General features: G+C 56.6%; 1 protein-coding gene across 1 annotated transcript; it reads right to left on the bottom strand.

Annotated features, from left to right (window-relative positions):
- Nucleotides 1–2,142: 2,142 nt before the first annotated feature.
- On the bottom strand, nt 2,143–34,970 carry CNTN2 (contactin 2). Its single transcript, XM_038586010.1, is given in 24 exon segments — nt 2,143–6,311; nt 6,740–6,908; nt 7,319–7,431; nt 7,764–7,950; nt 8,892–9,004; nt 9,468–9,702; nt 10,410–10,480; nt 12,542–12,691; nt 13,099–13,257; nt 13,754–13,874; nt 14,397–14,572; nt 15,100–15,227; nt 15,354–15,504; nt 16,891–17,020; nt 17,474–17,610; nt 18,032–18,207; nt 19,637–19,701; nt 19,703–19,737; nt 20,025–20,234; nt 20,582–20,677; nt 20,843–21,018; nt 21,152–21,296; nt 25,446–25,601; nt 34,834–34,970. Coding segments are annotated over 23 exon segments (3,123 nt in total). The 5' UTR covers nt 25,516–25,601; nt 34,834–34,970; the 3' UTR covers nt 2,143–6,201.
- Between the last annotated feature and the right edge of the window lie 19,051 nt (nt 34,971–54,021).

The raw sequence follows: 54,021 nt of genomic DNA, 5'->3' as shown, positions 1-54,021 counted from the left end.
GCTCACTGCATCGCCTGAGGAACACCGTGTCAGGGTGACTCACTACTGGTAAGTGTGGTAATTTGGTTGTGGTGATTGCCAGGTCTCTCCAAAGATGTATATTTTTTCTTCTTGTAATTAGTAATTTGTGGGGGGAGGGGGGGTACTCTGTGATTTTCTAATAACTATTAATGCCTTAAAATGCGTTAGAATTCATGATCCTTGCTTATTACCTGCCAGGGACTGCAGAATGGTGACTCTGTATGTGCCCTTGCTATATTTATTAGCTTGCATCTTTCTATAAAGAAGAGCTACTCTTTTTTATTTTTGAGGTCTCTGTGGATTCTGTTTTTCAGTGAATTATATATAATCCATGACTGTTGTCCTATTTTTGATGTTTAAGTTGTCCCCAGTTTTGGCCAGTAGGAGTCTCTTCAAGCCCCGTCTTTTCATCCTTCTGTTGCGGTCCCATTTGACTTAGAGCATGTCCTTGCGTTCTCGAACAAGATGCCTCAGATCCACTTTTGGACTTTGTTTTTTCCAAAACCGAACCTACCGTTTCTCCAAGGAATTCTAGTTCCCTTTCAGACTGGGGAATAGTATTTAGAAGCCAACGTCTGGGTGCTAAACGTGCTCACTGCCACAGGGGAGTCCTTGCTCTTAGGCCCTTCTAATGTCCCAGATACACATCAGTCATGAGTTTAAAGTGTCTCTGGTTTTCAGAAGTTTTATAGGTAATTCTGCTATCAAGCAAAGATTGAGGACCCCTGGCCTCAGCCCACATAGTTTGCAGTTTGCTCCTATTTTGAAAAGATCTTAAATTTCCACACTCTTCCCACCCCCTTCAGCATTTTCTGTACCTCAGAGGGGATGGGTTTCAGAAGGGGTTTCTGGTCCCGGTTCTGCTGCTGACTGTAGTGGAGCAAGCAGGCTGGCCTGTGGAGTGGGAGGGCCGGATGAGTGCCGTCCTGCGTGTGGCTGGCACTGTGTTGGGAACGACTGCAGGGGAGCAAGAGAAGGTCCCCGAGGAAACATAGATTGTGTGCTTGAGCACTCAGAGGAGGGCGCTTGCTAGTCTTGGAAAGACCCTAAAACAGCATCTCAGGTCTGATGAACTCTGTGTGTTGCAGCCCAGGAGGGAGGAGGCTTGAAGGGGGCAGTTCCCCATCTCAGGGCGGGAGCACCAGACCCAGGGAGAGCCCAGTGGCTTGTCCAGCATCTAGTGCCAGCCAGTGGTGAAGCCTGGGGTGGGGTACTGGGCAGCTCTAGGCTCCCAGCCTCTGGGCTTTGGGCTCTTAAGTTTGGACACTTAGGATGTGGAGGGATTGAACAGGGAAGAGAACACGCAACCCCCCCTCCCCAAGCCCTCCTACAGGAACTCAGTTCAATGCATGTAATCTGCCCCTGCAGGGAGGGTCAAGGACATGTTCACTGACTGAAATTTGGGTTCTGGACTGGCCAGTGCTCCCAGCAGCCCCATCAGGTGCCAGGTGGTGGGGATCAGCCCACTGTACTGTCCGCCTCCTGGGGACTCGCTATCTGCCAGCGGCTGCTGAGCACAAGGGGCAGCGCTTCCGCTTGCGTTGGCCCCCTCCCCCGACAGGCCGTGCAGCCCAGTTGGCACGGAGCCCTGCCTGCGTTGCGCCAAAAGGCTGGACCATTTGCAGGGCTGTGCAGGTGTGTCACTCAGATGCAAGGGAAGCTTGAGTGTCTGCATGCAGGAGAGAACCCTGCAGCTGCCGAATGCCAGCAGGAATTCACATCCTCTTGGCTGCAGAGAAGCGCCTTCTTGCTAGGTGGGGGTCATTGTGTCCCTGCAGGGGGAAGGCTTCCTTTGGGTACCGCTGACTCACTGCTGTCACATACCTTAAAAACCAGGGAAGCCCAGAGCAGTCCCATGGCAGGAGCACTGTTGACACCACTGTGTTGGGTAAAGCCCGCGCAGGATAGTAAGCTGCCTGCTTGTGCTCTGCTTAGGCCTGCCTTAAAGTCTCTCAGCCTCATTCTTCCCCCTCCCAGACCTGCACCAGGCAGTAAGGACTGTGTGCTGTGCCTTCTTTCTAGCTGACTGCATGGAGGGGGGCTGGGAACATTGGTGACAAGCTTGGGTTAGGGAACAGGACAGGACGTGCGATCTAGCCTGAAGAAAACACCCACAGCAGGTGCCAGCTGCCCCAGCTTGTCGAGAAATCAACTTTATTTAAGAACTGCCTGCTACCAGAGTCAATAAATAACTACCATTACAAGAAGTACAAGAGAGACGAACAATAGGCCAGTGGGAGTGGTTCCATTTCAACAAAAAGAGGGTCAAGTCAGGGGTTTGATGGAGCCCTAGCCCTTGCCCAGCCGCGAGCCTGAGCTCTGCAGACCCTGGATGGGGTTGGGTAAGTAGGAGTCTGGGGCCCAAGGAAGGGTGCACCCCATCGAAGGGTGCTAGGCTATCTGGGGCTCTGGGCAAAGTTACCTGGCCTATTTCCCCCCCTTTCCACTTTCATTATCCTGCCTTCCCAAAGCCTAGGACCATATATACAGCTACCAGGCACCTCTTTCCATGGAGCTTTTAGAAGTCCCTTAAAAATGCCACCCAATCCCTCACACCGCTCCAGGAGCCTCTCGGGCCACCTCTTTCATCCCAGGACGAAGCCCAGCTTGGGTCTGAGCTGGGGAAATAGGTTTGAGGATACCACTAGCCCTCCTGTTGGCAGTCACATTCTGAGCCAGGAAGAGAAAAGAGCCCTCCAGGTGGGGAGGAGTTGAAAAGAGTGAAACATCCTTAGCCATCCTTGGGTTCTGGCCCAGAGGAGCCTCCGTGGCCCCTGGTGCTGCCCAGAGGCAGTGCCTGCCACGAAAGAATGCCTGAGGCGAGCCTTCCCCTTTGTGACAGTGACTGTGGTCACTACCCCTGCAGGAAAGGGCCACAGTGGAAAGAGCTCCAAGACTCTTCCGTGCCGATCACAGTCGCAGCCCTGGAAGGACACTCCACGGTGTCTCCGCACCCCCCCAGACTTCCCCGAGCCTAGACCCCAGACCAACAGCTTGAGTCAGAATTCCCCAGAGGTCCCTAGAAAAGCAGCCTCTCTCAGTCACTCGTCCTGGGCTCTCATCGCAGTTCTTCCTGATGTCTGACCTCAGGTTCTGTTATTTTATCCAAAGAAAAAGGGCCTCTCCTCACAGCCTTTCTGTTCCCTGGCCCATCTCTTTCGACAGCCTGGATGGAAGTGGATAACCTGACCTTGCTGGACCCCGAGAGACCCCCGTCTGGAGGGCACTCCTGTCTCCCTGAGGGCGAGGTATACATTGAGACTGTTAGAGTGACTAGGACCAAGTAGCCAAGCCCGGGGGGTGGGGGGTGGGGGTAGGGGGGTGGGCAGAGGGCCCTGTAGGCCGAGCCCAACTGTACCCAAATGAACACAGCCATGGTGGCTCTTGGCCCTGAGGCGGTGTCTGCGGGCTGTCTCCCTACCTAGCCCTCAAGGCACTTGCTGGCCACTAAGCTGTGGGTGTTTCCCTTGTCACCTCCCCGGGGGCTCGGTGTATGAGAGAGGAGAGCTGCAGAATTGAGTACTGGCCACAGCAGGGGTGAAAATCAGAGGCCCCGGGAAGGGGGTCTCCAGCCTGCAGGCAAGCTCCTGCACAAGCCACCTCGACCAGAAGCTACTCTGTTCTCTGTTGCAGATGCCTGCGTGTCCTCCAGTCGCCCACTGTCTCGCTAAACCTTAATCGGCCCTCTGCCCGAGGTGGTAGGCTGCAGGAGCATGAGTTTTCCTATAGCTCTGCGTCCCCCAGACAAGTTCTGGTTAGGTTTTCCCGGGCTGAGTGCTCCTGGTTGAAAGCCTTTGTAGGTTTTCCAGAGGGTCTGCCTGCCTCCCCTTTGCCAAGGGGCCTCATTGGAACTAAGATCCTTAGTCATGAGCACCTTTCGCCTCAAGCTTAGATTCCTCAGCCTCCAGCTGCACGGGTTAGGTCCCCACCAGTTAGGTCCTGCGCCGCACCGGGTCATCCTTCGAGCCCCAGCACCCAGACACCCGTCCTCTTGCCTCCCCTGCTGCAGCCCAAAGCAATGAAGAAAGACTCAGCTAACCCTTGGAAGAAGGGGTTTCTCCTTGTTTTGTTTTTCCCCTCAGCATCCCCTTTCTGATAGAGGTGGGGACTGGCCGGATCCCAGCCACGGGGCATGCCAGGAAAGGTGCTAGACCCTTTGGGAGTCTCTGTGTCCACAGGGTGGTCACTTAGCTGAGCCCCCAGCACCTCGCACGGAGGGACGGCTAGGAACAGGTGAGGAGGGGGTGGTCAGTGGTCCCAGGGAGGCAGTCCCGGGACAGGAGCGGAGTGGTGGGTGCAGCAGTGGCCCAGAGAAGTGGTGTGAGCTGACATTTTAAAAAAATTGTAGCGGGTAAACATCAACGTAAACCTGCCCAGGAAAACAGAGCAGGACTGAAAAGTTAAAAACCTGTAACAAAATAGAGCTCTAACTGTAAACTACAGAAGCCAGGCTCTGGGATCCTCCGCGGGCCTGTCCCTTACAAGATGCCTGTCCAGCTGCTCCCATCTGTGAAGGGCCCCACGTCAGAGCACAGGCTTTGGGGTGTCCTGGTTGTGCCACCACTGCTGCCTGGATTTGGGGAATCCCTGTCCCTGTGTTAGCTCCTTATCTTGGAGCAAGGGTAGAGGCGGCAGGGGGCTTCAAGCCAGCCCCGCGTTTAGAGGGCCCGGCAGAAGCTGTAGGCTTAGAAGGCCAAGGCCCAGCGTCTCCTGGCATTGGCTCACGTCTTGGGCTGGGACCCAGCCACGCCCATCACCCCATGACCACCCACCTGGACTTCTTAAAGCAGAGTTTTCATGGCCCACTGCCCTTCTTAAGACCTTCTTAACCAGGCTGCGGCCATTTCAGCACCTCCCCCTTCCTCTGGACACAGCCCGGAATAGGAAGGTAGGACGGGCTGTGCGGCCTTGGGAAGTCCCTCACCCCTCCATTTCCTCATCCGTCAAGTGAGGGGCTGGGGCGAGTTGAGCTCGGAAGCCTCCTCTAGCTCTCAGGCCCCGGGACTGGTGATGGGCCCAGAGCACGTGGTTTGTTAATGCCTTTTTCTCCTGGGGAAATGCAAAATGGCCAGGGCAGCCGGGGGTCAGGTCTTGCCCGGCGGCCCAGAGTATTCCTGGGAGCAGGCAGGGCCACACAGAGCCCTTCGAGGAAGACTCCCGACCCCAGAACGCACAGAACTGATGCCGCCTTATGTCCCCGGCTTGAGCGCGTTCGTGCTGGATGGCGGTCCGGGGCCTGCAGGCTGAGCTGCAGGAAGAGCATGGGCCCGTGAGCCTCGCCTCCTGTCTCCTGCCCACACCCTGGAGGGACCGTGCAGGAGGGATCTTGGTGGGGTGGGGGGCCTCCCCAAGATAAGCCCTTTAGTCATGCAGCCACCGATGGTGGCTTCTGTCACTCTGGGGGCGACAGGGTCAGGTTGGCAGTGTTGGCTAAGAGGGCAGCGTCCCCCCATTGGGACTGTGCCTCAGGCCAAGTCTGGTGCCCCTTCCTAGTAGGGGTCCCAGCTTCGCAACCCCTTTGAGTTCCTGCCCTCAGCAGTCTGGGGTTATCATCCCCCAAAGTTGGAGGGGCTCAGGCTCCTGACCTCGGACTTAGGGGCACCAGTTTTCAGCCACCTGGGTCGGTGGCAGGGGCCTTGGGGAGTTATGGAGGACAGTGTCAGGGTGCAGCTGTGCGGAGGGGAGTTCTTGCTCTTGGGTGTGGCCCTATCCTCAGACTGAGGGATGCTGACGTGTCTGCTTTGTCCTGCTGCAGCCCACTGGTGCCCGTGTTCCCACGGGGCCGGGCACTCTGCTCTTGGGCCAGAGGCCGTCCGCAGTCCCGGAGCGCCACCTCCTCCGTGCAGACACGGGTCACATCCCCTCTTCCCACGGGCCTGTTTCCTCCCGTCCAGGCGGCCTAGAGGCCCCAGGCACAGGGTTCAGTATCATCATGGAAGTTACCGCCTGGCGTCCTTTGATTTAAAGAAGAAAAAAATATCCTTGCGTGGGTTCTATCCTGTGGCAGAATAGGAAATATCCTACCTCCTACAAAAGGGCACTGTTTGCAACAGGTACTGGAAGCCAGCCATTCCCAGGCAGGTGTGGGGCCACCTTGGCGTCAGGAAGGGACCAGGGCCAGCTGGCTGTGTCCATTAGAGGCGGGTGTCTGGTGGCGGCAGGGAGGGAGGGGCGCCGAGGTCAGAGCCCCAGGTAGCCCGCGAGGAGCAGCATCACCACCGGCGGGGAGAGGATGGCGCTGGGGTGCGGGGCCGGGCTGACTGCCGAGTTCTCCACCATCATGCTCGTGCCTGAAAGCGGCAGGTGCAAAAGTGAGGCTGTGTCCGCTGGGCGTGGGGCCTGCCACCGCCCCACCCTCAGGACAGGACCCAGACCTTGGCCGAAGAGACCTGGGAGCGCGGCTTCAGGGCTGGGAGGTGTTCTCCGCCCTGCTCCTATAGCATTTTGTAAGACCTTTGCTTCCACAGTCTTGAGACTGACCTTGCACCCCGTGAAAGGAGCAGCCCCCTCTGCCCGGCCCTCGAGGACGTTTGGGGGCTGTGCAGTGGGTGGCGGCAAGGGCAGTCCCAGGACTAGTTACACGTGGTTCCTGCCTACCTTCCCCTTCCCCCTGGGGGTCTGGCTCAGTTGGGGTTGGTTTGGGTGGGAATAGCTCCTCCAGGCAGCATCTGGATGGACCCTGATGCTCCTGGGGGATAAGGTGGGGGAGAGACAGCACCTCCATTCCTCACGATGTGGACTTCTGCTGGGATGCCGTCCCCTCCAGGCCCTGTGGTCCGGATCTGCACCAGGGCATGGCCAATGTCTTCAGGAACTGCGATGTCTATCCAGTTCCTGCTGGTCAGGTGCAGTGTGGGGGTCGGGTGTAAGTCATTCTGGTAGAGCATCTGTGGGGAGGAGGTTGGCCGAGGTCGAGTCCACTTACACCTGCTGGTTGTTCTCCTTCCCCAGCTCTGGGTGCTGGTAGGTGTGCATCTGCTGCGGGTCCTTACCTTTCCTGTCTTCTGCTGCCCAGGGCCAGGCTCTTGAACAAGCTCCTCATTGATGGGAGGAAAGCTTGCAAGCAGCTGGACCGTCTCTGCAGACTCCTTAGGCTGCAAGGACCCTCAGACTACCACCTAGTCCCACACCGCCCCCTCGAGCCCCGCCTCCCCGCAGCCCTACCTTCTGCCCCCATTCTCGTGTCTCTTTTACGTCTGACTCAGAGCACTCTTGCTCTGCACGGCAGCTCCCTGTGTCCACTGGCAAGAGATCAGCTGTGCCCTACCCTTCACTGCCTCGGGGATCCCTTCCTCACCTTATAGCCAGTGACTGCAGACTCATTTCGGAAAGGAACCACAGGATCCCACTTGATACTAAGTGTGGAGCTTGAGAAAGTCCAGGAGATGTTGTCAGGAGGTCGCTGTGGAGCTGCGGGAGAAGGGAGAAAATCGGGAAATATTTCAAATGTTCCTCACCAGCCACCCCCCTTGCCTTAGCTGGTCTTTATCAAGGTGTCCGCCTACAGCGTTACACCCAGAGCGTCCTAACACAGCTGCCTAAGAAACAAAGCACATGAAAATCCAAAGGCTGGAGAAGGGGGAGGTGCTCCAGAGGCCACGACTCCTACTCACTCCCCATTTTCATTAGCCTGGCTGCCCTGCTTCGGTCCAGCCCGGGCCTTGTGGGCTAGGATGTCTGTCTCATCGCCGGGGGGGAAGGGTGGTCCCAGAGTTGCTCCCACCCCCGGCAGACAGACTCACGGGGCTTCATGGTGGTGGCATTGGCAGAAGGGCTGGTAGGCCCAGTGCCCGCCCGGTTGTAGGCCCGGATGGTCACATGGTACTTAGTGTCGGGGTGCAGGCCAGTGACTCGGGCACTGGTGTCTAGCCCTGCTGTCCTCACTCGGTCAGCGGCTGCTTCTTTGTCCCCAGCTTTCCAGTAGCGGATCTGAAGGGGGCAGGGGGGAGCCTAGGGTCAGCAGCCAAGGTCACACCTCAGGGTGGCCCTGGCCCCCCACGTTCTGTCCCTCTCTTGCTCGCTCTGGTCTTCGTGACTCCCTGTCTGGTCTCAGAACCCAGACACCAGGTCACAGGCTCCCAGAGGGGACAGAGTGAGCTGCTGCTGCTTTATTGGCGTCTAGCAGCAAGCCCCATCTGAGGGGCGCGCTCAGGACTTGAGTGGAATGAGGTAGTGTGTGGGCAGGGTTGGGCACGGACCCCAGGACCCCAGGACCCCAACCCGGTTTAATCCTCTCAGGAAATCCGGGCGAGGAGTGAGGGCGGTGCTGAAGGATGTGAGCCACGCTCATGCCTGGCAGCCCGATAAATACACAAACCATCGTCCCACTAAGGCCTGTTAACTATGCGTCCAGCTCAAGGGCAGCTTGGTGTTATCCGGCAGCGGGGCTTGGCTGCCCCCCCTCCCCCCGGCTCAGCCCCAGAGCTAACGATCCTGGAATGGAACGCACCACGTCACCTGCACGCCCCCCGATGCTTCTCCCTTACCAGTGACCTCTCTTGCTCTCCGGTCGTGCCCTTCCTACGGCTCTCTGCCCACTCCATCTGGAATGCCTGGGGGCTCAGAGCTCAGCCCCGAAACCCCTGGGCCCGCGTTCCCAGGGTAGGATGACCAACAAGTGCAAAGAGGGGGCCCTGCTTTCCTCTGGGGGCTCAGGCTGCCAGGCTGCCTGCACTTTGGCCTGAAAGGGGCAGGCCGTGTCCCTTCCGGACCCCGCTCCTCCTGCCCCGGGGCTCCCACAGCATCCAGGGCTGGCTCTAGGCGGATGGCGGGAGTTGCCATGTCAGTGAATGATCCCAGGAGGAATGACGAGTGAGCTGTCAGGTGTCCCCTGCCCCCCTTCCTTGCCCAGGTCCCAGGGCAGTGCTCACCTCATACCCCAGGAGGATGCCATTCATGTCCTGCTGCACGGGTTCCCAGGTCACGTTCATCTCTGAGGATGACACCCCCTTGGCCCAGACCTTGGTAGGGGCCACCCTGGGCTCTGGGGACCGATAACAGAATGGGTTTGGGTTCCCTGGGCCTCCCTGTGTCCTGCAGAGAAGCCACCAACTGGGACCTCCCTTCCTTAGGATTTTTCTTTTCTTTTCTCTCTTTTAAAGATTTTACTTATTTGAGAGCGAGCGAGAGAGAACACAAGTGGGGGGAGGAGCACACCCCCGCTGAGCGGGGAGCCCTGAGAGTGACCCTGGCGAGGCAGACAAGGGACTGAGCCTCGCAGGCACCCCTTGCTTAGGAATTTCAAGAGCCCAGGGCCCAGGATGAGGGTCCTTCTGGGGCTCCCACAACATCCCCAGGCTCCCTTCTTTTCTCTCCCCAGAGCCTCCCTCCGGCCTGCCCCGGGGAGCCAGGGCCAGGGACAAGGCCGGTGCCCTCTCGGCCCCCTCGAGGCCCTGCGCACCCCCACCCCCACCCCCGCCCCCGCCCCGGGCGCCGCGGCCGCCCACCTTCCTCCGCCGAGTGCACCAGCGCCGTGAGGCTCTCGGGCCCGTCCCCGCGGCGGTTGTAGCTGCGGATCTTGACCTCGAAGGGCGTGTAGGGCCGCACGCTGTCGTTGCTGTAGACGAAGTGCTGGGCGTCGGCGCCGGGCACCCGGGCGGTCTGCCAGCCGGAGCCGCCCTGCCTGCGGAAGGACAGCAGGTAGCCGAAGCCGTCTCCGTTCTGGTACTCCCGGGGCACGGGCTGCGGGCGAGAGCGGGGCGTGGGCGGGCGGCCGAGCCCTGCCCGCCCCGCCTGGGCCTCCCCCAGCCACCCCCCGGCCCCGGGAGCTGGGGGGGAGGGCAGCCCGGGGGGGGGGGGAGCTGGGGGAGGGCAGCCTGGGGGGAGGGGAGCTGGGGGGGAGGGGGGCGCTGGGGGAGGGCAGCCTGGGGGGAGGATGGGCGCTGGGGGAGGCAGCCTGGGGGGAGGGCAGCCCGGGGGGGGGAGGGAGCTGGGGAGGAGGGGCGCTGGGGGAGGGCAGCGAAGGGGGAGCTGGGGGGAGTGGGCGCCGCCCCTGGGGAGGGCAGCTGGGGGAGGGGAAGCTGGGGGGGAGGGGGCGCTGGGGGAGGGCAGCCCGGGGGGAGGAGAGCTGGGGGGAGGGGGCGCTGGGGGAGGGCAGCCCCGTGGGGGTGGAACAGGGGGAGGAGGGGGCGCTGGGGGAGGGCAGCCGGGGGGGAGAGCTGGGGGGAGGGGGGCGCTGGGGGAGGGCAGCCCAGGGGGTCGGGGGGTGGGGGGGTGCCTCAGCTGCTTTCACCCTGCAGTGGGGGAGGAGTGAATGCCGCCCCCACCCTGCCCCACAGTCAGCCCGCAGCTGCTCTCTCTGGGTCCTCTCTAGCGCTGGGCAAACCTGGAGGTGAGCCTGGACATGTGGGGCCAGGACTGGTCCGTCCGGAGACCTAGAGGCAGCTTACCGTCCAGTTGAGGATGAGCTCTCCAGGGGCTCCACCCCCTCCGCTGAGTCCTGAGGGCGCCACTGAGGGGGCTGTCAGGGCCAAGGGACACAGATGTGGCTTGTGACCGGGCGTGGCGGGGCAGCAGCCTGTTCCCGGGCAACAGACTAGGCCGGGGACACCCCTTCAAACTGGTCCTACTTCTGTCCTCCAGCCGCCCTCCGGATGTGGGCTCTGGAGTCCAGATCTGAGTGGAGCCCACCTCTGCCACTTACTAGCTGTGTGTCCCTGGGCAAGTCGCGTCACCTCTCTGAGCCTAATTCCCCTCTCTGTAAGAGGAGCCTGATAATGTTTCTCTCAAAAGGCTGCGAGAATAAGGTCAAACACGGCGGTGCCTGGCTCATGTGCCGGTCCCTGCTCTGTGATCATACATGGTCCCTACATGGTCCCTACATGATCTTTGTCTTCTTCTCTCCTGTCAGTTTAAATAACACAGACCAACTCCAGTTTGCTCTAAAATGAGGGGAATAAGTAATCTGGAATTGCAGTTAATGCAAAAAACATTTCTTTTAGGTTGCAGGGGGTTTATTATTATTTTTCTTATTGTAGCAGATTTAATTTCCTAATTATCTCTATGTTCAGCAAGGCTGATATTAAAACAAGACTATTTAATTAGATCATGAATCTGGCAGGGGGTAACTTGGCTGAAGATCAAAATAGTTCTACAGAGAATCCAGCGATGGGAAACTCACCACGTGATACTGATGCCAGTAGTTGAGGGCCTCGTAGTGTGAGGGGTGCTATTGCCCATGTGATCCCGAGAGGTGGGCATTCCTATCACCCTTGTCAAGTGGAAAGACCAAGGCCCAGAGCAGTTAAGTGACTTGCCTAAGGTCACACAGCTGGTAAATGATACCGTTCAAATTTGAACTCAACTCTTCCGATTTCAAAGCCCGTCATCTTTCTTCTGCATCACAGCTGTCTTTTGCTCACCAACTCCACGGACACCAGAATGAAAGAGGCTGCTCCCCACCCCTCATTTGTCTCTCCTAAGAAGTTCAACCACAGAAGCTGCTCTTTCTGGAATTCCTTACCCAGGAGAGGTACTGGTTAAAAATATTGACTGACTGGAGAGTTGGCCTGGAGCATATGGGAAACCATGTTTAAGGGGCATGGGAAGGCGGCCCTTGACTACACATCCAGAGGGGCAAGCCCATGGGCAGGGAAGGGGAGATGGGGGTCCTGAGTCCATCCAGTTGCCCTTCTCAGGACCCCACAGCTCCCGTTCTGGACCTTCAGCTGTGAATCTCCCAGGGTGAGCAGGTGCCTCTCCTGGCTTCTGTCCCCATCCTTCCCCACTCAGGGTGTGTGACACCTACCTGCCCAGTCCACCTGCTCTCAGAGAAACTATCTTGGGCAGCCCGGGTGGCCCTGCGGTTTAGCGCCGCCTTCACCCCAGGGTGTGATCCTGGAGTCTCGGGATCGAGTCCCACATTGGCTCCCTGCACGGGGCCTGCTTCTCCCTCTGCCTGTGTCTCTGCCTCTCTCTCTCTCTCTCTCTCTCTCTCTCTGTGTGTGTCTCTCATGAATAAATAAAATCTTAAAAAAAAAAAAGGCAGGAAAAGTGTTATTAAAAAAAAAAAAGAAACTATCTTGGATTTAGAGACACTGTTTCCCTGCACAAACTCACCCCTTCCTCATTAACTGATTTCAGGAGCTCAGGCACTACCAGGGAGGACATCTGCCCATCACCCCACGGTCCTGGGTTCAAGGCCAGGCTCTGCCAATATGACCCTTCTCTTCTCCAGACTTTGATTTTTCCATTAAAAAATAAAAAAAGAAGTTTTATTTTGGGATAATCATACAGTCACGTGCAGTTGTAAAGTTAGCCCATTTTTCTTTAAATGCGGCATTTGGACTAGAGGGTTCTTCCAGCCTTGACAGGCCCAAGCTGTGGCCCAGCGCAGTGTGTTGTGTGGTGCAGTGGCCCTGACCTGCCTCTGTCCCTTTCTCATCTGTTTTGTTAGAGTCCGAAACCTGGTGGGCAGGGTTGGGACTCCCATAATTGGGGTTCCTCCTCTGGGGTTCCCTTTCAGGATGGCTGGGGTCTGTGCCCTGATAGTTATTCTCTGTGGGACTCCCAGGACTCTGACCTGCTTCCTTGGTCCGGATTTTGCTAGAGGGCCCGCTGGGCTCCCCGGTGCCCAGGATGTTGCTGGCTACGACCCGGAACTCGTAGTCCATCCAGGGCGTGAGGCCCAGCACCTGGGCAGTCTCGGCGTTGCCCTCGATGTTGGCGGGATCTGCAAGGGACCTGGAGTGGGTGCGCTGGCACGCGTTAGTGTAGATACGGGCGGGGCTGGGCCTGACTCACCTCGGTGCATCCAGCCCTCAGGGCGGTACCTGCTACATACTCGGTGCTCAACAACACCTTTTAGAATGACGGGGAAACTAGTAGACTTTCCTGCCCGGGGGCCTCTGTTGATGCTCAGTGCATCAGTGGGGGCCCCAGAAATGGTCTGTCAATCTCCCAGGGCACGGACTGAGTGCTTCTTCTCCAGCTCTTTTTCTACTCTCGTTGTCCATGTGACCACCTTCCCCGATGGCCGGGGAGCTCCCTGCAGGCAGAGGACCTAAACTTGCCCCTCTTTGAAGCTCCAGGCTCAGCCAGGCCTTATCAGCACTGACCTGGGTGGAGCCTCACACTTACTGGTCCGAACCTGCTTCCACTTCCCTGCAGGTGGAGTGCGGGCTTGCAGGGTGTACTTGGCAATGGGGCTGTGGTTGTCGAAGCCTCGGCTCCAGCTGAGCTGGACGGTGGTGTCGCCAATGTTCCTCACCACTACGCCTCCTGGGGGACCTGGGGGACCTGCACCAGGGGGTCAGAGCACAGTGAGTCAGAATGGGGCAGCTGAAATTTGAGCCAATCTCCTCCAGGCTGGCATGGGCTGCTGCAGTACCCAGAGGGCAGCTGAGGGCGCAGTAAACACTCATGGGGTGGGAGGCCAGGCATGGGGCAGGTGGGTTGGGAGGTCGGGGAGATGTGTCCAAGGTTGGAGGGGCTCACAGAGGCCTTCACGTAGAGATGTGTATAGATTTCCCAGCACCAGGCTTTGAAACCTTCTGGCCCCAGCAGAGTTCTCCCGTCTTGGGAGGTAGATTTTTAAAATTATGGCTTTGGGGGAGGAATATTCTATTCATTTAGGACCTTCAAAAAACCACAGGATAAGTTGGGCTCTGGTACTTAGAGGCCCTTCTCTCTCAGAAGTCCTTCCCCAGAAGGGAGTTAGGGAGCAAAGGCCAGATTAGGGGCCAGCTGGCCTCTGATGGAGTTGGGGCAGGGGTGGGGTGGGAAACCCCATCACCTCGGACCAGGACTGTGGCCTCCTTGGATGCACTGTCCACCACTGTCTGGGCCATGCACGTGTACTTCCCGCCGTGGCGCAGCTGGGCATTCAGGATGGTTAGATCCCCAACTGTCTCCTTCTGCACATGGGGACAGGAGGTGGGGGGCAGGTCAGTGGAAGGGGCCCTGGCTGGTGCAGCGAGCCATGAGACACGAGGCAGGGCCCGGAGTCCCCTGCTCCATTATGTCCATGGAGCCCTCAACATCTTGGTGCTTCTATCTGTTTAGTGGGGGGAATCAGCTCCCCCCCCAACTTAGTACCGTGGGACTTTGTCATGGAAGACAGTCCCCATGGTACGAGTTGGTGATATCATTTGCACTGAGGTCAGGACGGCAAGAACAGCAGTGGGGAGGGAGTCTTCCTGGGCACCTGGCATTCGGGGTTTGTCCCTAACCCTCTCCTAAATGCGTGGTCTTCAGGGGGAAGCCAGGGAGCTGCCTGTCTAAGGGAGGGTGTTCTAAATCCAAGGATGCGCTTGGCATATGTGGCATTCCTGAGGGATGGGGAAGGGCTCTGGGGTGGTAATGGTTAAGGATGTCTTGGGTCCCCTGTCTGTCCAGAAGAAGGGAGGGGCCATGGGTTGTCTGGCTTTAGGCCTTACCGCGCTGGCCCTTCGGTAGTGACCCCCAGGCTTATCAAAGTCGATGGGGAAGTCATCCAGGGTCCAGATGAAGGTGAGGTCCATGGTGGGGTCGTGGGAGGCGTGGCACTGCAGGGTCAGGCTATCTCCCAAGTTGATGTCCGCACTGGAGGGGGCTAGAGTGATCTTGGTTGCATCTGCCAAGCAAAACAACATCCCTGGGTGGATGGGGGAGGAGAGAGGCCCAGGCAGGGGCAGCGGGGCAGGGTGAGAGGGTTTGTCCTAAGCCCCAGGAAAGAGAATAAGGTGGATGGCCAACAGGATCTCGACCTCCCAGCAGCCTCACGAGTGTGTGAGAGGGAGGCAGGAGTAGATTCTGGAGGGTGGTAAGGAGGTGGTCCCAAACAAAGTCCGGTCCTGGAGTAGCCTCAAAGCCAGACTAGGAGGGATGCCTGGGTGGCTCAGGGGTTGAGCGTCTGCTTTCAGCTGAAGGCGTGATCCCCGAGTTCCGGGATCAAGTCCCACAGCGGGCTCCACCCAGGGAGCCTGCTTCTCCCTCTGCCTGTGTCTCTGCCTCTCTGTGTGTCTCTCATGAATAAATAAAAATCTTTAGGAAAAAAAACCAGACTAGGGGGAAAGTGGGAACAAAGAACAGGGGGACAAGGACGGATCGGCACCCTGTGGTGGCTGAGCCCCCTGCCCTCCACCAAGCCAAGCCCCTCACCTCGCACAGACAGGATGCCCGTGCTATTGGCTTTCCCCATGAAATTCTCAGCAAAGCAGGTGTATTTGCCTTCATCTGACCGACTGATGTTTCTTATGATCAAGGTGCCATCTGGAGTTACAGTCACTCTGCAGCAAGGAGAAAGCAGGTCTGGCCAACCGAGGGTCACACTGTTGTCATCAGGGGAAGGGGACTCGCCTTCATGGTGGATGAGGAGGAGTGGGGACCGCTCCGGGTGGAGTCGGGGTTTGTACCTGCTGCTGTTGACCAAAATCTCAGTGCCTTTGCTCCAGAGCACCACGGCCTTCGGAGCTGCCCGGGGCTGGCAGGGGATGGCGATCTCTCCCCCGCGGGCCGCAGGGATCAGGCGCTTTACAGGGTTCAGCCTGAAGTCGGGGGCCAGTGCTGGAAGGAAAGGGGAGTGCCCTGCTGTCACCCAGGGAGTCCTAACGGTGCCCCTTGCCCTTAGTGAAGATAGCACCTGGCTCCATGCCACACACTCGACGCACCCTCCCAGGCCAGTCTGTGAGTGCCGCCCGGCAGCACCACTGCCACCACACACCCAGAGCCCAGCCCCTTCCCACCACCCCCGACCCAGCTGCCACCATGGTGGTCTAGGCCACCAAATCTCCTGCAGAACACTGGAAAAAGCACCCTACTCAGTCTTTCTGTTTTTGCACTTTCTACAATCTCCTCCACCCAGCAGCCTGGCATAACTTTTAAGAACCTTAACCACACACTCAGGACGAAGTCCAACTCTTCACAAACGCTCGCAAATACAACCCCACCTCTCCACTCCCCACTCATGCCACTCTTCTTCATTTATTATGCTCCAATCACTTGAGCCATTTTCTGTCCTTTGAGAATGCCAAGGTTTTTCCTGCCTCAGGGCCTTTGCACCTGCCATACATTTCGCTTAAAAAATCCCTCAGATCTTTACATGGCTGGCTCCTTGTTAACACTCAGGTCACACTCCTGATGTGACTTCCTCAAAGAGATCTCCCCTGCCCCCCTTCCTACCACTCTGCTGGATCTTCTTTATATTTTCTTATTGTTGTCCAAAATTATTTAATTACTGTTTTTGTGATTGTCCCTCTTCCCCCACCCTGGATTGTAAGATACTTGAAGACAGAGACCTTATCTGTCATGTTCACTCTGTAGGAGGTGCTGAGTAAATACCGTTTGAATGGATGAATAAATGAGTCGTAGTTAAGCTCACTACAACTTGATGAGGTAGGTGCCAATACAGCCATTTTACAGATGAGAAAACCAAGGCCCCATGAGCTCAAGCCACATAACTAAGAACAGTAGCATCAGCTCACATTTACTGGGCACCTGTTCAGTGATGAGCAGGTCCTCCATGCTTTACCTCCACCTCATTTATTCTTCCAAACAGCAGCACAAGGGCAGGACTATTGTTGCCCACATTTTATAAATCAAGAAACTGAGACACAAGGAGATCAAATTGCCAAAGGTCACATAGCTGAAGGGGCTGGTTTAAACACAAATCTAGTTGATTTGGTTTCCAATGACACTAGCCCCGTCGTGTTCACTGCAGCAAACACTTTAATCATGCCAGACTTGGTACAAGCCAGAGACCCCGTCTTCTAGAAGCTCTCAATCTAGTGTCTCCTCTCCTTTCTGAAATCCCTCTGTTCTACTCAGAAGCCACTGGAAAACTAAGGGAAGCCATCCGTGTGCATGTGCATGTTTGGAAACGCTGCAGTTCAGAACTCTTAAAGCCCCTCACTGCGTGTTCTTGCGGATGCCCCTGCCTCCCTGGGCCCGTACCTTGCACGGCCAGCTCAGCGCTGGCGTAGATGGTGCCGTGTTTGTTCTCTGCCACGCACTGGTACATGCCGGAGTCCTCCAGGCTCAGCTTAGAGAACCGCAGATCCCCAGCCAGCACCTCTACGCGAGACTGTGCAGAAGAGAGCAGGGGAGGGGCGCAAGGAGTGCTGGAAGGGTGGGGGCAGTGGAGATTCCGGGGTGCCTTTCCTCCACGGAGGGTGCTCATGTGCCCAGTCCCTTCTCTGACCTCCCGGAATCCTAGGACTCAAGTTCCCCAGGCCCCTGCGTCTCAGCACACTGAAGCCCGAGGAACAAGGTCCCTACTCAGGACCACACAGTGGTTTTGTGACTGAGTTGTGCCTGGACCCAGGCCTCTGGAATCTCCAGCCGGAACGTATCCAGGCGACCAGCCTGTGGCCAGGAGAATCTGGGGTGGAAAGATGCACCTAGAACCTACCACCCCATGGAGCCCTCATGGTCCCAGAGAGGCTGCCGATGGTACGGCGTCGTGAGGAAGTCTGGAAGGTGAGGGAACCAGGTGAGCAGAGGACAGGTGATGTGTGGGAAGCCCCAGATCTCCTACCTGGGAGGTCAGAGGCTCCCCGTTCCGCAGCCAGCGCACTGTGGGCCGGGGCTTGCCCGCTGCTGCGCAGCCCCAGCGCAGGTTGGAACCGATGTCAGCCTCCATGTCTGAGATCACCTTGAGCCACTCGGGCTGAGCTGGGGGAGCAAGGGAGAGAAGGCCGGGGATGAGCTGGGGGGAGCCGCCCGCTGCCCACGCCCCAGGCTTGCAGGGCTACCGTTCCTGCGGCGGCCAGCAGAGGGCGCCCTCGGCATCCCGGGAAAGGGTCGGGTCGGGGTGGGGGGAGGGGGGCAGCAGGCTGGAGAGAGTTGGCACTTTGTGCGGCTGTGCCAGCGGCTGTTTTAGCAAATTAAATCATCCCAAGGCCTTCCACGTGCTTTCTGCAGCCCCGAGGGAAGCCCCAAGCTGGCCACGGCGCTCGCCTCCTCTGTTCCCATCCCCAGTGCAATCCTGAGCAAGAAATCCTAAGCAAGGGGCCACCCAGTGCCCTCCCTGACTTCTGGATCTGCTTCCTCAGGGACCAGGGTGAAGCAGGGTGAGGGGTGTCCCAGCTCATACCCTGCACGATGATGCGGCCCTGGACAGTGTCGCGGCCCTTGGAGTTCTCTGCCTCACACTCATAGGTGCCTTCGTCCTCGAAGCTGATGCTGGGTATCTGCAGGGTGGGCTCCGCTGTGGCCCACTGGGGGGACAAGGAGCCGTCCACTTTGCGCCACTTGATCTGGGGGACGGGGCTGGCAGAGGAAACAAAGCCAGAGCAGGTGGGCTGCGCTAGGCAGACACCCCTGCACCTGCGGCACCCCTGCACCCCTGCACGCAGAATCATGCCATTCCGCCCTCCAGACTTGTGGGGCAGGTGGGGATGGGGAGGAGGGCGGGGACTCTGACTCAGGGTCTGGGAGGGGACAGAGGGAGAGAGGAAAGAGAGGAGGGCAGGTCTCTCCCAAGTAGGCTCAGAGCACGGGCAGGGAAGAGGCAAGAGGTAGGGTTCCTCCACTTCCCTCTCCCTGCAATACCTGTGACACCAGTGAACTTCCCTGGTGTCTGTACCCTGAAGCTGGCTGGCCCTCCTGGCCCCCACCCTGCACTGGCCACCATGCCTCTTCTGGGACTGCACTCCCCAGCAGTGGCCTGTGACCTGGGGCTATATGGGTTCCCCTCTCCCTCTTCCCCATCAGGGCCTCCTCACCTTTACTTTGCAAAAGGGCTCTGGTTATTAGTAATTTGTGTGCTAAAATGGACTAAGTTATCAGTGAGTCTGAAAGGGTTAACATATTAACTTTCCATGTGCTTTCATTTAAAAAAAAAAAAAATAGACTCTATGCCCAGCATGGAGCCCAACATGGGACTCAAACCCAGGACCCCAAGATCAAGACCTGAGCTGAGATCAAGAGTTGGGCGCTTAATAGACTGAGCTACCCAGGCAACCCCCCACCATATGGTTTAAATATGAATTTTCTGGAAGCCCAATAACTTTTCACAGAGCAGAGGGATCTCCTGGGTAACTGCAGGAGAAATGAGGGAAGAGGGGACTGATGTACAAATCATATTGTCCTACAGACATTTGCTGAGCACCTGCTAGTTGCTTAGCCCTGTTCCAACGAGTCTTTCTCTGGGAGAGCAGGATTTCAATGGAGTTTTTTTTTTTAAAAAAAGAACTGTTAGTATGCATAGAACACTTAATAAATGCCAGGCACCATTCTAGGCACATCACATGTATTAACCCACTTAATCCTCATAACAATCCTATGATGCAGGTACTATGTATGGTTATTACCATGTACAAATCAGGACGCAGAGCCACACAGAGGTTACGTAGTTCACCCATGGCTTCACCATGGCAGGCAGCCAGTGACAGAACTGGGATTTGAACCAGGCAGGCCTGGTTGGGGCTCGTGCATGGCACTACCTGTCTCCAGCCTGAGGTGTTGCATAAATTGCCTGAGCCTGTCCCGCATTGCTGGGAGCACCCAGTATGTGTCAGGCCGCTGGCGTGCACGATGCTTCACTCAGAGAGACAATGCTCAGTGAGCAGTGCTCACTACCCTCTGTGGGGCCAACACTCTGCTAGACCCTGCCTGCCCTCTCCCTGGGGTCACCTGTGCCCCCGAGAGGCTCTGACAGGCTGTGCCCTGGCCTGCCCCTCCCACCTCCACCACTCACTTCCCAAAGGCGAAGCACTCCAGGGTGACCTGCTGCCCTACCAGCGCATAGGTCTCTGCTGGGAAACCGAGCCTTGATGCTGGGTGCGAAGAGCCTGGTATCTGGGGAGAGGGATTTTGAAGATCAGATGCAAATGGTTGCAGGCCGGGTGCTCCAGTGCTTAGGATCTGGGCACAGCTCAGAGCAGACTCTCTCCGGATCCCTGTTCCCCCGGGGGACCTGGGCGAGCTTCTGGGGCCCTGCGGCCAGAGGATCCAGGGGTCCAAGCCCCAGAGCCTGGGCTCCACAAGCCGCTCTTCACAACCTCCAGGGGGAACCGTCTTTTCCCAGTGTCCTGTGACCCTCTCAACTCTCTCCTCCCCTCCGCGTCCCCAGAGCAGACCCTGACCTTCGGCAGCCAGGTTGAGCTGAGCGAACTTGCTGAAGACGCTTTTGGTGGAGAAGTCCATGTGGCTGGTGGCCAGGCAGGAGTAGTTGCCCAGGTCCGAGGCGTTGGTCCGGGCGATGTACAGGTTCCCTGTGGTCTGCGACACGAAGTGACGCCCGTCCGTCGGGATGAAGTTGGGGAACTCGTTGAGGAGCCAGCGGTAGGACAGGCCTAGGAGATGTGGGGCGTCTGAGGGAACCACGGGGTGCTGGGCCCACAGGGCGACTGCGCGGGCCCCTCAGGGTGCTGGGGGGTCTCTAGACCTGGTCCCCGGAGTCCCGGGCTCTGATCTGGTGCTGAGGGGAGACTGAGAAGAGAGACGTGGCTTTCCTTCCGCCCTCGGGTGTGGGTGGGGGACAAGCTCCGGGCCTGAAGGCGGAGCAGGGCACAGCCACAGAATGACAGGCCCACCAAGGAAACACAAACCTAGCTGGGGACCTGGGGATCCGTGCTTCCAAGGCTCGCCCGCTGCCCTTGACTCCATCCCCCAGGGACCGGCCGGCCTGTGCCCTGTGTACCTGGGTAGTGCGCGGGTGGGTTACAGGGCAACATCACGCCCCAGCCTTCGTGGGTTTTCACGGGGTCTCGCTCCTCCTTGGAGAACTCCTGCAGAACTGGAGGGAAGGACGAGGGCTCGGGCACAGCCCTCCAAGCTGGGGGGCGCTCCCCAGTTGAGCCGCCACGGGAGTGATCCCCTGCCCTTGCCGGACACCCTTCCCAGGCCCTGTCCCCTCCCTGAAGCATCCTGCCCCCCCCCCCCGCCCCTCCATGGGTCTCACAGCCGAAGCGGAGGACAGCCTCCCTGCTGACAACGGTGCCCACGGGGTTGGAGGCCAGGCACTGGTAGACGCCGGCGTCCTGCGCCTTGCTGGGGTTCAGGATGACCAGGTTGCCCCCCACCAGCTGGTGGCGAGAACCCGGTGCCAGCTTCATCTCGGTGCCGTTCATTTTCCACCTGCAGCGGGGGGTGGAGGAGGGGAACCTCCTGAGTCCCGCTTGGCTGCACCCGGCCTGGGGACGGGCCGCTGTGACGAGGGGCTGCCCAGGGCCTCCGGCACCCACCACGGCACCCGTCACGGGGCTCTCACCTGTAGGTAGCTGGAGGGCTGGCCCGGGCGCGGCATGCCAGTGTCACCTTCTCCTCGGTGGATTCCTCTGGGAACAGCAGACCAAGGGGCTGATCTTCAAAGACCGGCCCGAAGGTGGCTGGGGATCCCCGGGGTGAACTGCGAGCTGTGGATGGGGGCAAGAGCAGAGGCCTCAGGGTCCAGGCCCCAGGAGGGCCGTGCCGTCGACACGAATGCTCTGCCCTGATGGAAAGACGCCGTTCTCGGCGCTGACCAATACTGTAGCCGCGAGCCACGTGCTCTCAAGGCCTTGAAGTGTGGCGAGTGCAACTGAGGAACCCAAGTTTAAATTTTATCTAATTTTTATTGATTAGAACTTGAATTTCAGCAGGTGGGGTAGACCCCGGGTGGCCAAGGTTAGTTGAGTCAATCACCCATCCTACACTCAGGTACTGAGCACCTGAGCACCCAGCGCAGTACACCTGGCACTGGGCTAGACTGGGTTGCAAAAATGAATGAGACACGGTCCTTCTTCCTCAAGGGGCCTGCAGTCCAGGGAGGGACAGGACAAGGTGGTGAGAGCTGTAAAAGCAGCTGAAGTTATAGAGGCAGGGGCCCTCGGGGTGGAAGCAGCCCATCTGCAGGGTGTGAGAGGCCTGGGAAGTCAGGGGCTAAAGAGGCGGAGAGAGGATGTGTGTCCCGGGGACCTGATGCTCCTTCTGGGCTGACAGCAAGCGCTTCAGCCTTTGGCCCTTTAATAGCTGTTACAGAGCCCTTCTGAGCCTCAACATCTTCACCTGTGAAATGGAAAGACTATGAGCTCATCTCCCAGGCTCTGTAGGAGGGTTCAGTCTGGCACAGGGCGTATGATCTGAGAATCTCTGTGGGACCCAAGCATGGGGTGGGGTGGAGGCTAGGGGAAGAGGGAAGGCTTGATGGTGGGGGGAGGATGTGCAAGTTGCTTTAGGGGCATTTGTGTACGATTCCAGTGTGACAGGTTGAGAAAGAGAGGCCCAGGAAATGGAATGACATTGCTCGTGGTCACCAGGCAAGTCTGTGGCACACGCAGGCCTAGACCAAGATCTCCTAAGTTTGCTAAGCAAATGGGTATTACTTGCGCAAATGGAGTTTTCATGTCAGGCCCCCTCCCAGGGTGGAAGCCTCTTCCTCCATGCACCATTGTTCAGTCTCACCAGGGCAGGGGACACTGAGGCACAGAGGGAAGTGTTTCACACCTGGCTTTCCCACGGGGGTAGGGAGCAGTCTCTGTTCACTGATGCACAGGGCCGGTCAGGTTTTGCCTTTGTGGTGGCAGTCGGGAGCAGGGCCACCCCTAATTGGCTCCTACCCCTCAATGCAGCTGATTTCAGGCCCTCCTTGGTGGGTTGTGGGAGGTGGGGTCCCCATTAACCAGTTTGTGCCTCCTCTCCCAACGCATCCAGCTGTCAGCCCTGTTCCAGCTGAGGCCCAGCCCTGGACCCCGGGGAACGAGGGCAGCTGTTAAGCATCTCTCAGAATGAGGAAGGAGGCAGGGCTCCCTGAAATGGCATCCCCCATCGCCCTCCCCACTACCCATCACTAGCCCTCGCTGCCGCCCCAGGCCTCAGAGGTGGCGATGGATGGCGCCAGCATCATCTCGGCTGGAGAGCCCTGCTTAATCCCAAGTTAATGATAGTGGTGGAGGGTAGGGACTCCTGCCCCAGCTGGGACTGCCAGGACTGGAGGGGGGTGGGGTGGGGGCAGCCAGCCTGCTGGGAACCACCTTATATAATAGCCGCTTCCAGTAACTCTGTGGGGACGGTGGGGGGCAGGGGAGTGGGCCTGGGGCACACAGAGCCTCTAGGACTGGACTGGTTTGCTTCCTGCAGAAGCTTTGTCCTCTGCTCTCAGCCACGTAGGCGCCCTCAGTGCAATATCCATACCCTCACCTACACATGCTTCCTTTACGCACACCCCCCCCATAAGCTACTCCTGTAGTCAGATACACGTTTATGCACGCAGCTGTTCCCATGCACATTCAGCTACAAATGTCCGCATGTGCTTATTTATACACTTTCACGCAGTCATCCTAATGAAACAGGTGCTATTTATTGAGCACTTACTCTTTGTCGGATGCCAGGCTCCATACCTCTTCTCCTAACCCCTTTACAGGAAGGCACCACCATTCCCTCATTTCCCTAATGTGGAAACTGAGATGTAGGAAAGTTCAATAACTTGCCTCAAATCACACGGTGGGGAGAAGCAGATCGAAGGATCTGGACCCTGGCCAGCCTCACCCATAGCCAGTGTCCTCAGCCACAGTGGCCACGATTCTTCGCCTGGGTTCCCGCCAGAGCCAGCCACCAGAGGCCCCCACCGCACCCTAGAGGTGGTGCATCAGGATGCCGCGGGGGCACCCCCAAGGGCAGCTGGGGCCAGGAGCCATCGCTCTTGCTGGAAGGCTTTCCGTGCACATCTGTCATCCCCCCGCATGTAGCACCCGGTCCACGCAACAACTCGCTGGCATTGCCACCCTCTTAAACATCCACAAACACACTCACATTCACCCCACACCTTCCTCTGAGGCTGCAGTCATACCCACTGAACACACACACACACACTCGCATGAGCTCCTGAGCAAGGCCACCCCTCCTTGCTGCCCCTGTCCTACATCCTCTCTGATTCTGACCCCCTGTTCTGGCAACTCTGCTCCCCTAACCACGGGAGGGGGGGGGTGCAGCTGGAGGCTTCAGAAGAAGGGGCTAGAGACGAGAATGTGGAGGAGCACCCTCGCTGCCTTTCCTTGCCTGGGTGCCAGGGACCCTAGGCTGCTTCTCCAGGGTAGGTTAGTGAGGTGAGCCCAGAGCTGAAACACCTTTCTGGGAGTGGGGGGTGCGGGGATAAGAACAAGTGGTGGGCGGTTCCACTTGTGTCTCTGGAACTCAGGGATGTGGCCAACCAGGTCCCCTCTCCCTGGGCCTTCCTGCATCTCGGGGTCTAAGAGCCCTGCTCCTGCCCATACCGCCTGCCTTGGATGATGTGGTCCTGGTCTGAGGTCCTGCGGAGGTGCCTCTGCATGCTCTCTGTGGGGCGGCCGGGGCTCTGCTGGCCTGCCGGGCCCTGACACAGGTAGCCAGGCCTGGGGGTGGGGGAGCCAGGAGGCTCGGGCAGGCCTCTGGGTCAGCCCCGTTTCCCGGCATCCTCACTGATTTGGGTGCAGGATGGAGAGGCAGTTAGGAGGTAATGAGAGCATCGGAAAGCATGCCCGTGGAGTCCTCCCCGGGTGAGACGGTTAGACGGATGGAGAACCTAAAATGTGCCCAGCGGGCTGCGGCCTTGCAGGGGGTGGGTGGAGGGGGAGGTGCAGGAGAGGTGGCTAGAACTCGGGAAGGGTGGTGGTGGATGGGTGCTCTTTCTCCCATGGAGATCTTTAAGGAGAAAAGAAGTGTCTATTGGTCTGGGCTGGGGGTCAGGGCAGAGAGGCCACGCTGTGGTCCCAAGGGGCCCCTCAGAGCAGCAGCAGGCAGGGGGGGGGGACCTCCCGCAGCGCTTGAGTGGGCTGGGGCTCCAGGCACCTCCTTCCTGGCTCGCTCTGCAGAGGCCTGGGCTGCTCCCCACCCCCGTTCTGCCTCCCTCCTCCGCTCTCCCTACCTCAGGCACTCCAGGCATGAGAACTTTTGCTTGGTCCCTCTGGCCTTCTGCCTCAGCCACCTGCCTCTTTCTCGTCTCTTCTCAGGTCCTGCACTTGGTCTGTTTGCCAGGCCGCAGCATGGCCCCTGGGAGCCCTGGAGTTTTGTGGTACTGACCTCTGTCTCCTCATGTCGGAGGTTGCTACAGCAGTATGATCCAATAGAACTTTCTGTGATGACGGAAATGTCCTGTAATCTGTGCTACCCAATGTAGTGATTAGCCCTTGAAATGTGGCTTTTACAACTGAAGAATTAATTTTAAAATTCAATTTAATCTCAGTTTTAAGCATCCCATGTGGCCATTGGGTGCCGGACCGGACAGCACAGCTCCAGGGGCTGCAGCTCAAGGCCAGCATCACGGACATTCGATTGTGCCATAATCTTGCTGTGTGACCCAAGGCAAGCCACACACCCTCTCTGGATCATGCTTCTTTCATGTGATAGTATGGTGGAGCCTCCTTCCTTCTAACCCCGAAGGGAAGGTATGATCCACAAATGGGGAAATTTTAGCAAGGAAATGGCCTCAGAAATCTAAGTGCCACAGCAACGCAGAGTCCATGATTTCTGAAGTCATCACTAAAATAATAGCAGTGATAGAGCAATATAATCATCCTGCTGGGCTTCGGGGCCCAGACGAACCGCCTTACCTGGAGAGGAGACAAGGACCACGGCGACCAGCAGAAGCAGGTGTGCCTTCCTCCTGGTGGGTGTCCCCATGGTGGGCGTTCTGGGCAGCGATGGGGAGCAGAGGAGAGGAGGCTCAGCCCAGCGTGGTGAGAGTCCAGCTGGAGGCTGAGAAGGACCTAGGGAAGCGGAGGATGGGGAAGACTCTGAGCCGAGGAGTGAGGAGCGCCCCTCCCTACTCCCTCCCGGCTCCCTCCCGGCTCCCTCCCGGCTCCCTCCCGGCTCCCTCCCGGGCAGGCAGTGCTTTTACTCCAGCCTGGGGAGAGGCCAGAATTGCTCCTCGCTCTGCACTCACCCTGCCCAGGGGAAGGGGCTTGGCTGTTACCGAGGAGCTCTTCCCGGCTGAGTGCCTACTAGGGGCCCCCTGGGAGTCTGGCTCTCCCCTGCACCGGCTGCCCCCCCCTCCCCTGCAGCCAGCAGGGGTTTGCTCAGGAAGTGAGAGCAGTGGCTAATTGGGAGGCAAGAACCCACCTGCCCCTCACTGGGTAATAGCTCTTGCTGTGGGGTTCAGAAGAGAGCAGGGCCATACTTGCCAGCGGGAACATCTTCCTCCACCAGTGCTTGGGGCCCAATGTCCCCTGCCCCTCCCCCACAGTGGCCTGGGTGGGGCACTGTAAGCCCCTCTGGGAGCCCATTAAGTGTCTCAGTGTCTTCCTCGGTTTTCTAGCAGTGAGGAGGAGTCTCACTGGTTCATTCATACCCTCTCACCTGGGTCCCCAGGTGAGGCCCTTATGTGCTGTGCATTGTGAAGCCATAGCCTTGGCCCCATCAGCAATGCTCCCCAGCCGGGAGGACCTTCTAGGATCAAAGGGTTAACATGGCTCCCAGAGGAGCCTTCCTCTCATACAGAGACATGGTTAAACCCTGGAGCTCTGGACAATCTGTTCCCTGGGTGGGGGTGCCCAGAGCAATCAGAGCTCCCCCCCACCAGGAGGAGGGATGGGCCTCATCCTGAGAGGGGCGAGCAGGGCCAGGAAGAGTTCTGGGGGTAGTGTGGAATCTCAGAGGTCTGCTTTGGGGTTTTAGAGGGAGCCTGGGTCACTAGGTCTCCTAAGGCTTCCTGTCAGAGCTGCCAACCCAGATGCAGATTCTGCTTCTCTGCCCTGCACCTTTCCAGAGGCCTGAAAAGGGGGAAGGGGCCGAGACTGGGGAAAGAGCCTGGCTGGGGGCTCTTCAACTACCTGGTGGCAAGACCCACACCATCTCCCGGTCCGAGTCTCCTCATTTGTAAAATGGGTGCTCTAAGGTCCCTTCCAGCTCTAAGACTGCCAGTGCTCCCAGAAAGTGCCGGGTGGCTGAGGGCCTGGGAATGCTGTCGCCTGGATAGGGGGAGTGGGGGGTGGCAGGCTGCGGATGACTTAAGAGTCTGCCATCAGGGCCAGGGCAGGGTTTGAAGACCAATGCCAGCCCAAGATCTCCCCATCTCCCTTGGTGCTCTATTCCTTTGGAAAGAAAGGGCTCCCAAACCCTTTTAGACCTCAACATCTGGCCACCCACAACCTTTCTCTGCCTCCTAAACAGCCACGCTGGCACCTGAAGGAGGTGCGGGAGGGAGGGGGAGGACTGGCTCCAGGGTGGTCATGGAAGCTGTGGGCTGAGAAGCTGGGTGTCAGTGGGGGTGAGGGGGGGAGTGGTGTTGACCACATGGCACTCCCTCCCCTGGCTTTACCCTGGCCTCATAGCCACTTCCCTTTGTCAGGAAGGGGCCCGGGTGCTGCCTCTCCACGACCGTGCATCCCTCTCTATCCTTGCCACTTTCTAGACTTGAATCCAGAAATTCCACACTTGCCAGGAAGCCCCTCAGATGCCCCCACAGCACAAAGTTAGACTTCAGCTCTGTTCTTGAGTAGACCCCTGGCACCTGCCCCGGGGGTGCATCTGCCTCCCCTGGAAGCTTGTGAGCTCCTGAGGGCAGAGACTGGCTCCTTAATCTTGGCATCACGGTGCCTCGCAAAGTGCCCTGGGACCAACAGGTGTGACTCATGTGTCACATTTAACTGCTGGAGAGCAGCTGTGGCCGGATCCTCCAGCAGCCAGTGGACACACATGTCACACTCCCCCACTCACTGTAGAGCTGATTCAGGGGCTCCAGACTTCAGTGCTGCCCAAGGGCTGCCCCAGGGCCAACTGGAGCACACTCTGACACACTCTCATATCTCACAGGCACAAACTCTCTTGTACACACTCTCACATGCATGTACACCGACCCTCTGCCTCCAGCTCACATGCTTTCTCAGCCACTTTTACACACTTTCACACATATTCCCACTCTCCTCCCCACACGCCTTCACATGCACACTCACACACACACACACGCACACTCAGGTCTCAGGGTGGTTAGTCATGGAAGAATCTAGAAGGATGGTCCTGGATGCTCTACAAACGCAGGGAGCCATCCTCCTGATAGGAGCCACAGAGACCCTGCTACCGTGCAGGCTTGGGAATCCACAGACAGGAGGCGGTGACGCACCTGGACACTTACGCCTCCCGGTGAAGCTCGGTTTTCCCTCTACGAGGTGGACATGGTCACACTTACTTCACAGAGCAGTTCTGACTGGGAAATGAGGTCATGGAGTGCCCTTCGGGAAGTCCGGGGCTGCTTGAACTTGCCTGCGGGTCACGGTTCGGTTCGGGTGGGGGAATGGAGAGAGGATGGGGGCCCTGATCCCCTCCCCACTCAGCCAGAGCGGGTCGTCGTGTATCTGCTCTACCTCCACAAGTTCCCTTTGAACAAAGGGTGTCGCAGCTCCAGAAAGTTTGCAAACGCCCCTGGGGGCTGGTGCAGCCCTGGAGTCGGGCACAGAGAAGGTTCTGGATCTCCGTTAGCTTCCTGCCCTTTGTCTGCCGTCCTGGGAGCTCAGCGAGGGGGCAGGAGTGTGCCGGAGCAAAGCAGAAACAGGTGACCAAGGGGGCTGGGGCCAGCCTCGGGGCAGGAGTCTGCAGCTGCCCACTCAGCAGTGCTGGCGAGAGCGGGGGTGTGCGTGTGTGTGAACCGGCCTGTGCGTGCACACACAGGTATGCAGTGTTTATTTGCCTCTATGTGCTGTGTCCGTGTGTCCCTGTGTATACGTGTGCTCTGGTCTTTGTACCTCTGTGGATATGCATGTGTTTATGTCTGTGTGGGGGTATGTCTGGTGTTTGTGTGTGAGTCTGCATGTGTGTGTGTGTGTGTGTGTGTCCCCGCACAGGGCATGACAACCCAGTTCCTGCCTTGCTTCTCTGCAGTCCACCAGGAGGATCATTCACCCTGGAGCCCTTCTCACCACTGTGGTCAGAACAACCTGTAGCTCTTGCCGTCGACAAACCATTTTACCAGGACATACCACGTGTCATGAATGATACGATCCCACATCACTGGGCCCAGGGGCCCCGGGCACCCCCTGGGGGCTGAGACTTGCCTCAGAAGGGACACGGATTGGGGCGGGGCTGGAGTCGAGGAGCTCCTGGGGTTGCCTTTGGAGAGTACAGAGACCAGTCAGCCCAATCAGATGCACATGGACTCCACTGTGTGCCAAAGCCTTGTGTGAACACATACACACACACACTCACACACGCTGCCTGGGTCATAGTTTGAGCTCATCATCTCCCTGAAGGTGAGGGGGGCAACTGGCATCCAGTGTTGCCCCACATCCCTCTCCCTTGCAGTGCTTATCACCAGGTGCCAGGCATTGTGCTGAGCCCTGGGGAGATGGCGATGAAAGCACCGCCCTTGCAGAGCTTCCCGACCAGCTAAGTGTGGCCCGGTCATTTCCCTATGCCATCTGCTCCATGACACATTCTAGAATATCCAGGACAGAGGGGGCCTTTTTGTTGGGAGCAAGGCAAGAGTGGAGCGAGGCCAGGCCCAGAGCTGGCCCTCCGAGCCCTGAGCCAGCCAAGCCTGGCCCAGGCCAGCTGCCCTGGTGCAGGGGTGCAGGCTGGCACGGGCGGCTGCAGGCTGGCACTGGTGGCTGCAGGCTGGCACCATCAGGGGCTGGTCCTGTGCAGCACCAGCACGTGGGGGGATGGGCTGCCTGGGGGTTCAGGGGTGCCAGGGGTAGTGGGCTGAATCGTTGGGCATAGGAAACAAAGGGCCTGGGGGACAGCTGCCGAGTGGAAAGCTGTGAGCCGGGCTCCAGCACACGGGAGGGGTTTCTGGGCTGAGCCCCCCACCCCCAGAACCAGGCAGGAAAGGACAGATGCACTCTCCCTGGGTGCTGCCACTTGGGACACCCAGCTCCCGGCCCTGACTCAGTCACTCTTTCCTCTGGGTAACAGAGATTTGAGTATTGAGGGCTTTGGCGACTTGCAGATGGGTGGTGGTAGGACAAGGGGGAGTTTGGAGCCCAGTTGAGGGCAGAGACCAAGTGGCTTATTATAAGCCCAGAAGCCTTGCAGGAGCCTTTGAGGTATCCGCCATCCTCCCTCCTGCAGCGCGGCACAGTGGTTAACAGTGGGCTCTGTGCCAACCAGCCTGGCCCTTACTGACTAGAGTAACGCTAGTGCTAGTCCGTGACTAACTAGCATAACCCTCGCTTTTACATTCCTTACTCACCCTCCCGGAGCCTCAGTCTTCCACCTGCAAAACGGGGAGGAGAACGGACCCTTGAAAGGTCAGCAGCATGCCTGGCCCATGCTGTGCACTCAGAAAAGATCAGATCTTACTATTGAGAGGCCTTGCAGAGGCTCCAGCACACCGAGGGACTCACACACACGTGTGTCCACAGGCATTGCCCGAGTCGGACCCACTGTCACACAGTCATGGCATTCAGGCTGCACTTACAGATGGTTAGGACCCTGAGATTCCCACAGTCTCCCTGAGCAGGTGCCTTCCTCCCCCATGCCCCACATGCACAGCAGGCCCAGGGCAGCACCAGCAAGCACGCCACCCCGGACAAGGGCGCAGGAACACGCAGAGTCACACCCAGAAGCCATGTGTTCAGGACACCTGGGGGGCTCAGTGTTTGAGTGTCTGCCTTTAGCTCAGGGCGTGACCCCAGTGTTCTTGGATTGAGTCCCACATCGGGCTCCCTGCAGGGAGCCTGCTTCTCCCTCTGCCTGTGTCTCTCCCTCTCTCTGTGTCTTTCATGAATAAATAAATAAACAAATCTTAAAAAAAAAAAAAAAAAAAAAGGAGAGACTCTGGTGAGGATGAGCACATGGGTGCTCCCATCAGGCCCCTCTCCTTCATGCACCCCCACTTCATGCCCGCAGGGTCCAGGATAGGAGGGAGACCTTGCCTAGGAAGGGAATTGCCACCTGGGATAGGATCACTGTCCTTCAGGAAGGTCTGAGTCACTCCACCCTCTCTGGAAGGATAGGGGTCTGCAGTGGCCTGGTGGGGCCCGAGGCCAGGCAGGGTAGGAGCTGGTGGGGGAAGGGAGCTGTGGTGGAAGGGCCTCAGTGGGAAAAGCTGGTGCCCTGAGATGGAGGAGGTCATTAGGACAGACTTGGGTGGCATAGGGACCTTGTGAGTCCCCAGTGGGGGACAGGGACTGGGTCGGGACAGGGGCGGGGGTGCTGCACAGCTGGGTCTCTCCCCAGCCTGCTCTGTATGCTCCCTCCCTTCCCACCCTCCAATGTTCTCTGCAGGTTCTTTGTACTGGCAGCTGATTCTGAGGCACCACCCATGGTACTGCTGTGGCCTGTGGGGAGAGCTGTGACCCCCACACTCACACATTTGTCTGAGCTTTTAGCACCAGAGGCGTCTGGCCCATCATCTGCAGCCTGGAGTCTCTGACTTTCCTGCCCTGGCCTTCTCCCCTGGAAAGACCCCTCAAAGTGGGGAGTGGGAGAAGAGGGAGCCTTGTGTCCTCCTGGGAGGAGCTCGGGATAAGGGGCAGCCTCCACCCCAACCCAAATTTTCCCTACTCGACTGTCAGTATGGAGCGGGACAGGTTGAGTGAGGGCTTTGGAGGGACCGTGTCTTTTTGAGAGGCCAGGAGTAAGGACGATTGTTTTAACTCAGCTCTGAAGAACCACATTAGGATAAAGTTAATGGACCAATATCTATATGTCCCCTAATCTCTGCAGAGGGGAGACTCCCCTCACCTCCCGGATGGTTTCCTGTAGGCTGGTTCAGAGCCAAGCCTGGGGGTGGGTGTTGAACCTGTTCCTCCCCTCAGGCCAGTCTCTGCTTGGGGGCCCAGATCAACTGTGTCTCTTGGACTGCACTGCAGGAGGGCTGTCCTCTCACCAAACACAGGATGGGGGCCTCTTGGTCTAGGAGGCCAGCAGACATTGAGAGGATGTGGGCCAGGTCTGGAGGAGATCCAGCATGTTCTCTGGATGGCTGCAGGGCAGGGGTGAGGCTCCTTAGATGCGAAGGGTGCTGAGGTACACTTGGGTCTGCACCTGTCCTGGGGCAGAGGGCGCTCGGTTTGGGTGAGAGATTACTTCGCATCTTCTTCTAGTAAACATGGAAACATGGGTTCATTTCATAGCAAGAGAACTGGTTAAACCAAAGAAAGGACTTCTCTACTCCAAGATGGTCACCACCAGGGCACAGACCCCCTGGAAGTTCCCGTGAATGTTCCAGGTTAGCAAAACCCCCTGTGAGGCAAGTCAGGGAGGCTGGCCTAGATTAGAGGGTTCAGAAAAATGAGAGGTGGCCGGCCTGCAGGAGGGAATGAAAAGAATGTCTTCTTGTGAGTCACCCCCTTTTGAAAGAGCATAACCTGAGGCTAAAAGGAATTTACTGGGCGGTCCACCCCACCTCTGCCTCCAGACAGGGCTGTCTGGCCATGGAACCAGATCCCAGTTCTCAGACCCTCTTAACAGTCACTGGAGAGACTGGAGAGGGTGTTATCCTGAGTCTGGGGATCGAGTCCCACATCGGGCTCCCTGTGAGGAGCCTGCTTCTCCCTCTGTGTCTCTCATGAATAAATAAACGAATAAAATCTTAAAAAAAAAAAAAAAAAAGAGTCACTGGAGAGAGGTGCCTGGGTGGCTCAGTTGGTTTAGCACCTGCCTTCAGCTCAGGACATGATCCTGGAGTCCCAGAATGGAGCCCCACACCAGGCTCCCTACTCAGCGGGGAGCCTGCCTCTCCCTCTCCCTCTGCCTCTCCCCCTGCTCCTGCTCTATCTCTCAAATAAATTAATTAAATCTTAAAAAAAAAAAAAAAAAAAAAGAAGAGTCACCAGAGAGGAGATTGCCCCACCTCCTCATGGCTCGTCTTCTGGGTTAGGAGGTGTCTGTAACTTCAATCCCTCCTGCTTCCCTGGGATTTCCTTTGCTCTGGTTCTTCTTTCCTTGTGTATTGCCCGCCTCTTGCTCAGCCCCCTGGTTCTGCCCTAGGAATCTCCCCCAGATTACAATTACCACCCACTCTCATGTTGGAGAGACGCTTTCTCACAAGCATTTGGCTTGAGGGTGCAGGGGGTGGGGATAGGACCCATACATCCTCCAGCGCACCCCCAACGTGTCACTCCCCTCCTGGCCTGAGGGTCCGAGAGGGTGCCCTGGGGATACCCCCTTCTGTGAGCTCTCTCCTGAGAACTGAATTCAGTCAGTCGGAGACAATATGTACCAACATCCCGTTGAACACAGAGGCCCATCCTACATGTGTGTCTATTTGAACAACTGCTGGCAGAGAAGGTGCTGGAATGGAGTTGCATAAGGAGTGAAATCTGGCAGGGGCGAGGGTGTGGAGGGAGGTTGAGGGCTAAGGCTGGTGGGGCAGGGAGTGTGAGGGCAGAGCTTGGCCAGATGGGGAGTAGAAGATAAACGAGAAGGGAGGGAGAGTAAGAGAGTCAAGAGAGCAGGGCACCCATCTCCAGGCACCCATCCCCCTGGGGGTCTCCGCTTCCCTCCCTGCTGGGGAGCTCCAGAAGGACAGGGGAACCTTACATGACTCTGATGTCCCCTTCCCATCTGTCTCACCTCCTGCCTCCCTCTTGCCCCCTAGATCCCAGGGGAAATTAGAAGTAACTTTGACCTTGTAGCAAAAAGCTTGCTTGACTGGTTCCACTGCCAGGCTATAAAGGGGTTAACTGGTGGGACCCCCAGGGGAGGGGCTTGGATGCTTTCTGTCTCTCTCAGGTTGGGGACAGGAGTCCTCCTCCCCAGGCCAGGAGTCAGGGCACCATTTCCCTGCTCCACCCTCAGGAGCCAGGGTCCCCCTCCCCTGCATCTCCTACAGGTGGTCCACTCTTTGCTGCCCTGCATCTCCACTGGCTCACCGGGTCCCTCTGAGGCACAACAGGAGGCTAAGGGGACAGAACGTCTCTCTGGCTGGACAGTGGGCAGATGAGCCCCAGGCTGCGACCCAGGGGAAGATCAGGAGCTTCCCGAGGGCCTGGGCCATGTGAAGGGAGTTGGGGGTGGTGCCCAGGGAGTCCTGGCTGAAAGGAAGGGCAATAGTGTCTGACAGTCACAGGCTGGTTGTGCAGACCGGGAACGTTGAGGGCAGGTACTTGGGGATCAGCGGACCTGTCCTTCTCACAGGGCACCCCACTCTGGTCCACCTGGATTCCCAAACCTCCAGGGAGCCTTGACTGACAGCTTCCCCCCCACCCCCTCCCCCGAGGTCCCAGGCTTGCGTGGCTGAAGGGTCCCGGCTTCGTCCCCATGTGGCCCCGGGATTGTGCCCTTCCACAGACACTGTGTCATCCCACACCTGAGAATCCTCCTGGAGAAGGCAACAGGACTCGGCTCTGGACTTGGGCTGGGGCTGCTTCCCCCATCTCTCGGGTGGGTGATGGGAGCCCCATGGTGCTGGGCGGGAGGATTGCCCTCTCTGTCTCTGGACCCCCTAAATGGAGCCTGTGCCTTCTCTGGGACCCCTTTCTTCTGGTGCCGCCAAACTTGATGCCGGTCCTTCCCTCCCACCAGGGAGGAGGAGGGAGGGATCTGAGGAGAAGGCGAGGCGGGGAGCGGGGCGGGAAGGAAGAATAGGAATTTTAGCCCTGGTGGTCCCTGTTTCTCACCCTTTGGGACGTGACTTGCCTCGGTTTCTCCTCCTTAGGTCCCTGCTTCTGGACCGCCTTTGCCCAAACTTGAGGTCCACTCTCCCTCTCTTCCCAGCCTTCCTTCCCCTCTGCCTGACTGAAGCAAGACTTTGCAAAAGAGGTCACCCTGCAGAGACAGACTCAGGGCCACCTCAAGTCTGGACAGTCGCCCTGGTTCCACCCGGGGCTCCGGGGGGCCGCCGAGTGCGGGGCGCGGACCGGCTGGCCCTGGGCGCGGGCAGGCCTGGGAGCTGCCGCCCTCCCCGCGCGCAGGTGCCGCCGCCGCCGCAGGACCCGCCCGCGTAGGCCGGGACGAGGGGACCGGTCGGGCCAGCGCCGGCGAGGGGCCGGCTGAGAAGTGGCCCCGGCCTGCGCCCGCCCCTGCCCTCCCTCCGGCCGCAGACAAAAGCCGGGCACCTACCTGGGGGCAAGGAGGGGTGGTGGCTGGGGCAGGTGGACGTCGCCGAGGCGGTGAGCCAGAGCCAGCCCGGCCGCCGGCCCGCGGGGCGCCCTCCCGTCCTGCCCGGCTCGCCTCAGCCGCTGGCCGCTGGCCCGGTGCGGCGGTGGCGGCCGTGGTGGCGGCGGCGGTGGCGGTGGCGGTGGCGGGCGAGGGCGCTTGTGTGTGTGCGCGCCCGGAGCCACTGCAGCATCTCTGCATCAAGATGTGCTCCTCCCTCTCCCAGGCTCCGCTCACTGGCTGGCTGCGGTCCTCAGCCAACGCTCGGGCCGAGATGGCTTCCTTCTGCCCCCCTCCCACCCCTTCCCGTCCCCACCCTTCTGGCTTCCCCTCATTTGCTGTCATTTAAGGACCAGGGAGCGAGCCGGGGCGCCCGCGTCTTCCATGATGCATGGGCCGCTGGGCCGCAGGGCGCTGTCTGCACCCCCCGGCCCCCCGCCGCCCAGCCCCGAGCTGCTGGGGGGGGAGAGGAAGTGGCTCTTGCTCCTCAAACCCTGGACATCCACGGAGGCAAAGTCCTCTCCCCGGTCCGCCCCGCCCCGAGAGGTGCCTCGCTCAGGAAAGCTCCAGCTTGCTGTGCGGGGCAACACCCCCATATCTTTATTGTTTCCCCAGCTTGTAAAAGTAACCGGGCTCTGTCAAAATATCCACACACTAGAGGAAATTTAAAAATACAGTGAAAGTCCCTTCACAAAGCTGACTTACGTGCCCCCAGGTTTATTATTTTCACGTATACAATTTTGTGGGTTACTAGTACTATTTTACGAAAACGAGATCCCACAATACAGCATGATTTGCAAAATATTTTTAAACTACGTAATAGGTCTTGGACAGATTTCCACATTAGTACTTGTGGATCCAAGCCCATTTTTAATCAGCCAGCAGTGTGATGTCATGAAGAGCTCACTAGACTGAGGGTCTGAATGTCTGGAAGGGTAGTCTGGGCTCCGCTACTGATTGTCTGTGTGTGTTTGGCTGAGTGTCCTTCCCTCTCTGAGCCTCACTGGTAATCTGAAGGGGTTAAAGAAGGCCACGTTTCCTGCCAGCTCTGAGATGCTCGGTGCTCATCCAGGTCAGTGGCACATCTCTTCTGCTGTTCCTATCACGTGCGGGTGGGGGTGTGCCAGGAAGGCTGGGGCCTGGAAGTGGAGGGACAGCCACTGCAGCAGCACTCAGCCCTGTCAGGCTGTCACTGTGCCTCGCTCCCCTCTCCGCTCCACCTGCTGTCCAGCTCACATAGGCAAGGCTCGTGAGTGGTCCAGATGCTGAGGCAGCTGGCAGGGCCAGGCCAGCTTCGGAGTTGGAGATGGCTATACCTGTCGGGCCTGGAGCCCAGCTCGGTGTCTTCCTGAGTGGAGGGGGGCGCCGCGGGGTGGAGACAGACCTGGGCTGAGGGAGGGGTCCTGGAAAAGGAGAGGACCCGGGAGGGGGGAAGCTTCTGCTGTCCAGACTCCGAGGCCAGAATGCCTGCCCAGGGCCCATCTGCTCTGGCCTCCCGTCCTTCAGCTCCACTCGGAGGGGCTTTCCCAGCTCAGGGTCCTCTTTTTCCCTGATGGAGAGACATCTGATGGTGCTGATGACAGTTTTTTGGGGAACTCAGGATGCTCCCGGGCATCCCTTTCCTTCTGGGACGTCTTTCCCTTTCTTGCCTCTGCTCGCACTGTCCTTGTCTGTCGGTCTGTCTGTCTGTCTGTCTCCCTCGGGCTGACCTGTCAGCCCCGAGCTTCTCAGATGATCCCTGCCCTCTGAAGCCATGCAGGTCAGCTTGGGCTCTGAAGGGAGGGCTTCAGTTTCTCTCCAAGCAGCAACCAAGAGAGGAGATGGAGCATCTGCGGCCACAGGGCTGACAGGCCAGGGGACAGGCTGACTCAGGGGCCGAGGGTTTGGAAATGTTCGCAAGGATTGCTTTAGATTGAGACAGCTGTCTTTGTGACTCTATTTTAGGACAGCTGCTGCCCTTGCCGTGGGGGCTGGGTGCTTGGAAAGGACACGGTTCCCTCCTGATCAGATGAGCCCAGGTGACTCAGATCTCAAATTCTGTGATTCCTCTGCCACCCGCCTGCCCCACCCCAAGGGGGTCTGGCAGCCACAGCAAGAGCACTTAACCAAGAGCTTAAAGCAAGAGGCCTCACTAAGCCAAGACCTAGATGTGGGGAGACAGTTCCCAAAGAGTCATCTCCTTGCCTGTCTGAAGCTCTCAGCTGAGCCTGGTACTGACGGATTTGGGGACTTACTGGGGATCCTCACTGCCAGCTTCTCAGGTGCCCCTGTTCCTGAGGAGACAGTAAGGTAGACATTTGGGGGTCCAGGCCGAGTTTTGCCGGTGATATCAATTTGTCTAGTAATAACTTAAGTATTTCACAGTATCATGATTATTATATACAGTCTTAACAATAGTTCAATTGTCTCCAATGTGCCAGGAGCTGTGTGCTAAGTGCTCCATCTGACTTATCCCCCCAAGGGGTAGGTGTTACTATCATGGTTCCCACTTCACATATGATGCTCAGAGAGGTTAAGGAACCTGCTCAAAGTAGACAGGGAACAAGCGGAGAAGCAGAGGCTGCTGGTCTGCTTCCAGCATCCGTGGTTCAATCACTATGCCATGTGCTCCGGCCACCAGCTACTCCCCTTCTTTTGGGGGTGGGGGGGCAAAGTCAGTGACAGGACAGTGTCTTCTTCTTTTTTTTTTTTTTTTAAATGATTGTCCTTTCTATTTCTTTTTTTTAAATTTTTATTTATTTATGATAGTCACACACAGAGAGAGAGAGAGAGGCAGAGACACAGGCAGAGGGAGAAGCAGGCTCCATGCACCAGGAGCCCGACGTGGGACTCGATCCTGGGTCTCCAGGATTGCGCCCTGGGCCAAAGGCAGGCGCTAAACCACTGCGCCACCCAGGGATCCCAGTGTCTTCTTTTTTAGTGTCTGCTGGATCCTGGAATCCTCCCTACAGTTAGCTGTAGGGGGCAGATCTCGCATCTGTGGCTAATCAATATGTCTCCCTGGAGTCTGGAGCAGGACACGGTATCCCCGAGTTGCGTCCCCATGGACCCCCAGACAGGGCAGAGCAGGGCCAGCCAAAGACGATCAGGTGGCTAATCAAATGAGTCACTAATTCGCCTGTAAACACATGGTGGCCACTGGAAGGGGGGCCCCCAGAAGGCATCTTGAGGGCCACCCAACCTTTCCTAGACCATCTGCTCCTTCCCTTTATGCCTCCACTGGATCAATGTATCTCCAAATGGTCAAGGAAGGAAGGGCTGGAGGCTCAGCCCTAGGGGACAAGAGGGGAGGGAGCCGGGACCCCGCCAGGGCCCCAGGGTTCTGACGGCATAGGTCTCTTCCTTCATCAGTCCAAACCTCACTTAGGTTTGCCTGGCCTCTCCAGCCTCTCCAGCCACAGGCATCTCTGCTGGTTTCAGACCCTTTCCTAAAGCTCTCAGGAGATTGTGTGTTTATGGAGCAGCATCTCTGCTTTAGCAGTGGGGGTTCAAGAGCCATAGGATTGGTCTGTCCTTAATGCACCTGTAACTTTCCTGGAGGTAGATAGTGGTGACAGACACGACCCTTCCCAGCTCTCAGGGAGGATGACAAGGCAGCTCGGACAAAGCTCTGCAACCAGATTGGCTTGACATGTAGTCCTGCTACTTATGAGCTCTGTGGTCCAGGGCAAGCCACTTACCACCTCAGAGCCCCAGGCTCCTCATCTGGAAAATGGGGCTTAAGACATAAACCTCACTGAGTTGACATGAACATTGACTCATGGATGAGGTATCTAGCATGGTGCCAAGCACATAGTAGGTGCTCAATAAACGTCATTACCTCCCATTGGGCCTCTCGGGGACTCAGCCGCCCCATCTCTAACACGAGGGTGTGCCTCTATGAAGCTGAGCCTTTCTCTGCAGCAATGGTTGGGCGGCTCTGCGTTGGCACTCAAAAGAACTGGGCTGGGTCTCAGTTCTGTCACTCTTAGCCTGATGGCACTGGGCTGATTGTTGAAGGACATTTAATTGCTCTGAGAACCCACTTCCCCATCAGTAAAAATGGGAATAATCCTATTCCTACTTAGGATGGTTGTGAGGACATGTGGATTAAACACAATAAAATGTTTAAAGATTTATTGACTTATTTAGAGAAAGAGAGAGATTGAGTGGGGAGAGGGAGGGGGCAGAGAAGGAGGGAGAGAAATCCTCAAGCAGATTCTTCACTGAGCTCGCAGCCTGATACAGGGGCTCCATCCCAGGACCTCAGGATCCTGACCTGAACTGAAATCAAGAGTCGGCCACTTAACCTACTGAGCCACCCAGGGTGCCCCCCTAAACACAATGATTTTTAAAAGTGCTCCTTGTGTGGCCAAGCACCATACTAAATACTGATCATTGTTCCCTGGATTGTGCTGTGTCTCGAGGTAGGGCTTATCTCCTGAATGTCTCCCTTTGCCACCCGCCTCCCCCTAGGACACTGCTCAAGTGCAGAGGGCAGGCTCTGTAAATAACCTGCAGGCTGGGTGCAGAGGGAGGGTGCTGGGAGGGGTGAATGTGTGCCTCTGGGATTGGGCCTGGGTAGACAGAGGAGGTGAGGAGTATCTTCCTAGCTGGGGGTGGTGGGGGGCCAGGAGGAGCTGCTGGCGACTGAGCAGCAGAGCTGGAAGGGGAGTCTCAATGGTCTGTCTACACTCGCCTTCCTAATTCTGCTTGAGGGCCAGAAGGGGTCTGTGGCCTGGAGGGGCCTAATTATTCTTTTAGCCATTTCGACCCAGGGCTCTTGGAGCTTCTTTTTTCAGGCTTATAATAGACAATGCTAATGTCCTTATTAATATTTAATAGTAATGATGCTAATAATGCCCTGCATTTATGTGGTCTCTCCAAAGAGCTCAAGGAACCCTGAGTTCTTTTTTTTAATGGAACAATATGGCCAATTCGGGGGGCGGTGGGGGGGGGGCAGGGGCAGTGGAAAGAGGCTGAGTCATGGGGAGAGTAAAGGACAGAGAGGTAAGATAATTGGGCCAAGGTCACAGAGCGGTGGAGGTGGAGCCAGGACTAAGAGTGGGTGCTTGGGCTCCCTGCCCAGATCTCTGCCCATTACTCCACTGGTTCATCGGGGTCTGAGAAGGACGTACTGGGCGGGGGCAGCGTTTGATCTTGGCAAGACCAGACTGTGTTTGGCTGAGGGCAGCCACGACATGGGCTGGGCTGCAGGGCAGTGGCCCGTGACTGTGGTTTACTACGCCGGCCCGGGGCAGCTAATGGGCAGCCATGTAACATGGGAGCTGGGGCAGGTGAGGACACTGGGGTGCCTTGGCTGGACTCTGCAGGCCTCCTAGAGCCTCGGGCCAGACCTACACATCAGATTCCTGATGCCTAACCTCTTGCAAGCAGCTTTAGGTGACCTACGCTGGGGCATAGACCCTCTCTAACCCATGTCGGGAGAGACCCTCTCTAACTGCTCAGCCTACCTGTGCCAACTTTGCTATCTCCATACTCCCCACCATAATCTGGTTGGGCCAGAAACATACCCCAAAGCTATAGTTACACAAAAGATGGTATATCAGAATTCTGAGGCTGTGGTGTCTGGGCTGTGGTGCTCTACCCAGGGGACTGCATTTTCACAAGACCAGTGACATGTGCACAGCAGAGCAGAAGCAAATGGCTTTTAGAGTCAGACAAACATTGATTTCAGTTCCAGCTGCTCTACTGATTGGCTGTGCTACCTTAGGTTCCCTAAGCCTCAGTGTTCTCACCTGTAAAATTGAGGCAAGACCATCTGCCTTGAAGGGTCGTACAAATCAGATGAAGTGACATGAATGGTGTTGGACAGCAGGAGAGGGGACGGTGGCATTCTCAAGGTTCTAGCACCCTCACAGGGAGTGTCCAGGGTGGGTGATGCCAAAGATGGTGTCCTGATCAGGCCATTCCTGAGACGTGACCTCAATGAGTCTCTGCTGGCTAGCCTCTCTCGGCTTCTGCCCATTCTGCATTGTCTTCTGTGGCCATTGATTCTGTGATCTACGTGATAGCTGAAGTTCTTTTCTGCTTGTGATGTCCAAAGTCTGCATCTGCTGTCTGCAACTAGATTGCAGGGATTGATTTGATCAATCCAGAGAGCCTGGATTGATTTGGGATTTAAAGCTCCTAGTACAGTGCCTGGAATAAGAGAAACATCCACAACTGATAGCCAGAAATTGTTAGAAAATTATATCCATCCATCCACCCATCCATCTGTCCGTCCATCCATCCATCATCCATCCATCCATCCATCCAACAAGTAAATTTTGAGCACCTTTGTGCTAAGCCCTATATCCAGTGCTGGGGATACTGGGAACAATAAGACATGATACATCCTCTCGAGATGCTCATAGTGTAATGGTGGGATGATACTTGAGTCCAGTAAGAGCTGTCACCTCAGTTTGCATAAAATGTCTTGGAGGGGTACGCCTTGGCCTGGTGAGGCTCAGGAACAGAGAAAATATTTTAACTGGGTCTGGAAGGACATCTCTGAACTCACTGGGTGGAGGTGGCACAGGCTGGGAGGAGGTTGGGAGAGTGTGACTCCAAGAAGTAGTAAGAGCTCGGGCAGAGGCAGCAGCAGAACGTGCAGAGCTTGGGGAGGGAGGGAAGGAGGCTGGAAGTGTAGGCCAGTCCAGTTCATGAAGAGCCTTATGGGCCCTACAGAGGCTTTATCCAAGAGCAATCAAGCGCAATAGGAGGAGTCTGAGCCCGCGAGAGGCCGGCTGAGACATGTACTTTGGGAAGTCCACTCTGAGGTGGCGGGTGTGGAATGCACAGAACAGATGCAGACCTGGAGGCGGGGAGGCCAGCTAGTCAGGCATGGTCAAAGAAGAGGTGAGGAGGACCTAGAAGGATCCTTGGGAATTTCACCTACGCTGGCCAGCAGGAAGCCTTCACTCGAATACCTGTGGGCCTCTCACATCCCAATCCCCCACCCTAGTCCCCTTGACAGTCAATTTCATGTGTCAGCTTGGCTAGGCTACAGTAGTTTAAGCAAACACCCATCTAGGTATTGTCGTGAAAGTATTTTGTAGATGTGGGCAATATCTGCAATCAGTGGACTTTAAAGAGATTACCCTCCAGAATGTGAGTGGGCCTCATCCAGTCAGTTGAAGGGTCTTAGAAACATATCTGAGATTTTCTTGAGGAAGAAGAAATTCTGTCCTCAACCTGCAGCATCAGCACTTGCCCGACTTTCCAGCCTTCCTGATCATCTACAGGAGACAGAGCCAGCCCTCACGATTGTACAAGTCGATTCCGTGAAACGAATCCTATATATGCACCTGTCTGTATATGCGTATACACACACATATATGACACCTGTGTCCTGTGCACACACACACATACGGCCTACCTGTCTTGTTTCTCCAGAGAATCTTGACTCATACACCTTGTCCTGTCCACCTGCTGCTCCTCTTGGGTTCCCTGTCCCCAAGGATGACACCCTCGAGACCTTCACATCCTCCCCTCTGCCACTGCGTCCTGCCAACCGCTCAGCCCCACTGCTGTGCTCCTCAGAGGCGTCTCCTCCTGCGTGCCCCACGGTCTTGGACTCTGACCCTCACAGGCTTCATCTGAATTCTGACCATCTCGTCCTCACCAGCCTTCATTTCCAGTCTCAGCCCCTCCTATCCACCCTCCAGATTGCAGTCAGAGTGAGCTCCCTAAAATGCAAATCAGAGCCTGTCACTCTCCTGCTAAAAATTCTTCAGCTTCTCTTGTCTCCAGGTTGGTGCCAGGCTCCATCCTGCGACACAGGAGATTTTCAGATCTGCCTCCTCTTTAGCTTTGCCCTTTGCTCTTGCCTTGCCCCAGCTCACTCCTACCACGTTGACCAGCTTGCCCTTTTTGGAAGGGGCTAAACTCTCTCATTTCACCCTCCTAGGGCTGTTTCTGGTTTGGAACTGTTGTCTTTCTTCCTTGGGTATACGTGCCTGCATCCTCCACACGCCCTCAAGAACCGGCCTGGTGGTCACTGGTTCTCTCTTAGGCACTGGGCAGCCTTGTTCCTTCTTGGGCACGCCTCCCACTGATCTGTCTGGGGCGGATGTCTCCACCCTGGATCTCCTTGCTTTGTGCTCTCGGCAGAGCACATTGGTGTGCAATCTATGATCGGGACATTCATTCCTCTGCGGTTCAGGATAGGGGGGAAGAGACCATGTTGGGGTGCAGTTGACTCCTTCTTGCTCAACCAACCCTTGGTGCACCCAGGAGATGGAACAACTATCAGCCCATTTAGTGCGAGCTCTTGCCCTGGGCTTGCAAGGGGAGTGTGGGCTATGTTGAAGCCTCAGTCACTACCTCAGTCAGATGTCACTGTGCAGGGCACAGTCATATGTGCTGATCTAGCCTGAAGGCCTGTGGGAGAAGCTGTCCCCCAGGGTCAGAGAACCAGCTTAATGTGCCAGTTCCTCTGCCTGGCAAAGGCTGTGATGTGAGGTGGTTGCAGACCTTCCGGGAGAAGACAGATCCGGGGTGGCCTTGGTGGGTGTGCAGCCCCTGTGATCACACAGGTTCTGTGCTCAGAATGCCCCTGCTTATTTCATGCACTTCTGCTGAGTCTTGGAATTATTAATGATTTTTGAAGAAGGGCCTAGCATTCTCATTTTGCATCAGGCATTACAAATTATGCAGCCAGTCCTGCTTAGGTGAGTGGGGTGGCCCCACTAGACACAGTACCTGGAGTTATTGGGCCAAAGGAACTGGGGGTGAGGTACCTGGGGGCTCAGTGGTTGAGTGTCTGCCTTCAGCTCAGGTCATCATCCCGGGGTCCTGGGATCAAGTCCCACATCTGGTTCCCTGCAGGGAGCCTGCTTCTCCCTCTGCCTGTGTCTTTGCCTCTCTCTCTGTGTCTCTCATGAATAATAAATAAAATCTTAACAAAAAAAAAAAAAAAAAACAAAAGCAAAGGGACTAGGGGTGACAGGCTCCCTCAACCTCCTCAGAGGACCAGGACCCGATTCACAACTTCTGCCCCTGACTTCGTTAATTCTGTAGGGGGAGGTCAGCAGGAACCGTGGTATTTCAATTCCTCTGAGATCCTCGAAGCCAGGAACATGGTCCACGTGCTAAGAATAAGTGCGTTTTACATTTTTAAATGGCTGAAAACACAAAAAATAAGATGATTTCATGACACGTGAAAATAATAAAAAATTCAAATTTCAGTGTTCATAAAGATTTATTGGAACACAGCCATGCTTATTCATTTACGTCTCGTCTGGCTGCCTTCATGCCACACCGGGGTCGGGCTGTGACAAAAGAGACCGGGCTTCCAAAGCTGAAAATATTTACTATCTGGACCTTCACAGGAGAGGCCTGCCAAAGCCTAGCTAAGCCATCCCTCGGTCTTCTGGAGCCTGCGGAGGTGCCGGTCACAGACACTCGAGTTTCGGGTCTCTTTTTTGCTTTAGCTCATTGGTTCTCAACCAGGGGACCTCTGGCAGCGTCTGGAGACATTTTTGGCTTGTGAGGGGTGCGTGTGGGGCAGAATGTGTGCTGTTAACATCTATGGGGAGGTCAGAGATGCTGCTGAACGTCCTATAATGCACAGGGCAGCCCCTGCTCCCAGGAATTACATAGCCCCAATGTCAGCAGTAAGGGTGCTGGGACCACCATGTGGCAGCTCAGGACGCAGGCATAGCTGATTCCCGGTAGGCCTTCTAGACTGAGGAGCCCGCCGGCACTTTCACTGCCTTGCAACCGAGCAGCCCAAAGACTATGTGTACAGTGTGTGTGTGTGTGTGTATGTGTGTTTTGGGGGTCAGGGGTGTGCAACGAGAAGGACCAAGCAAGAGGCTTCCTTTCCTTGGTCCCTTGAAGCTGCCATACCTGTTAGGGCCCCAGACATCCCTCAAACGGAGGACTAGCTCCTTCCCTGAAGTCCCCTGAGGCATAGGACCGGTGCTCATCTACTCAGGCAGGTGAGCTTCGTCCTGGAAGGGGAGATGGTTACCGAGGCTGCCAGACAAGGCCAGAGGGAGGGGTACCAGGGGCCAGGGACACGAGAGGACCTGGAGGTATTCCCAGGAGACCAGGTGAGCAGGGTGCCCAAGCTGACGGAAGGAGCGTAAGGTGTCGGTAGCCTCAGGGAAGGGGCTGGCACCGCTCCCACCCGACCTTCTGGAGAGTGACAGGAACAGATGCAGTGACTGTCAAATGAGATGCTCCTGGCACTTTGGGAAATTGCAGAATTAACAAAGGAGGGTAGCTTTCAGGGAACACAAGCAGGAACGCAGTGTGTGCAGCTGGGCTGGCCTCTGGGGACTCCCCTTTTTTGAAGGGCAGGAGCAGGGGTCCTCCTGCCTGGCCTCTGGGTTGCTCATGGGTTGGGGAAGGTGGGCAGAGGCAGAGCTGTCAGGCCTGGGGGCAGACCAGGGTCAGGTGAGAGCCAGGGCCAGGGCCAGGGCCAGGCTGCACATAGCCTGGAGTCTGGGAAGTGGCAGGGCTGTCTGGAGGTCATCTCATCTATCCTCCTGCCTCTAGGTCCAGCCCCCGCAGATGGCATCCTGCCAGCTGAGGATCCAAGCAGAGGGGCCCTCAGCAGGAATGAGAATTCACCAGCTGTTACTTGCAAAGCCCCCAGAAGAAGCAGCCAGCTCTCTCTGAAACTCCATGGACAAAGAGGCATGTGTCCGAGGGTCTGCAGGGAGTCGGTGCCTTCTCCTGGTGGAGCGTAGGCAGTGGGAGCGGCCGGTCCCTGGAGCTGGTGTGGCCTTAGCTCTGCTGCTCCCCTGGCCTGCCGGCGGCAGGGCGATGGGGGCAGGAGGCTGTGATTGGCGCCGTGTGGTTCACAGTAACTAAGGAAGCCTCGTAGGATGGGTCAGAGGCAGGTGGCTTGGATTCCACGCTCCTAAAACCTATTAAAAGAACAGAAAAGAGAAGAACAATAAGCAATTTCCCAAGCGGGGATGGTTTTCATCGTAACGTGGAGCTAATTTAGACCCAAAGGAAACTCTTTCTAAGGCTGAGAAATGGGGTGCCAGTTAAGTGACAGGGAAGCTGTGGAATCTTTCCGAGGTGTCAGGGACCTGCCTGCCTGGTCTGGTGGCCTGGGCTGGCTAACGCTCCCCCAGCCAGATGGTCCTGGGGCACAGCTCTGCTTGCTTGGCAGACCCTCTTCTTCCTTGTCTGGAGCTGCAGCAGCTGAAGTGCAGTTGGGGCGCTGAGGGCAGGGAAGCTGGGGACTCCCAACATTCTAGAGGCCCCCCGGGGCACTGGTTCAGAGAGCTCCCCCACATCCCCCGCCCCGGGGAAAGCCTGCCCCGTCCATCTGGGAAGTGAGCTGGCCATCAACTGATGGCCAGCCGTGACTGGAAGCGTGAGTGGGGACCCCAGACAGATGCCAGGGGTCACGGCCCTCATTTGCTGGAGTGCCATCCTTCTCCCTGTCAAAGATCTGGCGGGGGAGGGGGGGGCAGCCAGCTGACAGATGCGCCTCGGAGGAGGTGGGGTGCTGGCCTCCTCCCCATTGGCCAGCCAATCCTGGCTTCTTTCCCCTTCCTTGCTGCTGTCCCCGGAGCCTGCTACATTGTTAGCTGGCGCCCCAGGGGACAGACTTCAGATGGAGGGAAGCGGGTGTGTGTTTTGTTTTGTGGGGTGGGGGAGATCTCTGAACCAAGAATCTATTTGGCTAATGAAGTCGTAATTACTCCCAGCTCACTAATAGGATGAAAGCGGGGGCGGGGGCTCCGTTAAAATCCACTGATGGACCCACCAGAGGGTGCCTGCAGCCCTGAGAGCGGGGCTGGAGGATTGGAAATGGATGTCAGGGCTGGAGGGAGGGAGGAGAGGTGGTGGAGAGGCTCCCCACCACCCCAGTCTACCGTCTGTCTGTGTCTGGGAACTAAGGTTGCTCTTCATGTTCCTCCGTTTAGGATAGTTTAGGATACGGTGAGATTCGAGAGAATGGCCATACTGCCGGTTCTGACCCGCTCCTAGCTCTCTGCTTTGGGGAGGGGGTGCTAGAGGGCCAGGGAGAGTCCAGAGCTGCTGAAGATCTCAGACTCTTTCCGTTGGCTTTGGTGGAATGAGTGTATTTGGAAGTTTGTGCATTTCCCCCCAACACCCCAGGAAGGACTCTCAGTGCTCTCAGATGCTGTCTGGTTGGCCAGGATCTGAAATGGGCACCTGCTTTCCCCAGGGAGCTTAGCTACTGTGGGACGGAGGGGGTGGCTGGGTGGCTAGGTCTGCTGGGGGTGGGGGTGGGGAGGGGGGAGACAGTCTGGGATTTAGCCTTTGATTTGGGGAGTCTGTGGAGGGAGGATGGACCAGGGCTCACAGCAGCTCTATAGGTCTGAGACGTGTGCACGGAACAGGAGGGACTAGGCTTTCTCCAGGGAGCCTGCTGACCAACGGCTGTCCCTATGGCCCCTGTACTCCGGGGGTCCAGAGCATGTTCTCTGCCCAGGGATTAGCTTGCAGCCTTGACTATCCCGGCTACACAGGGCTTCATGCTGCGGAAAACGTGGGAAGGAGGCCCAGGTGGCTGTAAGGAAGGACTTTCTGTTTTGTTTTTTGTTTTTCATGGACATTGCCGTGGGCCTGGGGGTGGAGAAGGATGGCAGATTTTTAGCCCTTCTGAGCCTCTGAGAGGATTGCAAGGATGAAGGTCTTTGCCAAACTCCCCTTCCCTGGAGAGAATTGCTGTTGGGTGTTGAGGAGGAAGGAGCCTGGTGGCCTGGAGGAGGTGCTTTCTTCTGTCTGAGGCTTGGGAGTTTGGCTCCTGAATCCCTGGGGAAAATGCACCGTGGGAGGTGGAGGTGACTTCCTCCCTGACCTGGTCCCATGGGGATCCGGGCTGTGCATACTCAGGGTGGGGGCACTGGCTGAGGCCCGTCATTCTCTTTCAACAAACCTGGGCCTCATCCTCTTCCACCTCATGGAGGGCCTGTGGCCCAAGGGCCGGGCTGTGGCTCAACAGCCAGGCGGGAGCAAGAAGGAGAGAGGAGGAGCGGGAGGGAGGGAAGTGGAATATGGACATTTCTTTCCGATAAATGAGAGTGGGTTCCTAGGCTTTAAAGACAGACAAGAGCACTTAGGGGACTTTGGGGAAGTTAATTAATGGGGCTGTAGAATGAACCTCTAGCTTTCAATACTCATCACGGGCCCTCACATCCAGGCACTTGGAACCTGGTAAACTTGCTCTTAGGAAGACAAATATGCTGCCTGCGCACCCCCCCACCCCCGCCCCGTGCCCCCTGGTCAATAGCACACAGACTAAACCACTGGCTGAGCAGTAAATACAGTAATGCAGTGGGCTGGAATACAAATGAGGCCTGCTTACTGGGTGGAGACCACCAGGTCCTAAAGATCAGGGAACTATTCACCGCGAGGGAAGGGCAGGGCTGGATGCCACAAAGGTACAAGCAGGCATGACTACTGGTCCTGTCCTTGAGAGTTCATAGACTGGCCAGGCATAGAAGAGACAAAAGTCCCTGCAGTAGTAGCAAGAACTGAGAACTTCTACTGAAGGCCAAGGTGGGAGGGTTGGGGGAGGGGGAAGCTCAAGAGCAGCCCCTTGGAGAGAAACAGCCCTGGCAGCTAAACTGGTCACGAAAGGTGGGATTTGAGCCTGCCTAGAAGGATGGGGAGGACTTTTGAAGGAAGAAGTAGAGGCTAGGGAGACCATTCTAGTATGCAGAGGAAAGGCAAAGCCTAAGGGGATTCATTTAACAAATTATTATATAATACGTACCATGCACCAGGCATTCTTCTTAGAACTTTCCCCGTTTTAACCGATTTCATCCTCACACCAACATATGAGAGAGCTAGTTACAGTCCTTGTTTTATGGGTGAAGAAACTAAGGCAAGGACCTGAGGTCACACAGCTAGCGCCCGACTCATCTTCCAAGCCCTGGCTCTTCTTTTCCTGGTGCTCAAGGCAGACCTGGAGCAGGATGAGCGCCTATGGCTTCAGCAGCCCCGTCATCACGTGACCACTGGGTGGCCCTGCACCCATTACCCTCCCTCCCGGGCTCTCCTGGGGTGGGGTCGGGAGCCTGCATGTGCCCCCCCAGCAGAGCAGAGCAGAGCAGTAGGGGCCGTTGGAAGAGCCGAGCCGACAGGGGCTGCTCTGACTCGATGCCTTTGATGCACAGAGCGCCAGGCCCAGTGCTTTACAGAGACGCTCCCTGTACACACCCAAGTGCTCTGGAAAGCGCGGGGTTCCAGCGTCAGACAGACCTGGCCGTGAGTTGTCGTTTCCCGGGCACATTACTCAGCAGCTGGCACGACCGGATAGAACCTACCTGCCTTGCGGGCCTGGCTGGCCTGAGGGTCACAGGAGAGGATTTGCACAAAGCGCACATCACTCTCCCCACGCAGACGGCTGGCGGCTGGCGTCAACGTCATTAGTGACTCTTCTCTGAAGTCACTTAATGTAAATGTTTTGTGACCTAAATACCATCTGGTGCCCTCTTGCCTCTTTGACATGGGATGAAAATGGATCAGTTCCCCGCCAATTCCATGCTCTGTGAAAGTCGAAGACTCCCCCAGAACGTTTGCTAATTCCTGGGGGTTTGTGTTCCGAGCCCTGCATTCTCCTGTGCTCTGTGCTTCACCCTGCATTCATTTGTGTGTAGACTCCACCAGCTTTGCCAGTTTCTATGAAAGATCCGCTCACGTGATGCAAATTCTTTGGGTACACTGGCACTTCAGGGGGCACGGGGAGGGGACTCATCCCGGAGTACCCTGTCTTCTCCCAGTCCCTCTGATCTAGTGGTCCTCAAACATTAGCCTGCATCACAATCACCTGCAGGGGTTGCTAAAACACATTCCAGAGTTTCTGATGCAGTTGATCAGGGTAGGGCCTAAGAATGTGCATTTCTATAAATTCCCGGGAGATCTTGATGCTGCTGGTGGAGGGACTCTACTTACCGAAGTGTGAATCTTCCTTCTGCCTGTCTCTGCTCCTTGTCTGCCCCCCAGTTCTTGCCCTGGAGTTCCAAAAGCTCCCCTCTCTAATACCGCAGGACTCTCCTGCTGCACATCTGCAAACTTCCTACCCAGGTCAGTCCCAGACCCTCCGCTTTGTTAGAGGGCAACTGTGATTTTAAATATACGCTAAGTGCTAAGTAATTTCGCTTGTTTGCTTCAGAGTGACTGTCCCTCAGTCTACACAATGCCCCGCTTCTCTGCCTTGGGGTCTGGGGCTAATCAGCAGCAAGTTCAGGGGCGGGGGGGGGGGGGGGGGGGGGGGGAGGTGTGAAAGTGGAGCTTGGGAGCCAGGCTGTTGGGCCTCAGCTGTGGCTCCAAATTGCTCTGAGGCCCACAGCCTGGTCCGTGCTCCAGCAGGAACTGACATCAAACAAATGGGCTCTGATGCATTAAGTGGGGAGGGGAGGCCTACCTTCCTCCACCTAATATGGTTTTGAGCATAGTGGCTGCCTTGATGAGAGGCGCTATAATGAATTCCCAGATCCCATCCCGTTGGGGGCAGCTGGGCAAGATGGGGTAGAGCCTTCACTCTTAATGAAGATTGGAAGATGACTCGTCCCCTCCCACTGGGTCCGTTAATCCAGCTCCATGCTGGAGATTAGCATTTCTAATGGGCTGGGAGGCGCAGCCTTCAGGAGACAGGGATGAGGGATGACATATTCTGGGAATCCCATGGGCCCTGAAGAGACGGCTTTGTTTGGCCTCCGTTGAATTGAGGATGGCTTTCTTCAAATAAGCCATTTCTGTCTCCTTGAGTTGGGGGGGGGGTTCCCGCTCTAAAAGTGGGCCCGTGGACTGCCCGTGGCCCCCAGAAAAGTCATATCCAAGTCCAACATCCAAGGAAGATGACACAGAAGTCTTGAATTCACCTAGTCACTTCCTTCAAAGGAACGACTGTGCCATCATTCATCTGTTCACCCATTCATATTCATTCATTTTGTCCTTGCTGTGCACTGGCTGCTGGCCTGTGGCACACAGATAAAAAATCTCTCATACTCAGGATGTTCACAATTTAGGGAAGGAAATAGGCAATACATGTAGGCAGACCCTCTGGGGCAGACATAACATGGATGTGCTGGGGGTGGAGCGAGGGGTCTGAACCAGAGAATTCAGCCCAGTTTGTGATGTGTGTGTGTGTGTGTGTGTGTGTGTGTGTGTGTGTGTTATATCAGGTAGGGGGATGACTTCCTGGGCTCAGTATCACCTGAGCTAATTGTTAAAGATCAGGATTTTGTGACCCAGCACAGATGCCACTGGAGAGATGATCACTGGAGAGAAGAAAGGAGATTGGAGGGGTTTGGAGTGGGAGCGAGGAAAAGGGGTGGAATCAGGAATCAGGTGATGAAGGGGCTGATTGTGAGCAACTACAGTGATTATGGCTTATCTAGAAGGGGCGTGTGGAAGGCCAGGAGGAGAGTGTACCAAGTAGACCTACCGTTGGGCCATCATTCATTCATTTATTGAACCCACATTTATTGAGCCCTTTGCCCTGAATACAATAACATTTAATTTTTTGAAAGAAAACTCTAGTCCTAACATGGCATGTGGCCCTGAGATCAAGACTTGCATGCTTTATAGACTGAGCCAGGCAGGGACCCTGTACCAGTGCTTTTGATTACTTGACTGTTTCTCATGACAGTCTGAGGACTAGAGCTTCCTGAGGACTAGAGCTCCATCCTGCTTATCTTACAGCATTAATTAGCACATAGTAGGTTATTAATAAGTTCTTTTAGGTGGAATTGAATTGCCAAAGCTGAGAAATGTGAGAAATCACTGCACGTCAAGAGGAGCAGGAAACAGATTGGAATGGCTACAATTTAGGGTATATGTGGAGGAGTGGTAAAAAACAGGGCTGTGGAAGGAGGGGTCAGGTCACAAAAGGCCTAACATGCCAAGCCAAGGCATTAAGATTTTATTCTACTGTAGTCGGCTGAAGGTATTGTAGCAAACTTGAAAGTTTAAGAAGTGACACGATCACATTTTATAAGATCCTTTGGCTGCAGTTTTGAGTGGGAAGTAGGTAACAGGAGAGGTAAGGACACTATGGATTTGCGATGGGGGCTTGGACTACAGGTGGGGTGGAGGGCAGATTTCAAAGACAGATTGTGAACTTGAGAGTGATGAGAAAAAGATCTTTCTTGTATTCCAAGGAGTGAGCAGGGAGGTTCAGGGGTGTTGTGTGGCATACCCAATGACGTACCCAAAAATTCAGGAGGAGCCAGATCCGGAAATAAGGCCTCAGGTCCCAAACTGTTCTTAGGACCTTTTATTTATTTTTTTTTAAGATTTATTTATTTATTTATTTATTTATTTATTTTTAAAAAGATTTATTTATTCATTCATTCAGAGAGAGCGAGGAGAGAGGCAGAGACACAGGCAGAGGGAGAAGCAGGCTCCATGTAGGAAGCCCGACGCGGGACTCGATCCAGGGTCTCCAAGATCACACCCCGGGCTGCAGGCGGCGCTAAACCGCTGAGCCACCGGGGCTGCCCAGATTTATTTATTTATTTATTTATTTGTTTGTTTGTTTCTTTGTTTATTTATGATAGACAGAGAGAGAGAGAGAGAGAGTTCTGAGGACTTTTGAAGGGAGAGTAAACACAGGTGGGCTGGAAAGGACCTGGTGGTCCTTTATCCTGGAGAGTTGGGCCTGCATTTTCAGGGGAATCCTTTGTCCTTATCACCTATTTCTGCCTGTAAACCGTCAGTTAGATAACTGTGTGTTACTTCCAAGTGAGCAGAGCAACCTCCCACTCTTTAGCCCCCACACCACGCTGAGCAGAGGGAGGGGAGTGACAATGTGAGCGTGGGGGGGGGTCCCTCGCCATTCATCCTGCCTGGGTGACGGCCCCATAAGAATTAGTCCAACTCCGGGCTGACGAATCAAGAAAGGAGGTGTCACTGTGGATCTGTGCCCCCCAGCCCCCACCCAACACAGCCTTCTCTGCTCTTTCCCTCCCCTATTTTCTTGTTGGTTGAGACTCTGAGTCTCCTGAGAGGGGGTTTAGGTTTGTTGCAGGCAGTATTACTCATTCTTTCAACGACATGAAACGTGCTGGTGTTCTCTCCTCTAAGGCAGGGGAGCAGGAAGAGGGAATAGGACGCAGGGGTTCATTGCACACTCCCCCTCCCAGTGTCCCCACAGGCACTTCCTACGTGGTGCACAAGCACACATGCAGTCGTGCTGAATCGGGGCGTCTCCGTGGCTGTCCACATCTCCCTGTCGGTCACCGCACAGCCAAAATGTAAATTATGCCAATGAGGCTTCCAGGGTAAGACTAACTTCGAGATGGGGGCTGGTATTGCAGAATTCCCTAAGTGGGTGCCAGCTGGTGTCCGTGAGAAACCCTTTTTTAAAAAACATTTATTTATTCATGAGAGACGCAGAGAGGGGCAGAGACACAGGCAGAGGGAGGAGCAGGCTCCACGCAGGGAGCCCGACATGGGACTCGATCCAGGGTCTCCAGGATCACGCCCTGGGCTGAAGGCGGCGCTAAACCGCTGAGCCACCCGGGCTGCCCTGAGAAACCTTTATTTGATTCCCTGTGTTCTTAATCGTGACACCCCCCTCCCTCTTTCCATGAACCAAGGAAACGAACAGATCACTTGGCCAGAGTCCATTTTGAACAACTTTTATTATACGTTTAGTGTTCTCTATACAAAAGAAATCAGTCTGTGGTGTTTGTGTGTGTGTTTTCTTTTTTTTACAGTGACTCCAAAAAAAAAATTCTGAATAATTTGGCCTTTTCATTGCTCATGCAGTCAGTTTATAAGTCCACGTATTAGATGATCCTCCGCGGCCCGGAAGTCTTCCCTGCTGAAGGTCCTGCTGACCCCTCAGGTAGCGTCTGTCGCTGACAGTGTCGGTTAATGCAAAATAACTCGCCAAGAGGAAAGAACATGATGTGAGAGGGGTTAAGAGGAGGCCTGCCATGGAGAGTTAAGTCTTTAACCGATGGAAAAGAGATCAGACTGCTTTGTGGGTGTGCGGGGGTGCAGGTGTGGGGGTGTGCGGGGGTGCGAGGCGGCAGGTGTGCAGGTGTGCGGGTGTGCGGGTGTGCAGGTGTGCGGGTGTGCGGGTGTGCAGGTGTGCGGGTGTGCAGGTGTGCGAGGTGGCAGGTGTGCGGGTGTGCAGGGGGGCAGGTGTGGGGGTGTGCGGGGGTGCGAGGCGGCAGGTGTGCAGGTGTGCGGGTGTGCAGGTGTGCGGGTGTG

This window comes from Canis lupus, chromosome 38, assembly GCF_011100685.1.
Source record: "Canis lupus familiaris isolate Mischka breed German Shepherd chromosome 38, alternate assembly UU_Cfam_GSD_1.0, whole genome shotgun sequence".
Taxonomy (NCBI): Eukaryota; Metazoa; Chordata; class Mammalia; order Carnivora; family Canidae; genus Canis; species Canis lupus.
The sequence above is the reverse complement of the archived record's forward strand: the minus strand, read 5'-3'. Positions and strand labels throughout refer to the sequence as shown.